This window comes from Coptis chinensis, chromosome 9 (genome assembly GCF_015680905.1).
Source record: "Coptis chinensis isolate HL-2020 chromosome 9, ASM1568090v1, whole genome shotgun sequence".
Taxonomy (NCBI): domain Eukaryota; kingdom Viridiplantae; phylum Streptophyta; class Magnoliopsida; order Ranunculales; family Ranunculaceae; genus Coptis; species Coptis chinensis.
In genome coordinates, this window is record NC_141464.1 from 29,641,129 (window position 1) to 29,713,217 (window position 72,089).

The window sequence follows — 72,089 nt, forward strand, 5'->3', positions numbered from 1 at the left end:
GTTTCGCTATTTTTATATGTAAAAAGTAGAGAGAAACCATAATGAGAGCCATAAAAGATGTTCTTAGACATGGAATGGTCAGCTGTTTTAGTTGAAGTGTTTGTCTCAACTGAAGTTTTTGGGTCTGTTTCAAACTTAACTGCTACTCTAAATGCTTCTCAAGTTGAGGCATAATTATCAGATACAAAATCTTTGAGGTACATTTATAACCTATTGCCCTTACAGAAAGAGAAATGCCATCCATAATTCTTTGTTTTAGGGGTTGGGATCTAGATTCCTACTTCCGTGACACTCTTCATTGTAGTTTGTACTATTTTGTTCTCAATGTTCCCCAGAAAATGTGTGGGCCTGTAGCAGGCTATGGCTGTCCAAGCCCACACGTTTCTGTCTTTTTCTCACTTTAAAGCCCAGAACAGAATTCACGGTTCTGTGCCTCATTTCTCATCACACAATACAACTTCCGTTCCAACCACACGGCCCAGCGTCCTCCGGACTGACACCCATTATGATTTTCAGGTCATATGTAGGGCTGTCAATGGATCGGTTTGGGTCGGGTTTTGGAAAATCCGAACCTGAACCGATAAGAAAATTGGGAACCCGAAACCGAACTGAATCAATAATCGTACGTCTAATCCAAAACCGAACCGAACCGATAAGATATATTGTAAACCAAATCTGAATCGACCCGAACCGAAAACTATAAAATCAATTAAATTTTAAATTAAATTTATTAATTTTAACCACACAATTGATAAACACATACAAAATTAATCATAAATATTACTAAAATGCTATATTATCGGTTCGGGTTCATATCGGTTCGGTGGAGGGTAAACCCAAAACCAAACCAATATTTTATCGGTTTGGTTCAGATTGGTTATCGGGTTATCGAAACCCATTGACAGCCCTAGTGTCTAACTATGAACCTTAAGCCTGCACTACCACATACAACTTCATTAACATGCATTTCACTGCAATTTAGACTGTGCAGTTCAAACTTACAGTGCAAAGTAAATTGTGATATACCAAAAAATAAACAGTTTTTTAGACTTACGTCCCCACCAACTTATCGAATTAGACTTCTATCCTCAGTTCTTTGCATATTAGATTTACGTCTCCAATTTCACAGCTGACTCAACTGTTTTCGTTTTGTGCATGTGTAAAGACACATTTACCCCTGAGCAGGCAAAATGACGAAAATGCCCATTGACTCTATCAAGACCAAAAGCTTACAAATTGACACGTGGCATCATTCCTCTCATTTAATCCAACGAACCCAAATATTTTCCCTAAATGATACCCAATACCCTTGCTAACTTGAATTGACCAAACTACCCTCAATCATTTTCTCTCATGTGCCATGTGTCAGCATCCTGTGAAGTGAAATCAACGGTTCATAAATTTTCATGCAGAACACGTCTCATCAGATCTGTAAGAACACATTTTCTTAGCCAAAAGATCACTCAAATTTGCTATCTTCTTCACTGTCAACTCAAACATGATGAAAATGGTTCCATCTTCACAAATCCAACTTATTTTGGTTTAGTAGACAAAAGAAAAATGCAAGTAGATAGCTTTAAGCTCAAGTAGATAGCTTGGTGGTAGTTATTTACACGTGATCCAAATTTGAGCTCAAGGTAAGTTATTTAAATTTTAAACCTTTAATGTTTGAACATGTTTTTAGGTGGTTTCAAGTATGTTAAGTAAGAAATGTAACTTTAATAACGTGTAACATTTCTAAATATTGCATCTTGTTTGTTTTGTTCTAACTTAACTGTAATTAATTTGTATCAAACACAAATGGAAAGGGATTGTTTGGCTAAGAGAAACTTAATGCTCCATTATCATGGGGCATTTCAAGAGGCACCTGATGATTCACTATATGCCCATGATAATTATAGAGGTGGTGTTATGGAGAAGATGAGGAATATGGATGGGGATAAGATAAATTATATGAACTTAGTAGATGATCTTAAGGAAAACTATTTGTTTGATATTAGTGCAGTGTTTGAAGTATTATACCTTTGTAATGGTGAGAAGGTATATGTTAAGAATGATAATGATTTGATGCAAATGTGGGCTAACATGGATGAAGATATAAGTGGGTGGAGTCATGTATTTGTGGAATTTGAAGAGGAACTTATTGAGTTGGTGGAAACTATGATTGTACCAACTCCACAAGTTTCAACTCCAAAGTCTAGGAAGAATGTGAAGAAGAAGAGTAAAATGAGAAGAAGTATGAAGAAGAAGAATTCAATCATCAAAGATATTGATGGTTTTTATACAAATAAGTGTCTTGGTACATTAGATGATTATGAGGAAGAAGAAGACTTGAATGATGATTTACCACCAATAGCACCTATCATTTCAGCAACATGTCCTGATCCCTAAGACTTTACCTCCAACACCACCTATAGCCAATGCATCTCCTCCACATATTTCAAAGTCCACATCGCCAAACAAGTCAACTCCACCAACACAGTTTTCACCTCCACCACAACCAGCAGCACCAATACCCATAGATGATATTGAGGATGATGAGGGGTATAGGAGTACACATTCTTCCGAGGATGAGGAGGACCATGTAATTACAGAAAAAGTGGACTTTGTTGACTTCATTGCAGTCACTGATAATATGGAAGATGGAGATGAGGGAAGTGGACAGTCTGTAAACAAACCAACAGTTTGGGAGGTAGGAATGAAGTGGCCAAACATTAATGTGTTAAGACAAGATATAATTGATTTTTGTGTAGCAAATAGATTTTCTGGTGACTTAGTGAAGAATGACATATTAAGAATTAGATTAAAATGTTTGGGGGAAGACAAAAAGATGTACAATGTCCATAGGTAGCTTATTTCAGGAGACAAGATGATGGATTCACAATGAAGCTGAATACACTGAAGGCAGTACATACTTGTAAGGCTGATTGTGATATGTTCAATAGAATGGCCAATGCAAATTGGGTTGTTAGAAAAATTGAAGATCAAATGAAGGTCAGTTCATTATAAGTGTTTGGAGTTCACTATAAGAGTTTAAATAGTACTAATATAGTAACTTTTATATTGTTTTGTCCAAGGTTCATTTCAAAACCATGACTCATGTTTTCATAAAGGGAGAAGTTATGAGGGTTTTTCATGTCAATATAAGTTATTGGACAGCTTGGAATGCAAGATTCAAGTGTCTGCAACAAATTTATGGGGATTATGGGGAAAGCTACAACATGATCCCAGTGATATATAATATGGTATACACTTTTGAATTATTTTCATAATTTACATATCTTTTTGTGTGATTTCAACTATCAAATTGATTGCACGTTTGATGGTTGTTTGTAGATTCATGAGAGTAATGGTCTTTCTACAATTGCAAAAGTCTCAAGAGATGCTAACACACTTCAGTTTGAAGGAGTCTGTATTGCATTTGATGCTTGTATTTAGGGTTTTACAGTTGGTTGTAGGCCATTAGTGGGGTTGGATGGTTGTTTTCTTAAAAAAAAATATGGATGCTTAGCATAGTTGCTTTAGATGGAAATAATAGTCTATTTCCTTTGGCTATAACATTTGTAGATCTGAGTGTAAGCAATCATGGTGTACGTGAATTTTTAAGTATCATGGCTGAAAAGCTAGAACTGCACCCTTGACTTGTTACCTTTATTTCTGACAGGCAAAAGGGTTTGATTCAACCTGTTAAGGCTCTATTCCCTAGAGCACAACATAGGTTTTGTTTCAGGCACATATATAAAAACTTCAAAAAGCTTTTCAAGGGTGACTATATGGAACAACTTGCCTGGGCTGCATAAAAGGCATATAAAATAGAAGACTTTGAAAGGTGGATGGAAATGATAAAGAAAGAAAACATTGATGCATGGAAGTGGCTACAAAAAGAGGGATATGAAATATGGGCTAGATCTCACTTTTCTGAGGAACTTAAAGCTGAACAGGTATGCAGTAATTTCTCAGAGTCTTTCAATAGTTGGATCTTAGAACTTAAAAACCTTTCAATTGTCAGTTTACTAGACCAATATCACCTTCTGTTAATGAGTTTGAGGTACAAGAGGAAACAAGCTCGTAAAGGATGGGATCAAAATGGATTGGTCCCTAGAGTGAATAAGAACATAGCCAAGATGATAGACATATGTCCATCCTACATCTTTGAAGGTTCAAATGATGATCTTTTTTGTTATGAAGAATTACCATGGTGATAGATGGAGGGTCAATATTGTGGACCACACTTGTGAATGTAGGGTATGACAGATGACTGGAATTGTATGTGTTCATGCTGTGAGAGTGTTTTTACCAAGAAGAGTTGAGTGGGTTAAGTACTGCAACTTTTATTTTTGGGTCTCAGAGTATACCCTAGCATACATGAGTAATGTGAAGCCCATGAAAGATGTCAAAGACTGGCCTAAACCTGTAAGTGTTTATATATTTGCCTGGTTTAATATGCGTATGTTATTTACACTAAATTATAGTAACTAATCTTCTATTAATCTTAAATCTTAGGATCCAACCAAACTTATCAAACCACCTCCTTTGGTGAGGGGTATTGGAAGGCCTAAAAAGCAGAGAATGCATGCTGAGGATGAAAATGAGATGGTCATGTGCAAAAAAAAGAGGAAAATGACTTGTAGCAAATGTAAAGGAGAAGGGCATAATGCAAGGTCATGTAAAGGTTTTTCTGCATCAGAAATAGCAAGCAATGCAAAGAATAAAGCACTAAGATTGAAACCTAAACCTTGGACAAGGTCTAGAACTGTCACAAGAGAGTCCACTTGCATGGATAGGGCAAAGTAAGTTACGTTTATTAATATTTGTTCAGCTACTTTGTTTATACTAAAATGTTTTTACTACTTAGTTTATACTTTGTAAACCTTGGCAGAAAGATTGTAAGAAAGACACAGGGTGGCATTAGGAAGGCAAAAAAAAAAAGTAGTTTGCAAAGTGGAAGTGATGCTCCTCTAAGTGAGTCCATAGCAGAATCAACAAACAATGCTCCTCTAAGTGAGTCCATATCAGAACCACCAAGCAATGCACCAGTAAGAGTGGTACCAATAAGACATGAACACCCTAAAAAAAGCCAAAACTATGGACCAATATTATTCAAAGCACCAGAGCACAGACATACTATGGATGACTTGATTAGAAAGCAAGGAGAGGGGAAAATGAATAGTGCAAGTGTAATAGTTGCTACAAGACAAGTTGTGAAGGGAGCAGGAGCAACTTTTGCAAGTGTTATAGCTCCTTTCAAAGCACCAGCAGTTGTGAAGGGAACAACAAGAAATAAAGCACAAGCAAGTGTTACAGCTCCTGTCTATCAAAACACCAGCACTTGTGAAACGAGTACAAGTTAGACTTGGATGAATATATGTTACAGTTCCTTTCAAAGCACCAGCCAATTTGCTTTTGATATTTATGTACAACTGGTTTTGGAAAGATTTCTTTTGGAATATATGTGTACAGAGTTGGACTATTTCTTTTGCAATGTGTATAGAACAGACTGTGTATAGAATGTTCTATTTCTTTTCAGTGATTTCTGTTGCAGTATTTAATAATTATATGGAGTATTTTCTATTTAAATTGCATTAAATATTATGTTAAATTTTATTAAGAAAATGTTTGCAGTTTTGGCAGTTTTGGTGATTCAAGTATGAGATATTTACTTGCAGTTTTTAGACTTTTTTAGACTATGTATAGGGTGGCAGAAAATCAGAAAATGTCTGCAGTTTTGGTGATTCAAGTGTGAGATATTTACTTGCAGTTTTTAGACTATGCATAAGGTGACAGATTCATTTTACTAGGCTGGCTTATATTGGCAGATTCATTTCAGTCAATGCCTCGTGAATCATCAAAACACCCTATTAACTTTCTATAAAATCATATTACACCCCCCAACACATCTCATATCAATCTTTTCTCATCTCTTAACTCTATTCTCATCTCAAGTTACAACAGCTCGTTGGAAGTCATGGCTGCAGGAAGAATAGCAAGAATTCAGCTTGATAAAAAGAAAATTGATGATTCTTTTGAGCAGATCAAAGCATTGTTAAAAGAAAAGAAAGATAAACGGGTGTTTTTAGAGTTAATGGAAAATGAGGGCTAAATGAGTTTCAAGGTCTGCAAGGAATGCAGCAATTTGTGTTATTTAGAGTTCACTGATACCATATGGCAATGTCAAGCAGAAGAAGCAGCATCACCATATCCTCCACCAGGTTTTGCTCATAAGCCAAGCTTTACTCCTCCACCACGAGCAAAGGGATTCGGTTTGAAATTTCCTCCAAAAGCTAAACCACAACCAACAGCAGTCCCTCCACCACCACCACCACAACCACAACAAGTCCCTCCACCACCATCACAACCAGCATCAGCCTCTCCTTCACCCAAGCGATCAGGAAGATTACACACTCCACTTCCAGGACCATTACAACTTGGTCAATCACAATCACCAACACGTGAAGCTAAAAAACTTGTATTGGCATTAGCAGCAGCTGGAGTGTGCATGAGCAACAAGAAAAACAAGAACAAGAGGACCTAATGTGTAATGTGTCATGGTCTAGTGTTTTGTGTTTTATGTGTCCAAGTTTGATGTTTGTGTTAGTTTGAAGTAGTTTGAACTAGTTTGAATGTTAGAGTCTCTGTTCTATGTTAGAGTATCTGTTTAGAGTTTGTGTTCTATGTTAGAGTCTCTATTCTATGTTGCTTCAATGATTCAAGTGTTCTTTGTTTAGAGTGTTTTGAACAACAACAACAACAACAACAACAACAACAGTACTGCAACTCTTTCAATTAGACTTCAAACATGAAAGTTACAACAGTTAGTTACAACTTCAACTTCAAACTTCAAACTACACTACTGATGATTAAACTAAACCAAATACAAACATTTCAAACCACCCCTTTCCTTTTCACAGTCACTTGTGCTTCAAATCCTTCACACAAATTATCCACTTCAATTTGAACACAAACTTTGGACTTCCCATTAGAACTCCCTACAGATGAGCTCCCCCCAACTTGAGAAGACAACTGACTAGGCTTTTGCTCGGGCATTGACTCCTTCAGAGCATCCTTCATCCATTGAAAACTCTGGCATTTTGGGCAACTTAAAAACTTTTGACCCCATGAATGAAGTCGTTGTGAAGTTTTCACAAAACGACCTGTATTGCATCTCTTGCAAGGAGAGCCAATCCAAGGGCATCTATCATACCAATGATCAAGCTTTCCACATGAGAAGCAAGCACGAGACTGAAATTAAAAGTATGCAACTTTAATTAGTTTTCCATTGCCACTTGAATTAAGGTACAAAGTCGAGAAAATACCTTCTCCATTTGTGCTTTGGACGAGACAAGTTCACCACAACCTCCCATTTGTGCTTTGGACAAGTCAATTGCATCCATTTCCAGTTACAAATGCGTCTCCTACTTACAGATGGAAGAGCCCAACGTTAAAATCTAACGGTTTGATTCTGCATGAACCAACTTATTCAACCAATTTATGAACCATTGATTTCACTTCATAGGATGCTGACACGTGGCACATGAGGGAAACTGATTGAGGGTAGTTTGGTCAATTCAAGTTAGCAAGAGTATTGGGTGTCATTTAGGGAAAATATTTGGGTTCGTTGGATTAAATGAGATGGATGATGCCATGTGTCAATTTGCAAGATTTTGGTCTTGATAGAGTCAATGGGCATTTTCGTCATTTTGCCTGCTCAGGAGTAAATGTGTCTTTACACATGCACAAAACGGAAACAGTTGAGTCAGCTGTGAAATTGGGGACGTAAGTCTAATATGCAAAGAACTAGGGACGGAAGTCTAATTCGATAAGTTGGTGGGGATGTAAGTCTAAAAAACTGAAAAATAAAAACATAAATGGTCTTAGCCAAATCAATATGCAAAATGTTGACAAATATCAAAGCTTTAGTTAAGTAATGTTAGGTTGTTGGCTTGCCAAGTTTGATAATCACAAAGTCTTATGTTATACAATAATGTTCTTTTGAATTTGGTGAAGCACAAGTGAGACATTGGAACTTTGGAAGACATCACACTTATAAATTGAGCCAAAGCCAAAAATTGAGTGAAAATATGAATTAGATACCAAATTTCTGACTTTTCCAATATTTTAAAAATTCGTTGGAAAATACCGAAGCAGTGACGTTTTGATCAAATTTTGATTAAGGGTTGCGGTATTGGCACCCCCATAAATGGGACTAGCACCCTTTTGACAAAAAGTAAAACAATAATGGTTATTTCTTATATGTCCTTTTACACCCCACATGCCCATAGTTCTACGGTGAGCGATTCTTTGCAAAGATCGCACAATCCCACGGCATCGGGTTGCGCGATATCCCATATCCCACGGCGGTTGATTCTTGCGGCATATTTTTTTGTGTGTTTTTTTTTTTCACTTCAAATTTTGCGTATTGAACACACACGACATATGGATACCTCATTTTCTTTTTTAAAGTTTCTTTATACATTCCAAGAACAATACCAAAACCATGACAAAAAAAAAATATAATCGAGCCATAATTTTGCTATCTCGCAGCAAATATTTTTATATGTTATAAGAAAATTTTGTGATCAAATTAATGAAGAAGAGTTTTGATAATTAACACAAGCAAAGACTCCATTTTTAATAAACAAAATCATCTCGCGGCAACTAATATTTTTTTACGGTGGTTATTTTAAAAAAAAAAATTAAAAAAGGACTCACAGCAACCACTTTCCGTAGGATATGGGATATCGCGGCAACCAAATGCCGTGGATTATGCGATCCGGCGACAACTGCTTGCCGTTAGTGTTTTTTGTATATTTAATGGAGGAATGCTAGTACCGTTGAATTGGTCAAAAGAGTGCTAGTCCTATTTACAGAGGTGCCAATACCGTGGCCCTTGATTAAATGTAGTTTGTTGTTACTTGGATAGTTGGATACCAAGAGTCCAAGACGATGTTTTGAAGTTTGTTGTGACCATAATACAAAATATCCCGATATATCGCGATATTTGGGGATATCTATTCAGATTCCAGATAAATATATATAAATATCATGATATGTTCATAGATATATACGACTGCAAATATCGGTGATATTTCAACGATATTTATGATATTTGTGATATTTGGCGATATTTTGTGTATATAACAATTTTATTTAATATTTACCATTATATTTTAAATAAATATAAATAATGTATTTTGATATATCAAAAAATATATACGATATTTGTCGATATTTTGGATATATCTACGATATTTGCATATAAAACAATATCAAATATCTCTAAAAAGAGAGTTATATCCACGATACATATCCAGAAATTGAATATCGATAAATACCTATATCCTGATATTTTGCCATAACGCAGACTTACAAACGATAAACCACTCAATTCTCATCTTTAGCAAAACCTGTGGTCACACAAAGTGCACGCAATTCTTCCACAAATCCAACCAAATCCTTGATCGAGCTACCACCTTTTTTAGCTGCACCCAACGCTTTCTCACGCAGTTCCATAGCTCGGACCTTTTCGGTCCCTATCCCACTCATTGACTCAGCTAAAAATCGAGCTAACTCATCCGAATTAGGTACAGTATCAACACCTTCACAAACTCTAACAGCCACTCCCATATCGTCAACCAGTAACTTTGCATTAACAAATTGATCAGCTTCCATTGGCCAAGCAAACAACATGACACCGGCTACGATTCCTTCAAGTACCGAGTTCCAACCACAGTGAGTCAGGAAACCACCTACGGCTCGGTGACTGAGTATGGGAACTTGTGGGGCCCAACCTTTTATTACTAAACCCCTATCAGCCACACGATCTTCAAATCCATGAGGAACGACCGCTGTAGATTTTACGACAAAGATAAACCGGGTCCCACTTTCTTCTAGTCCTTTAGTTAGGGCTTCTACTTGTCCACTACTCAATGTCACTTGACTACCAAAACAAACATAGACCACTGATCCATCAGAACATTTATCTAGCCAAGAAACAACATCAACGGCTGATATCGAATTAGTCCCACCACGCTCCGTTCCCTCTGCACCACCGGAATCTAACAATGCAACTGGCCCCACAGACCAAACACGCTCGTGGCCGTACTGCTTCTTCAAATGCTCTAAATAGACACTCTCTAATTCATCAAACGTATTAAAAACGCCACCCCAACTTGACATATTTGCAACCATGCCCTTCTTAGCAAATTCAAACGCGGGATCTGATTTACTATACCTTAGGATCACGGAAGGAAGATGTGCCTTAGGAAAATCAGGAGAATTAGGAATATCATAAAAAGTAACAACGTCCAAGGGATGAATTTCACTTATATTAATCCAAAGATAATCAAGTACAGAAACTAAAAATGCACCAGAACAATAAAACGCAATTCGAGGAATACCGAGTTGAGTCGCGAGTTCCTGAGTCCACCCAAGGAAGAAATCGGATAAGATAGCAACTGGAGGATCATGGTGGGTTTTAAACCAATGGGTAATTGGTTCAGAGAGTTGGGTCAGTGCATACATGATCATAGAATTACCATGGTTACCTATGTCTTTTACATTTTCTACACCTTGTGGTAATGAAGGGTGTGGTGGAAATGGAAAGACTAGTGTTTGAATCGTAGGGGATTTTGTAAGTAATGGTTGGAGTATTGGGACGTTTTTTGGTGTTACGAGGATTGTGATTTTTATGCCTTTGAGAGATAGTTGGTGTGTTAGATCAAGAAGTGGTAACATGTGGCCTTGTGCTGGAAATGGAAATACTAGTATGTGTGGGATGTTTTGGGACTCGACATGGTTGGGGACTTGGGGGTTGAGGGAATGAGAGAGATGTGGTAATTATTTTGAGTGTACTTATAATTGGTATGTTTTTTTGTTTTGATAAACCTTATAATTGGTATGTTGATTTGTTGATACGTTGATATTCACTACTGTACCAAGATTTCTAACTTCAAAGGTCGTCATTTAAGTCGTCATCCGAGCAATTACCGACACAAATGCCTAGCACTGTAGCAATTGGAAAAGAAAAAAAAAAGTGGTCAGGTGGTCCCCAACTCTCCACAATTTGACTGCCTCTATTATAAAAAGCACCAATTCAGCACCACCCTAGTATCACTACAGGCCTGTTTTGTGACATCTTATAGTTGGAATTAGGAGCACTACATCTCATTCTCGTTGTTGTTATCTATAGAAACTACTATTCTCTGTCTTCTAGTAGGAAAATAGTTGTGATAATGTTTTGCTTTGATTTGCATGATGTACAATTCAAGGTCGTATGGGTCCCAAGCACAATAGGAATACGTGCCTGTGATGGTTGCATTCGTCTTGTGTTTACACTTTACACACATCTAACTCGATCTTCTTGGGTCACTGGACACTGCCTCAGTGGGTCGCTTAAATACAAATACTTGAAGGAGTTACTTCATTTAAGTGCACCATTGAAAACTACACCCCTCGCCTTTTCGTACTCTCTTCTTCTCCGATCCATTCTCTTTGACAGTTTAATTAACACCAACTCTCCCAAAACCATGACACTCACCAACAGTACACATATCTTAGTATTCCCATATCCTGCACAGGGACACATGATAGCTCTTCTTGATCTCACTCACCAGCTAGTCATCCGTGGCTTAACCATAACAATTCTAGTCACACCCAAAAACCTTCCCATTCTTAATCCACTTCTCTCAACACATCCAACTATTCAAACTCTTGTTCTACCTTTTCCTATACACCCTTCTATACCCCCCGGTGTAGAAAACACTAAAGACCTCCCAAATGGTTCTTTTCGAACAATGATGCGCGTCTTGGCTGAACTTTCTTATCCTATTACCCAGTGGTTTAATTCTCACCCTTCACCTCCAGTTGCTATTTTGTCCGATATGTTCCTTGGGTGGACCACCAACTCGCAATTCAACTCGGTATTAAAAGAATCAATTTCTCTCCTTCTGGCGCCTTTGCTATTTCGCTGTTCGATTGTCTTTGGCGTGATTTGCCTAAGAGAAATGATCCTAATGACGAAAATGAGCTTATTCCATTTCCTAATTTTCCAAATTCCCCAAATTATCCTTGGTATCAATTGTCTAATTTGTTTCGTACCTACGTCAAAGGAGACCCAGATTCGGAATTTACGAGAGATGGCTTGTGTGCCAATATGGTGAGTTGGGGAGTTATTTTCAACTCGTTTAATGAGTTGGAATCGGTGTATCTGGATCATATAAAAAATGATTTAGGACGTAAGAGAGTTTTTGCCGTTGGCCCTTTAGTTCCACCCATTGATGCTCCCAAAGAAAGAGGTGGGTCTAGCTCGATTAAAGTAAACGATCTATTGGGATGGCTTGACACATGTTCTGATCGTTCAGTTGTTTATGTTTGCTTTGGTAGTCAAGTGGTTTTAAATAATCGACAAATGGAAGAATTAGCACTGGGATTGGAGAAAAGTGGGACACGATTTGTCTGGAGCGTCAAGGAAGCAACAACGGGACACGTGGCAGGAGAGTATGGAGTAGTCCCTAGTGGTTTCGAAGATCGGGTGGCTGGTAGAGGTTTTGTAATTAAAGGATGGGCTCCTCAGGTTGTGATACTAAACCACCGAGCTGTTGGATCGTTTTTGACTCATTGCGGTTGGAACTCACTGTTAGAAGCAATCATTGCTGGAGTACCCATGCTGACGTGGCCCATGGGAGCAGACCAGTACATTAATTCAGAACTTTTGGTTGAGCGTATAGGAGTTGCAGTCAAAGTTTGTCAAGGTGGATTGACTGTTCCTAATGCCGATGAATTAGCTCTGAAATTTTCCGAGTCAGTAGGCGAAAACCAGTTGCTGAGTGAGCGAGCTAAGGAGCTGAGTCAAGCAGCGTTAAATGCCGTAAAAGATGGTGGGAGTTCTTCAAGGGATTTAGATGGTTTGGTAAGAGAATTGCAGCTCTTAAGTGTAGAAATGAAATAAAATCTAACGTGACTGACGTACTTGGTGGAGCAATACGTATGTGATTATGAGAATTACACATCTGTAGTAATTTCTTGCCAAGATTTTGTTATACGAGTGAAGTAGAACCGTACCAGTACGGCAGTACACGAGTCTCTTATGGATAAATGGTTTTGCTTCAAATGTATACAAGTATTACTAATTTGCGAACCCATTCAAATGGATAAATGGGTTTGAAACCGTACCAAGCTATGCATTGGTTGTTAAGTTTTCAAACCCATCTTTGGAGATCCATGGTAACATGGTTTCATTGGATTCTAATTTGCCTATTTATGTAACTTCCGTGATATAATTAAGGGAGACTCTATTAGCGATGGTGAGGATGTTGTTCCGGAAAAGTATATAGTGTAGAGATGTACTAGTAAAGTAAGAGTTCTACCATACTTAGCAATTATCCCCCAAAGAAGTCGGTTAACCAATTCATCCACTTCTCAGGTGAGATTCAAGTTGCATTTGTATTGTACCTCGAGCCTAAGTTCGAGTCTCAAATCTAAATCACTAAATGTACACCTTTAAGAAAAGTCCGACGACATATGTGCAAAAGGAAAGTCTCAAGAATCTGTTGTCTCTATCAACCCCTGTATATTACAATTGGTTGGAAAAAAAAAACAAGGGGCAGCATAAGAGCAAGTCCAAGGGGGAGTTGTTAAAAGGTGCCACCTAAGTTAAGTTTGTTTGTTTGTTGTTTTTTTTTTTTTTTTTTTTTTTTTTTTTTTTTTTTTTCGGCAGTTTTAGCCAGCCAAATCAAATTTGTCATGTGAAAACTGAAAAAATGTTCGAATCGAGGTTTTAAAGTTGAAGTGTCAAATTGATACAGATGGCAGAAAGTGTGTCACCCGTTTAATATTTTTTAAACTTTAAGTTGAAAGTTAAAGCACAGACAACTGAAAGTGTGCCGTCCATCAAAATTTAACATGTAGACAACAGAAATTTTGTCGTCCATCTCTCGGAACATAATTATGGCACTTTCTAGACAATGTCATAACTATCACACCAGCCAAATTTAAGACCCTTCTAGCACCCCTATTTGAAATGACATTTTGGTGTTTGGGGTGTTATATAGACTTTAGGACCCCATTGAACTTGCTCTAATTACTTTACAATTGTGAAGTGTCTAACAATTTCGATTGACAACTAACTTGTTTGAAGAATTTGGCTATCTCTTCTTCCCACACCAACAACTGAGTACAAAGAAAGAAACGGAGAATAAAGTAAAAGTGTTCGAACTTGATCCTTAATTAGCTTGAATATAGATAAATATACATTTAAAGTATTAACATGTATTATCCTACCTAGAACAATCAAATGTCCTGTTTTGACCTAAACAGTAGATCATTACTATCAAGGATGAGAGAAACTTGAACATTGTACATTTCCATTGAGGAATCGAAATCTGGATTAGAAAAAAACATTTCCTTTCGTTGCTCTTCCCTTAGCAATCAGTTCTCTATGCATATTGAGCACATGAACATTTTGTTGGGAGAATTCATTAGGAAATATCACCTCAACCTAGTTACTTTTTATCTCAAATGACTTTTCTCGAAGATCACACAAAGAAAGTCACCCACCCAAAATTTTGATAATTATCATAACAAATTGAATAGTGCAATAAATACTTTCTACTTAATCCACTCGTTTAATGAGTTGGAATCAGTGTATTTGGATCATATAAAAAATGATTTAGGATGGGAGAGAGTTTTTGTCGTTGGCCCTTTAGTTCCACCCATTTATGCTCCCAAAGAAAGAGGTGGGTTTAGCTCGATTAAAGTAAACGATCTATTGGCCTAGCTTGACACATGTTCTGATCGTTCAGTTGTTTATGTTTGCTTTGGTAGTTGTAAGTACCCTCCGTTCAACACTACAGTACACGTGTCCACATAACAGGTCGTCCAACACCATCAAACCGTACCCAACGACCCAACACCCAGGTCGTCCGAAGCATCAGTTACAACCATTTATGGAAGGATATCAACTAGTGCAATCTCGGAGCTCAATCAACGCCACAATCAAGGAAACATTAACTTTGTAACATCACATTAATGGCGAATCATCAAGATAGCACACAAGGTGGATCTACACTTCATAACGGTCCAAAGCAAATATAGAAAGTCAACTCACACATCTATAAATAGAGAGAGATGAACTATGTAAGACTTGATTCAAGTTTAGCCCGAGAAACTTGATATATAGGCAACTCTTATCCCAAGAAGAGTGCAGCCATTCCCAATTCTCCAGATCATCAGGTCATTGTCCAGCAAACACAACATCTACATTGGCGCCGTCTGCCGGTTCGTTTCTTTAAGAAAAGCACACTTACTCTTTTTCGAAGCCCATGTTTTTCGGTAAAACCACCATGGATACTTCTCTTCGGATGTTGGCGGAACAAATGAAACGCTTTCATCACTTTACAACAAGAGAATCGGATGATCTTGTGACCGGGCCACCTCTAACGCCAACAACGGCACGCGGCCGAAGCGATGGAGCACAACGCCGCAGCCCTCACCAACACCACCAATCAATGCTTAGAAGACTTAGCCTAAAAAATTAGAAGTCAAACGAAAGAGCCAAAGGCGATCGATCCAGATCGCCTCGAAGATGCTAGAAGCGCACAAGGCATCACCATTCACCACGAAATCGAGACAAGCGGCCTCTTCCGGAGTTCATCCGGCCAAAGTTCGGTTTATGCGGCGGTACCTCCTGCCCAGGCGAGCACGTAGCTCGCTTCAGTCAAATCCTTGCACTCTACAACCATCCAGACTACGACTACCTGAAGTGCAAGCTTTTTCCAGCTAGTTTGAAAGACGGGGCAGTAGACTAGTTTTACACACTTCCTCCCGATCCGATCAGCAACTTTGACAAGCTGGTTGAGACGTTCGCGGCAGAATTCATCCACAACAGAAAGAAGCGAGCCGACCTAGACTCTTTGTTTCAGCTCAAGCAACCTCATGGCGAAACAATTCGCCTCTTCCTATGATGTTTCAAGAAGGACCTCCTCTCGTTGGAATCAGGACTCAGTGACGGCTTTGCAATTTCTGCGTTCACAAACGCCCTATTAGACGACTCCGACCTAGCAGGGTCCCTCATGCGCAACAAACCAGAAACTTCAGCCGACCTATATCATAGAGTCGACAAGTATATCAAGTACGAAGAATGGATCGCCCAGCGCAAAGGCAAAGAGGTCCTCGTAGTTAGCAACGAGCAAGACCCCAAGGGAAGCAAACAATATTCAGTCAACAACAACAACAACAACAATAACAAGAGATCCAGCTCCAGCAAGCCTTCTTACACAAAGAAGGAATTCTCCAACTTCTCCAGGACACTGAGTCAGATCCTGAAGAAGATATATACAGCAACATACTTCAAACCCAACATCAACAAGGTAATCGCCATACCAGAACGTCTATACTGCTATTTCCACAAACTCCACCACCACAACACCAATGATTGTTGGAGCCTGAAGCACTACCTCCAAGACTTAGTGGAGGAAGGCAAATTAAAAGAGTTCCTGCCAGAAAGCGACCTGAGGCACAAGCTGGATGCCAAACGCCACAGAAGCAGGAGCCGCAGTAATGAACAACCTGCGAGCAACAGAAATAGAAGCAGGAGCATATCAACCCGACGATCTAAATCTCCAAGTCGGTTGAGGCACAATAGGAGACATCACTCCTCCGACCACGATGAGGACAAAGTAATCAACATGATTATAGACACCTCAAACGACGAAACCTCAGGTCGAGAGAAGTGCAGAAGAGTAGGAGTGCTTCAAGAGATCTACCACCTCTCACACAAAGCTGAGATGATCAACCCCACCAATCCACAAACAACAACAACAATTTCATTTACTAAATAAGACCTAGACAAGGTATCCCTACCCCACAATGATGCATTGGTAGTGCACGTAAAAATCAATGGGTGGACAGTCAGAAGAGTCCTCATCGATCTAGGCAACTCGTGCGATATACTTTTCTATCAAACTTACAAGGACATGCACCTGCCAGACTCGGTGATGATAGAATCAAACGCACCGCTCTACGAGTTTAATGGAGATCGCACAGACGCCATTGAAGATGTCATCCTGCCAGTCTCTATTGGAGAGTAGGAAGACATGGTCAAAACTTCAACACACTTCAGTGTGATCGATGTCAGGTCATCCTACACCGCCATTCTAGGATGTCGTTGGATTCACAAGATTCAAGCTATTCCATCAACCCTGCATCAGGTCTTGCGATTTCTCTGTCCCAGAGGCATCATGGAGCTCAGAAGCAACCAACTGGAAGCTCACCGATGCAATCAGGTCAGCAGAACGACCTCACCCAAGCCTCAGGTCGTTGAAGCCAAATATGTCCCAAAGAGGCAAGATCCTCAAACATCCAGCCTTCCAGCAACTGCATCAGACAAGCTCAAAGGAAAACAAACTCAAATAGAACCAGGAGAAAAAGTCAATTTGGGCACAAATGACGACCCAAAATTTGTCTATGTAGGGGCTGATTTAGACCCCAAGCTAAAGGAGCAACTTGTCAAATTTCTATCTCTCAATAAATATATTTTTGTTTGGTTGTGTATCGATATGCTAGGAATCGACCCTTAGGTCGCTTGCCACAAGTTAAATGTAAATCCAACTGTCAAGCCTATCAAACAACGACCTAGGAAATTAGCACTCAAGTTCTAAAAGACCATCAATGAAGAGATAGAAAAGCTCAAAAATGTTGGATTCATCAGAAAAGTCGAGTACCCGACCTGGCTAGCCAACATAATAGCCGTTCCAAAGAAGAACGGTCAGGTATGACTTTGCATAGACTTCACCAACGTCAACAAGTACTGCCCAAAGGACAGCTTCCCCTACCAAGGATCGACATATACTGGTAGATCAAACTTGAGGCCATGAGCTTTTGTCATTTATAGACGCATACAGTGGGTACAACCAAATACCGCTTGCAGAAGAAGATCTGGAAAAAAAGTCCTTCACAACCGAGCAAGGTACGTTTTGCTACAACGTCCTACCATTCGGCTTGAAGAATGCAGGTGCGACCTACCAAATATTGGTCACCAAAATGTTCAAAGACTTGCTAGGAGACACTATGGAAGTCTACATAGACGACATGGTGGTCAAAAGTGAAAATGCGGGCGATCACATCTCCCACCTACAAGAAGCCTTTGAACGACTTTGCCAAAATAAGATGAAGCTCAACCGAGCCAAATGCGTATTCGGAGTAGCCTCAGGAAAATTCTTAGGTTACCTCGTTTTACAAAGACGCATTGAAGCAAACCCAAAACAGATACGAGTTCTCCTTGAAATGTCAGAACCAACTACAAAGCAACAAATCCACAAGTTATCTGGCATGACACTAGTAGAAAAAAGGCTTTTTGTGACTGTTATAAAATGTTATTTGTGACTATTCTATTCGAAACGGTCACAAATAGCATAAAAGGGTGTTTGTTTTAAAAAGTTTTTGGTGACGTGCATTTTCGAAACGGTCACAAATGGTTTTTTTTTCTAAAGAAGGTGTATATGTGTGGAGAAATATTTGTGACTAGTTTACTAAAATAGTTACATATTATCCGACCTTAAGTGACCGTTTGACCCAATATTTGACCAAACTAGTTTTTGGTCAAAACGCGCCCACAACTCCACTAAAAAAACAACTATTTCGAACCCACCCACCCCTCACTCTCACCTCCCTCTGGCTACCACTAACTTTGGATTCGTAAAATGTTGTGAATTTGTAATTTCACTCACAATTTTTGTTTCGAAAAGTTTTTCAACTCGCTCAAAATTTTTGGTTATCTCTCGCCCATTAAAAGAAAAGAAAAAACCCTAGGCTACTACTACTCACTATCGCACTCTCTCCCCCACTGACCCGCCCTTTCTTCTCGCCTCCACCACCAATTATTAAATCACCTCAAGTGGAGATTTTTTTTTATTAGATCTCAAGTCTCACTCACTTGGCATCTCGAGCTCGATTTCTAACGGTAAGAAATCTGATCCATTTCTATCTACTAAATAACTGATGAACAACAAGTACGTTCGGAAATGCAATATTGATGTTGAAATATGACTTTTTTTTTAATCGATTGGCATTGGCCGATGGTGTGGAGGTTTGTTTTGGATGGATTTGATGCACTGGTGAGATTGCGTTAATTGGGGGTTTAGGTCGGTTAATACCATGTTTAGCAAATGTATCTGTTGTATAATTTTTTATGTTTGTATGTTGTACTTTTAATCGAGTGAGCGGAGCGAACGATCTTGGCAGAAGGGGGGCTATGCGGACAAAACCAACTTGGTTGGTTTCTATCTGTCTGTCCTCCCCTTCTCTCTTATTTTTTCTTCTCCCCCAATACCCTTTCTCCTTCACCCCATCTCTCTCTCTCCCCCGCATCACCCAACTCTCTCTCCCCCCGCAGCTCCGCTCACTCCCCACTGCCATGCACTATACTAGTTATTATGTGATGGAATTTGTTGTAACGCCCGTATTTTTAAATACGTATTTTTCTATTTATTAATTAATTAAATTATTTTTTTTCAAAATTCGTCGGATTGGACTCGGGACATGTGGGTCTGGTTTTTGGGCCCGAGTTTGTGTTGGGCTTGGGTTTCGAACCCAAGTATATAAACACATTTTTCTAGAGAATAGGGTTTTAAAGATAATGAAATATTAAAAATGGAGGCAGAGCTTGAAGCTTGTTTGCTAGAGGGTGGAGCACGACGATTCGGACTAGGAGGATTCGTCGAGCTGTTACGTCAGGTGAGTAGTTAGTTTTTTCTACTTCACCGTATCACGACAACATTTCTTGTCCCATGTTTTATTTCAATTGCTATTCTTGCTCATTATCTTTGGCGTCTTGTTGAACTGTTAAAACTAGGTAACGTTAGTATACCATTTTTTGTGTAGTTATTAAACCGCCTAAAACTACTGAACGAATGGGTTGTTAAAGGGCCACGCCCAAACTAACTTTGTATTGAATTCGTTCTCTTCACAGGCGTGGGTGGTTTTGTTTTGGGTTGTATGATGTCGGGGGAGTTAAGGATGAAGGTTGGGCTGTCATGGTATAGTGGTGTAGTGGTGTTGGGACTGTTGAAGCTTTGCATTCGGCAGTAATGGCGTCGCAGGTGCTGTTTTTTTTGAACTCGTTGTTGTGGGGTTTTCTAAGTTGTTGGTTGATGGCGGAGGAGTTAGGGATGGAATACGGTGGGTTAAAGGTTTGGTAGCTAGTGAGGGTGCGTGAGGGGGATCGAGTGGTTGATTTACTGGGCTGTTGGGAGCTTGGGATAACCATTAATGGCGGCCAGAGAATCGCCAGTAAAAGTATGGGGACCGTGATGGTTGCGTTTTTGTATTGATTGATTGATGGGGTAGTGTCGTGTGGGTGTGGGGGATGCTAATGGTGCTGTTGAAAGCTCCAAGAAACCATTAATGGCGGCAGTAAAATTTCTAAATCTAGTTTTGGGTGAGGTTTGGATTTAACAATTTGGGGTTTTTGCTTTCATTAATGTTGTTGGGTTTGTTATGGGGATTAAAACCGCCTGATCAAAAGGGGTGGTCGATTAGTGCTTGGTGGTGGCCGGATTTGGTGGTGGTGGAGAACTACTGGAGGAAGGAGATGACCGGCTGGGCTTGGGCCTGGGTCGGTTTCTCTTGGGCTTGTTTGTTTGGTTGGGCCAAGTTCTAATTTTATGTGGGCCGAAATCTAATTTAAGTGGTTGGGCCCTTTTCTATTTGTTTTGTAATTTTTGGATCAGTTTAATTAAGTTTAGTTTGGGCCCAGTTTAAGTTAAGTTTTGGGACAGTTTTCTTTGTTTGTTTTCGGGCCGAACTCAGTTGTGCTTTGGGCCAGTTCAGTCTAAAGTTTTTGGGCCCGTTTCTAATATTGCTTGGGGCCAGTCCATAGGACTTAAAATAGATCTACATGGGTCTTTCAACTTTTAGACTTTCGGGTTCTAAGGTTTGGGTTTGGCCAGTTGGGTCCGAACCATTACCTTAGCCATGAGCCATGCACCTTTGACCTTAGCCATGAACCATGGCTATGACCCTGAACCTGTCGAACACGGAAACGACAGTTTGACTTTGACCAGGACATGTTGACCTTTGACCATTGACGGTTGACTTTGACTTTGACCATGACATGTTGACTTTGACCTTTGACCGTTGACTATGAAATGTTGACTTTTCCAGTTTTTCACCTATTTGATTTGTATGGACAAATATAGTAATAAAATATTGTCGATATTATATAACTTGGTTGGTCATTATCTAATTTAGATTTGACGTGAGTAGTGTGTAAAGCATATATATATTGGGCTTTGATTGTGGATGTGGATCGCCTAATTGTGTTACGTTTTATGTTGTATATTATATGGACACATATAGTAATAAAATCTTTGTGGAAGCTTGTATAAATTTGGTTGTCATTATCTAAGAAAGATTTGACATTGATGTTGTGTATTTTTGACCGTGGCGATATTGAGATGTTAGGAGACATTATATTCCTAATACATTATAATAAAATGTATCGATACGTTGAAGCATTATGACATGATATCATATGTTGGGATATATATATTAATGTAATATCTTGGAGAAATTTATATAAACACTCAATTATTATATATGTGAGATGCTACTATGATGTAGCATAGTATTGGTGAATATTTGCCCACGGGAGTGTGGTGTAGTGCAATAATATATTGGCACGTGAAAGTATGAAAATGGTTATGAGATATATTGAGATATTTCTATATATTGTGGCTTAGTGCAATAAGGCAATTGACCTGCACGTGATATAGTGGATTTATTATGAGTCATTAATGTATGACACTTGAATAAATTACGTAACGAAAATCCTAGAACCTAGCTACCACAACTCATGTGATTGGCCCTTCTGGCATTTCAGTTAATCTGAATGGTTTTGGTGCCCTTCCGGGCGTTCGCTTAACCTGAATGGCCTTCGGGTAAGTAATGTGATTGGCCCCCTCGGCGTTTCAATAAAAATTTGAATGGCCCTCCCGGGCGACCCGAATAGTGGCTTGATTATTCCGTTCGCAAAATAGAACGATGATGCGCAATATTTTATGCCGAATAGTGGCGATTTTACATAGATTGGGCTTCCGTGTGAGGATTTACCTGGTGTGCGGCATCCCGCTCAGGGTAGTTACGCACGGAGTGGCTCATTATGTAAGGGAGGCATGTGGATGTACATGTTCGGCGTTGGGTAGCGATTGTGGTAGCCAAGGAAACTAGGTAAGACATAGATACGACGTGATTTTAGGGACACGCAAAGAAAGTCTGAAATAATCTTATTATGGTAATATGCTTGGTTGATTATTTGTTTAGTTGAACCTAAGGCGCCTCGATGGAGGAACTACATGCCTTATTTATTATGTGTATAGTTTGTTGTGTGGTTAGTGGGAAGTTAAGGCGCCTCAGTGGAGGAACTACCTGCCTTTATTATTGTGCTTAAGGATGCTGTATTAGTTGTTGAAAGTTAAGGCGCCTCGGTGGAGGACTAACTGCCGTATGGATTATGTATATATTTGTATAAGTATATGTTGTTTTTAGAGCTACTCACACCAGCATTTTATTATCTCTTTGACCCGATTTGCATGTTTGCTTATCGGGTGTGTTCATTCAATGAACATAGTTGATAAGTTTTTTGACAGGTTTAGTGTTGAAGAAGAGTGGTTCTTTGCTTGTGGTTTTGCGTTAGCGTTGCATCTCGGGATTTGTTTTGTTTTCCCTTGAGGTGATATAGAATTTCAGTCTAGACAATGTTTTTGTATTTCATTTGTAAATTTTATTAAAGAGTTATTGAAAGGAGAGTTGTAACCTAATCTTATTTGTGAATCTTTGTCATGAAGAAGACTTTTGTTTAAGTTAAAAATTTTATTGGTTTTTATTATCCGCATATTTAAACTGTTTATAGGTTTTTGGGAGTTGAGAGTGCGTCACACTTTGGAGATCGAAGAGTTGGGAACAAATAATGTTTTTTCCGAATTCTGTCGAAATTCAGGGTGTGACATTTGTGGTGCAATTTTTTCAGCGTCTGAAAAAGTAGTTTTGGGAATACCCAATTTTGTGCCAAAGGATTTGTTTGGAAGTCGTGACTTTGTGCCAAATGTGCTAAGATGATACCAGTTATGGTAAGTGACTTATTTATTCTCATCTTTCCAAACTCGTTTTTCGTGATGTTGCTTCCAAAGGTTTTCTAGGGTTTAAGTTTCTTTAATCCTCACTGAACATTGCAAAAGAACTTTTAGCTCTTTTGGATTTGATAGATGTTTGACTGAATTCAAAATTTTAGTATCTTGGATTTGTATCCTGCATATATTCCCGCCACAACTTACCTATTTAAGTGTTACCTATAGTAAACAAAAACTTTAAGGGTTAGCTCCGTAGAATTATTTATGTACGTCTTGTATGTTTCCTTGTGGAATTCGCAAGGAGCTATATGTTGTTCCTTAACAATCAACTGTTTTACTTCAGTGATCTAGTATGTATGCAAGATAGAGTTAAGTATCATTTCCACAGAGAACAGAACTGAGTGACATGGTGGTCGATTGACTCCAAAAGCATGCTCCTACGGTTTTAGGAGCAGACTCTCCAAGGATCAGCTTTTTGCTCCAAAGAAACAACTCCTGCTACAATTTTTATTTTATTTTTGGATACGTAAAAGAAAATGTAATAATATTAATGAATGGGATTACATTAACAGTTGAATTATTAGCCAGTAGATAATTTTCAAGACCAAAACCTGCCCCATAACCCCTAAGACACCAACCCCTAATTACAAGAAAGGAAAGAAAAACAGAACGAAAAATAACAAGCAGGTGACCAGTTGGTAATCAAGAACAAAAGCACCCAAAAACACCACCATAACCTAGTTCCTACACTAGATGACCACTATCACTTGACTTGGATGGTGTCTTGTTCCTCGTCCTCTGTTCGTCTTCTCCTTCCACCTCCCTGCTGTAGTATTCCTCCAATAATTTGAGATCCAACATCTCATCCTCAGTGTCATATAGGTCGTCAAAATTATCTTCAACACACTCTTCTTCCTCCGACAGTATGCTATTCTTTGTCCTGCTACAAGATTTAGAAGTGATCTGACGCTATTAGTGGTCACAACCAAAAGTATTAGCCAGTACATTAAATGCATTGGATAGATAATGAATGAAGTATTGTGGTAGTTATTTTGTACAACAACAATTTAAAGAAATAGCCTCTAAAAAATTAGCTTCCTGACTTCATTTGCACGATTACTTGTTGTATGTATGTACATAATATACATAATATGTAGCTTAGAAGGTCCTATCAGGCCTATATAATGTAATTCCAACTTTGAGCAAAGCTTTAAGGCGTTATGGTGTTTAATAGTAAAGTGTCTACTTTTGTTTGAGGTAATGTTGTACAACCCCTTAGCTTAGAAAGAGCACCAAACTTCAAGTGGTCTTCTATAAATTTCAAGTAATACGCCAAAAACCATAGGAGTCTTTGGATCAGTCAAGGTAATTCAAGTGGTGTAGGGTTACATCTTGCATTTTGGATTTGAATTTGTTCCCATTAGATGATGACAGAGCAAGCTTAATTTGATCTCCCTTTACACACACACACACACCTTTTTCTCTGAAAGTTTGGTGTTTTCTGCATGCTAGTCCTACTTAAGGAAAAGGTACATGATTTTGTTCTTTTCATTTGAAATAATTTCCATACACGAGAAGAGTTTACAGAGTTGGCTTGAGATTATGAACCAAAGTATATATTAAACATATTGAAATTATATTAAACATAAAGTATATATTAAGCATATTCAAAAGAGTGTGTAGTGGATATAAATTAGTGGGGTTTGATTTGGATTTTTTTACTAGTGTCTTTGTTTTGGTTAGAATAGATATGATAATCAATTAAACTCTAGGATAGCAGGTAAAATAATGAGGGAAATAAGGAGAACGCCCGAGGGAGATGCTAACTAATCATGTTGGAGGAGATTTGGAACTTCAAGGACGATATGCTATTCCTTTGTTACGGTGGGTTCCATTACAAGAAGTTCATTTAGTTGAATCAAGTAAGCGGCTTGATTGATTAAATTTTTGGTTGCTCTATGAGAATCGGTCGCATAAAGGGACAGGTAAGTTTTCACTTCAATGTTTCATCACGGGTGATTCACTTGCGATAGACTTGATAATATTTACATAACACTTGTTTTTCCTATCGTCTGTGGTAGTTGTGACTTGGTGGTCGACTTTTTGCGCCATTGGTCAAGGTGACAAAGATACTAATGAAGATCCCAAAAGGTTCTTCTCTTCCCGGATATCTCTCACCATGTCTTCTTTTTTTTTTTTGTTTGGGAAAAGGAACTATAAGGCTCTAATGCTAACTATAAGGCTCTAATGCCTATGATTTCACTCAATTTCTTTGACTAGTACAAACACAACTCTGCTTGCACCCAAGAAGAATCAAAATAATATGGAAGCTATTTAGAGTGGAAACGATTGCAAAGAGTTTGTTAAATGGTAAAGTCATGCCACATTATCTATGATCAATATAGTACTACAAAAATATTTCTCATGTAAATATGTAATTGTTTTGCAACTACTTACTAAAGGATTATTTGGAATCTTGCCGTTGATATTCACGGAATTGAAAATGGGACTTTTTTTTTTTTTTTTTTTTTTACTTTTGAGAATGGGACTTATGCTCATTCATTTTTTCTTTTGTCAGCCAATCGAGTCTTTGCTTTCTTTGACTTCTTCGTCACTTCTCCAGTGCTGCTCACTCCTACTTTTTGCTGCCTACAAAGGTGAGATGACATTGATAGTAGACTCTACAGGACAGTGAAGAAGTAGAGCTCTAATCCACATCAAATTGGCAAATGTAGAGCTCACGTTGCTTCTTAACTGTGGCATGCTAATGAGTAATGAAATTAGTTATGGGAAAGGGGAAGGAGAAATGTGTAGTCAATTGCTTAGTCTGTTTCGTCTGATTAGTTTATTTTGGGAACAATTATCTTTCTAGTTTTTGAAGGAAGTGACTTGCTATGTGTGTATGAGGTAAAAGTGGCTATTAGGTACTTTCATGCTTTGTTGTGGTATGCTAAGGTATTTGTTTGCAAATAAATGGTTAGACTGAAATTCTTTTTCCGTTAAATGGTTAGACTAAAATTCTTCTATGCTAAGGTTTGGAAATCGTTAAAGTATTATGAAGACCTTTAAGTCGGGGTTCCTACATACACCTAGCCTTTTGCTCTCAGAGTGGCTCTTTTGCTCAAGCTATTCTTGATGAACAAGCACTTCAAGGTCATTGTTTCCATAGAGAGGCGGCTTTGTCTTTGAATGTTTTCACATTGGGTATTAAAGAAGAGCGAATGAAAAGGCAATTATATGATGTTGTTTCACTCAGCCTAAGATTTGCTCGATATCTATGTTCATTCAAAGTTTAATTCGTTTTGGGTAGTTAGGGTTTTTCACTTTTAGCTTTGATTGATCTAAAAAATCCTTAATTTTACTTAAAGTTTACAATTAATAGAATGCACTCAAATAGTCAAGGACTATATTAGTTTGTGGTATTTAGAGTTGCATATAGGTTGACAGTATTGTATTAGTGATGGTTTGACATTGTTACTCAGGCATCTTGAATATAGTGCATAGTCAAGTGCATGTCATATTGTCACGATTTGATATAGGGCTACTCTCAAGGAATAAGTTTCCGTCAGAACTCATGTTAGTTATATTTGGATGCTATCTAAGTCCTGGTGATATGAAGTAGGTGATGGTCGCCTGGATTCTAGCTTAAGCTCTTATGTTATTTTGTTTAGGGTCAGGGAAGTAAAGAAGGAATCTACTTCTATTGCTTGTAGTTTCATGGCTGTGCTCTTTGAACAAGGACTTGGCTTTGGCCCTTCATGAATATAAGGTGCTTCTTAATTACTAGGTACTTTTTTTTTCCAATAATTCTTTTGTTTATGCTACTATACTAGGCTATATGATGATTATTTTCTTTTGTTGCCATGTTTATATGATGATTCTACTGTAGAATGTTTCTTATATTTCAGTGGACATCATCACCAAGTTGATGCTATTAGTCTCTATTTAAAAGGCTGATATTTGGTAATGTTACTAGCAAAAGTGATAGTAGTTGTGTTTAGCAGTGTGCGTAGGGTAGAAAGTTTGAGTCGTGTTCAAATTTTGGGATTCTACCTACACTAAAAACATTACCCGTTGAGTCTACATTCAAGTGAACCAAGTTTCATTACTTGTTGATATGCGTGCTAAAATCTACAAAACTAACATGTTAGACTGTTCAAACTGAAATTTTTATCGTTCATATACTTACACTGATAATGAATTTTAAGTAGTTTACTTTTAGACTCTTAGGCACTTAAAATTGATTAAAGTGTATATATACATTTTTTTCATCTCCTTGGGGTAGACTAAATCATTGGTGTGTATGTTTATTTATATATATATATATATATATATATATATATATATATATATATATATATATATATATATATATAGAAGTTTTGTACCTGGTTGTAAGTGTTTGAGTTATTCACAAAGGGTTTGAGTTGTACATGTGTTCCCCAAGAACAATTAATGGGTGTTGGACCTAAGTCTATCTTGGTTTAACTTAACAATGGACAGATTGTTTGTTTGCGATATCAGGGTTTCTTCTAAGATGCATATAATGACTTGTAGCTTGTTTCAAATAGTTTCGGTCGACTTACCCCTTAAATATTGTAATGACCCAGAATTTCACTAAGGGTAATTTAGTCATTTTATATGTTAGTTCAGTGCTACTATAGAATAATTGATGTAGACTGATGTGAGTGGCGAGTGTTGGTATATGTTTTATTTAATTATTCTAGTAATTACAAATTTTGGTATGGGTATTTGATGCGGTAATTTCCAAAGTTAATGTAAATTTATTGTTTGTAACCATTAAAATGGAACCGGTCAATTACTAGATATATGGCGGGGTTTTAACGTTTATCATTGGTGGAGTTTTAACGTTTATTATTGGCGGACTTTGAGGATTATGGGCTTTTCATTGATGGTTATTTTTATATTGGGCCTGGCCTTGTTATTATGTTGGGCCGTTATATTATATTGGACATGCTTTATTTTTTTGGGCCTAACTATATCAGGTGAGTTGGGCATGGGTTACTAATAAGGCTTTAGCCTTTAATTATGGGATAGACACGAAGTGATGAGGGGGAGGGGTCTGTTTTACTAGTTAGCCACGTATGGCTGGCTTCTGAAGAGGGAGGATAAACCTTAAGGTGCTAGGTGGCGGACAGGAGAGGTGTCTTTGAGGTTCGATACTTTTTTTTACGAGCGAAAAAGGAAAACTCGACACGAAGCTAGAGGGGGAAAGCTTGGATAGATTGATAAGGCGACTTCGTGACTTTTGATGAGTTTTGGGTGGAAGTTTCCCTTGCTGGTCTCAAGGCTAAATATTTGAGGAACAGTTGGGTGGGGGCGCGTACATGAACAACACCTACCACTCCCAAATTCAAGGTCTACCTGGTCTTCGAAACACTTTTAAACGGTAAGGTGTCCATACACCAGGTATAAACAGTTAGACTGGGTTTCTCTTTGTGTTGGGTTTTAATAACTTGCTATTTGCGGCAAGAAGTATATACTTGAGTCTATATACTTTGGTGGATTATTCATATAGTAGATTAAGCCCAAGGGTGCGCTAGTAACTTATAGATCGAACCCAAGGAATTAAATGATATATATATATAGTTAAAATAACCAGGAGAAGGTGCCGACTAGCAAAGTTGGTAAAACCTTTGGGTGATGATACCAGAGGTCTGGGGCTCGAACCCCGCCAGCATCAATTCAAAGAGTTACTGATCTCATTTAAAACAGGCTTGCCAATAAAAAAAAATAATAATAACCAGGCCACTTTCCAGGCCAGCACCAAGCCGTACCAGGCCGCATCCAAGTCACTTTCGCCGGGCCAATTCTGGGCCTCTTCCAGACCGCATCCAAGTCACTCATGCCCTTTGCTAGTGACAACGCTAGGCCACACGTAATTTGTTGTTTGTTTTTCTCGCGTAATTATATTTTTGGCTAGTTCAAATGAAAATTAGTTAATATTCTTTTATTGGTATTGAGAGTTTGTATGATTAAGTATTTGGGGAAACCTTGAAGATTAGAAGTGAAGTGACGTACATGTAGAATACCGATTCAAGGTTGAGAATCGGTTAGTGGACGTTACATGATTAGAACATGAGTGAGGAGCCCATACCGCCTTCTTCATCGGAAATGGCTTAATCCATTCATATAGAAACACCTTATCAATAGGAGAACTACGACTAGCTTGATCCTAAAAGGGTACGTAGGCAGTCACATGGCTCAGCCGCTTCCATAGGAAAACCCCTACCCTTTGTACAAGGAAGTTGAGTGTTTAACCTATTTTAGTATTGATAAATTTTGGTTAAATTATATTCGTATGTGTTGGGCATGATTTAAATCTGTTGGTAATATTGATTAACATTGCCTGCTAACGTGTTTAATGAAATTCCAGTAATTGATACACTTACAAGTATTTCATAAGAATACGGTAAGTGGTATTAAGCAGCTAAAGGTATGTGTTAACCTTGTCTTTTGTTTTTAATTTCATTTCAAGTTGATTATTATATATTGACTACGTATCCAACGTTGAGCGTTGGTGTGTCTTCACAGGGATGAACAGGTGCTTCCATAAGACAAGAAAAGGCATACAGGCAAGTTAAGAACAATTTAACGTGAATGAAGTGCACTCTGAGTGATACAACAGTTCCTTCACTTATTTATTTTAATTTCAAATTTATTCCTTCTAAGTGTGTTGTAATAAATTATTATTTCTTTATTGTCTTTAAAAATGAATCCATATTAGAATGCATACATTAGGTATAAATTATGACGTTGATGAGCGTTCCAAGTGTGAAATACCGATCTAGAGTAAGAGATTGGTTTCGGGGCGCTGCAGCTACTTGATTTAACTGGCATTTGTCGAGATGGTTAAGTAGCCGGTGCCACGAATCAATATATCTTTTAGTACGTAGTTGGGTTACGGCTGAGGATTTTTATATATTAAATGAAAGTATATTATTTGAATTTCAGGTTATGACAGATTTTAAATTTATGAAATATTGGAAATACAAATGAATTTGCAGCCAGAAATTTCTTTGAACGCTATGTTCAAAGGGTGTTTTATATTTTAGTTCTAGTTGGACTCATATGAGTCGAACCAGCTCACGTCTTAGTTTATTAGACGGTTGAATATTTGGATCGAGCTCTTTTATCTAAATATTTAATTGTCTAAAAAATTTGGGACGCTACAAATATATTAACATTTGCAATTCTGTTTATTCACATAGGTATTTATGATCTTGAGTTAACTATTTTGCATTCAACTAACATACCGACTAATGATTTACTTTAAATCTTTAAGAAATATCTTATATATAATTTGTGCATGCCTAGATTACTTGGTTGCCCTGTATATCGGTGCATTTACTGGCTATTTTATATCAAGTTATATTTAGTGTCACCACCTCTTTTCAATTGCAGGATTCAAGTGGGCTAGTGTGTTAAAAGATGTGAGATAGGATTTTGGGGTTCCTTTGGAGGAGTGAATACTACCAGTTGGGAAAGCACGGAGGATTTGTCCAATTTGTTCATATGTGGGTGATCGACTTTGACGAGATTATGTTATTTTTTCATTTCGATTTGGATTAGGCTGATTATATTTATATGAATTAGATGGAAAATGTGTTATTTACTTTATTACGTTTTACGATTAAGTACAAATATATATTGGTTATCCAAAGGGATTGGAATGTTTCAATGAAATTAACAATATATATGAGTGTTACTTGAAATTTAATGGATCATATTTAGGTATGTAGTTTATTCAGGAGTGTAGTTTATTGGAGGTTTCCAATTTTGTATATATATATATATATATATATTCACGTTTTTTTTAATAAAAAATAATATACATATCACGGTTTTACCCAAACCGTCATGACTAATGGTACTTTTTATGACCGTTCAAAAAGATGAATGCATAACAGTTTATTTAAAATCGTCACAAATGATATGATTTGTTGTGACGGTGTTTGAGCAGTTGTTACCGTTTTTTTATGTTTTATGGTATTAAAAGGATGAATGCATACCGTTTATTTAAAACCGTCACAAATTATATGATTTGTTGTGGCCGGTTTTGAAAGCGCTTGTTACCGTTTTTTATGCTAGAGAGAGACTAGTCTGGAACAAATATTTATGACGGTTTTGGGAAAAAAATAAATGACTCACTCCATCACGGTTTTGGAGAAAAAAAAACAGTGACAAAAGACTTTTTATCACTGTTTTTAACAGTGATATAAAACCTTTTTTCTTGTAGTGTGGTTTCAGCCCTCAACAGGTTCATCTCAAGAGCATCTGACAAGTGCAGATCATTCCTGCAAATACTCAAAAATGGAGCAACTTTCACTTGGACAGACGAGTGCCATAAAGCCTTCAACGACCTGAAAGCTTATTTATTAACTCCACCCGTCCTATCCAAGCCAGAAGAAGGAGAAACACTGGGGCTGTACCTTGCAACTACCGACTTTGCAATCAGCTCAGTTCTCTTTCGCGAACATGATGGAGTCGAAAAGCCGGTTTACTTCACCAGCAAGACGTTGGCATATTCAGAAGTTCCGACCTTACTTCCAATCTCACAGCATCAAGGTCATCAAAAATATACCCATCAAACAGGTATTGAGTTCCAATAATAAAACAGCCTGCATGGCCAAATGGGCTGAAGAACTCGGAGAACATCACATCGAATTCGTTCCTAGAACGTCTCGAAAAGGTCAGGTCGTTGCTGATTTTTTGGTAGATTTCCCCATCGAAGATATCAACTGGGAACCCGAGTTAGTTACTTCACTCCATCAACAAGCCACCCCAGACACATGGCACCTCTACATAGATGGAGCATGCAACAACAATGACAGTGGACTGGGGGCTGTGTTAACTTCACCAGAAGGAAGCCAGCTACAAAAATCAATCAAGATCGATTTCGCAACGTCCAACAACGAAGCGGAATATGAAGCATTGATCACAGGACTCCGTATGGCATAGCAGCTACAAGTCCCAAAGCTTAAGGCTTACAGCGACTCCCAGCTAATCGTCAAGCAGATCACCAAAGAATATGTCACAAATGGAGCAAACCTGGCAAAGTACGCTCAGGTCGTGAATGACCTCATCAGATCAATCAAAATGTTCTCATTGGATCACATTCCCAGGGAAGATAACAGACATGCAGACAGTCTAGCTTTCTTAGCTTATAATTCAAAAACACAAGAGGTCTGCCCCACCACAGTCTACATTGACATCCTGGAAAGACCCGCTTACCAGAAAGAAAGTGTCAACAGCCTCACTGATTTCCAACCCTCATCCGCAGAAGAGGTCAGTCAATCTTGGATAGGCCCATTTCTCAAGTTCATCTTACATGGCGAACTCCCATCAGAAACAAAGAATGCTCGTGCAATACAATTTCGAACCCCAAGATACACAGTAATCAACTGACGATTATTCCGCAAATCTGTAGGAGGGTCCCACATAATGTGCATAACTCCACGCAAAGGCTAGCTCATTTTCGACGAAATCCACAAAGGTGAATGCGGTAACCATGCATGCGCAAGATATCTGGCACATAAAGCAATAGCCCAAGGATATTATTAGCCAGGCATACATATAGAGGCAAAAAGGTGCGTTCTTAAATGCGTCCAATGTCAAACACTTGGTCACAACCACCTAAGTCTAGCTAGGGAATTTATCAAAATAGGCAGCCCATGGCCTTTCCACATGTGGGGGCTAGACATCATGGGACAGTTCATCACTTCATCCCACAAAAGAAAACAGGTCTTAAATACGTCCTAGCAGCCACAGATTACTTCACCAAATGGGTTGAAGCAATCTCACTAGTCCAAGTCAAGGAAGTCAACGTCATCAACTTCATATGGACCAATATCATCACAAGATTTGGTCTACCCCACACCCTTGTCATGGACAATAGAACCCAATTGCGGGCACACAAGTCAAGGCTTTTCTACAAAAATGGTGCATCACTCAAGCATTTTCTACACCTAGATATACACAAAGCAATGGCCAAGCAGAGGCCACAAACAAGGCAATCAAAGAAAACCTCCAAAAGAAGTTGGAAAGCAAGAAAAGCCAATGGCTAGAGCAGCTCGAGAATATACTATGGGCATATAGAACAACAGCCAGAGCCAGCACCAATGAGTCTCCATTCACACTTTGCTTTGGAACAGAAGCAGTAATACCATCAGAACTCACACTCACAACCACACATTCTGACATAGTCGAGTCAAGAGACAATGACAACATCTTGGCAAAAGAAGTTGATCTTCTAGAGAAACGAAAAGAAACAGCCGCAATATCCCTAGCTCAGTACCACCAAACAATCCAATGAACTTACAACAAGAAGGTTGTCCCAAGATCTTTTCAAGCTGGGGACCTAGTCTTCAAAAAGACACTAGCTCCAGCCAAACTCGACCCAACATGGGAAGGCCCCTACATTGTTGACAAAGTCGTTGGAAATGGCGCATACTGGATCAAAACTCAACTCAGTGATATGCTTCCCCGACCTTGGAATACAGCTCTCCTAAAGCGATTTATCAATAAGTTTTTCTTTTTCGCTCTCCAAATACATTAGTTGATATAAATAAAGTTTCATCAACATATCAAGTACTGATGTCATTTTTGCATTACATAAGTACAATGCATCTCACTGCACAACCCGACCTACGTCATCACAATGTCAGGTCGTACATCAAAGGCGGAGTCTACAACGACTCAACTACAACCACGTAGTGGTTAAATTTCAATCAATTCAAACAAGGTCCTCCAAAAGGACCCTAAATCAACTTAACACCAACACTAGGGTTAAATATAATTCAACTGTAATTGCCACTCAAAGGGTAATTATCAGACAAATACAATCCAGGGGACCCCCAAAAGGACCCAAGTTTAAGTTAGACTCAAATATAATGTCCACTAATCACATCAATCAGAAGTTCCCCCAAAAGGAACGAATCAGGGCATACACCTAAGAACAAGACGAAGCCCAAACACCAACTACACAAATATACCAGGTTATACGCAAACACTTTACGACCTATAACAAATCAGATGACCTAGCAAAGTCAAGCAGTTCATCAGTACGACTACGGTGCAACACAGGTCGTACAAGCAACAAATCAAAAACAACAGAGCAATCACATGCATGCTTCAAGCAAAATTCCAACAAGTAAGTAATTTAAGTATTACTAATTACATACAATTTCGGTTAGATACATGAGGCCCCCTGGTTATCCCAGGAAAACGACCTTAGTATCCCCATCATAAAAATATAAAGTGTATCAGTATTAGTATCAACTCGAGCAAAAAGAGAATATTGTTCAAACACTTCAGCCACATCACAAACATCAATCAAACAAGAAGAGGCTCAAACAACATGTGCTACTTGATCAACATTAAAAGGCTCCAATGGCCCACCCTCTTCACGGGCGGACCCACTAGCTAGATCGGCAACAACCGGGAACAACCGGAGACGAAAACAACGGAAGGAGCAATTGAAATTTGGAACAACGAACATTTGGAACAACGACTTGGTCGGGTGACAGATCAGATCGTCTACTAGCATCTACACTAGTACCTCCAGCAGACACTGTTGTAGCCCCACTTTCAACTAGGGCTGGCAATGGGTTGGATCGGTCCGGATATATGCAAATCCAAAACCGATCCGCTTTTCAACAATACAGACCTAGAACCGGACACGACCCAAATGGATATTTGAGTTAGAGAACCAGAACCGAACCGAAAACTTTTTTTTGATTCCAAATCCGATCCGTTCCGAACCAATAAGCTCAATTTCAACTCGGTGAACCGAGTTTTTTATAATTGGATCATAATTTTCGTTATATAAATATTAAATAATTTTTTTTTTGCTAAATACAAAAACAAAGTACACAAATCTAAAAGACATAATGAATTATTTGAAATCCAAATTTGTAAGGAAGGATTTTTCTTTAGATAGAAACCATCTTTTTATTATGTAAAAAAATATTGTAATATTACATATGCATTTTGCATATCTTATTTTGAAACTTTAAATATTGCAATATTGCATAAGGTAATAGAAATATATGGTGGAGGAAAATTAGGAAGAATAAGAGTAAAAAATTTAATCGGATCAGGCCTATAACGGTTCGGTACATACTTAATCCAGAACCAATCCAATAAGAGTCCGGTTATGATTTTCAAGACCCAGAACCGGTCCAATATACTAACTACCTGATCCAGACCCATTTTTATTGGTTCGGACCGGATCGGGTATCGGTTCTTACCCGACCCATTGCCAGCCCTACTTTCAACTGACATCTTAAGACGCTCATACTTATCCAGTACCTCCACGTAATCATCTAACATAACGTAAACGTCGCCACTCTCCACCAAGTCCACCAAGTCGTTATACTCAGTCTCAGCTCGTTCAACAACGGATTGCAACTTCTTGCACTCGGCAACCCATTGCTGAACTTCCAGCTTTGTAGAGTCAAGAGAGGGTTGCAAGAGAGCTACTTTCCCACCCAACTCTTGCACCTGAGCCATCAGCCGTGCAACCTCAGCCCTCTCCACTCGCTGCTCGGCCACCAGCTCACTGCAAGTTTTCTGTTGGCATCCAGCTCCTTCTTGTAATGATAAAAAATAGAAGCCATCTCCTTCAGCTTCCTGTACATTGCCAGAACCTAACAAACAAGAGAACAAATATAGATATTAAATTGGATCAAAATCGACAAAGCCCAAAAGAAGCAAGCTGATAAAACATAAAATTGATAGTTTACCTACGAAATGAACGGTGAACTCAAAACGTAAGTAAACTAAAACTATTTATGATGCTAGATTGCTTATCAAAGTTTCTACTCTCAATTCTATCGAAATAGAGTGGAGTAACAAATTCGTTCCACTCCTAGTTCTCTAGTATGGAGTATTTTCTAATCTAATTAATCAGTCTTAAGTCTAATGAGAGCTTTACGAAGGGTGTTATACTACGATACAATATGAAATTGATTATGTTGAATTTAAACTACGAATGTTATGGAAATATGATTGTTTTTGAATCTAGATAAAGGATTAGAGGGGAATTTAATCCACCTCGAATCCAACTTAATAACCTAGCATAGATTCTTGTATCTCGATTCTTACGTTCTTACGGCAAGAATTTCGAGTTCTAATCCCTAGTGTTCATGACATTTCTACCAAATACTAACTAGCATGTGAGGTCGTCCACCCATTCTCATGGCGAATCACGACCTTCTAGAGTGGAATAGATTTTACAACGCTACTACACTATACCACTAAGTTTTCATCAAGGCTTCATCAACCCCTCTAATGGAGGTTTTAGCCTTTAGTCATCAACCCATCATTTCCCATTGAATTATAACTACTCATCATATTAAAATTCTAACTTAACTAATTTAACTAACAATGTTTCAATCTACTTAAACTACGAAATGATAATCAACAAGAATTAGAACTAGATCTATAAATTGAAATGACAAAAATCGAAATTGACAAAATAACTATTTTATTTATGTAATCAATTAAGAACAATGATTCAAAGACTTAATCTAAAACAAGAATTGAAAATGGAACTTAAACTTAATTACTCTACTGAAAACTAGATCTAGAATTCTATATAGTTTTAGGTCTAACTAGCTACCATTAACAAATAGCTAAGCTTTTGTTTTTATATGTCCAGATCCAAAAATCGTGCATGGGCTTGGAGCCATGTTTTGGGCCAGATAATCAGGCCCAAAACCCAATTCTTTAGTCCAAAAAGGCCTCTTCAGCTGCAGTTGACTTCAACAGACTTTTCATCTACTTCTGCTCCTCTGATTGGGTCACGGCTTAGACCATTGGAAAGCTCTTTCCGATTTGGTCGTTTTGATATAAGGTAGGCCTAATTCCGAGGTCTGAGTCCAAAGATGACGCCCGGAAGTTCTAGCGACTTTGAGTCTTTGTTTACGCCTCGTCGACTTTTCACTTTTGACCGGGCTTTAGAAAGGTTTTGTCTTCTTGAATCTTAGCCTTTAATCACATAACTCCTTAGCAACCGACCTTTGCTCCTTTATCTAAGCTAAAGTGGCACATTTATTTGCACATAATGGACTTTGGCCTTTGAAATGCATAAAAACACGTAATCGGTATTAACTCTTAATTATTACTCACATAATTGGTCTAAAAGTATGATCATTCTACGGGGTTAAAACTACAGATTTTGGGCTCTTATCAAACCACCCCAAACAGCATTTTTCTTGTCCTCAAGCAAAGATGAGAAATTAGAATAAGTGACCAAAAATGGAGTTCTATCTACTCTCGTTTATTTGAGTCGCGATTGCATTGACCATATGCAACAAGGCGCTTAAACCACTAGGAATTCCCTAGTGGGCCGAGTTATAGCCTCGTGAGAGTTTTTCGGTGAAGGTACTCACAAACTTCATCTATCTTCAACGACTAAGAAATAAAACTATTGTTTCCTCATTCATGTCTCGACTATCTATACATCTCACTAGCAATTGAATAAGAATAACCAAGTCAAAAACCTAAACTAATATATGCATAATAATCAATCATCTATGATACAAATATATATACTATGAGTAATACTATGAAATGCCTAACGAGGTTAGTTTTCTGAAAACTAGGAATAAGCGTCCTTAAGTAGGTCCTCACATAAATGTCAAGACAAAAACCACTCGATTTTTCCGCTCAAGTTTAAGCTACTCGATTAATGCGGTGGGCACACTTTACCTTACAATCTCAATGACAAACAAAGGGAAGCGAGTCGATCAAACACATCGCCACTTACTATCACACTAACCTATTCCTAATTGGGCTAGAGGTCTTTATTAGGTGTTCGGGGATTAGGAGATAGTTTAAGAAGGAAGGAAATGGATATTCAAAGGACAAGTCCGAGATAATAGAGTATTTATATTATGTAACTTAGAGAAAACCTTGTTATTTTCTTTTGCTTCTATACTTTGTTTCCATCCTTAGCCATATTTTCTTTTTCTTTTCTTTGGCTTTTGACTCCATTTTATTCTATTTTTTGGAGTTTTATTTATTTCTATTTTTCTTTTTCTTTTCCTTGGATGGAAACTTCTTTTTCTTTTTGAAGCAACTAACTAATTTTTGTTTACCACGAGGTTTTTCTCTTCTTCTTTCTTCACTCATTCTATTCTCAGACTTATTCTAGATTGGGTAAGTTAATTTTTTTTTTTATTTTGTTTTGTTTTTGTAATAGGGTAAAGGAATTGTGGTTTATAGAAGGCTAAATAAAAGGCTCGAGGGGCTGACTAAGCGGAAAATAATTCATAGGTTTGAATTTACGGCTATATCGATTCAAAGAGGGGCCTAAATTCTCGCTTAGGATATGGCATAGTGATCAAGCAAGTGGGCGTGTGATTTCTCTATCCGGATTTTACTTCTCCCTTGTGTCATTTCTCAAATGTTTCACTTTCATATAAGGCTTTAGGCTATATTCTCACCCGAGATTTGTAGAATAAGTACTCTAGCCTAGATTTGAAGAAACTTCTTTGCTAACAATCATAGATACTCATGTAATATATTTATAGATAGATGCAAAGATTATTACCTACATATTAACCTAAGTTTCTAACAATTATTCGATGCAAAAGCTACATGAGACTTCTAGATTGTTAAGAGCATAGAAAGAAACAATACCAATATTCCTAAGTGTATAGCATAAACTTATTTATTTATATTTTTGAAAATTTTTAACTTGAAAACAAATGCATATTATACATATCTATATCCTAACGGATGCCTTAATTATCGTGTTTCTATGCCCCTGAAACAAAGAAGCATGCTTTGTCCTCAAAGCATTTAAATAAAGAGGGTAGAAAAATACCATGGAAACCGCGTGAAATTCTAGAACATCGCAAAACAAAGGTTAGAACATACTAATATAGGAAATAAAAAAATCCGACGCAACTCTATAAGAGTTCCACCCATTATGGGGTTAAGCGGAATTAATTTGCTTGGGACATAAGCGACAATAACAAAACTAAAACTTACCTTATCTCTCACTTAAGCATCCTCCTCCTCGTCAAAGAGGCGAGGTTCCTTCGCGCATCCCTGCCGATCCATTATAATTTGCCAAGCTTGCGCCATGTATCATCTACTAATGCTAACTTTGTTAAGTGTTATTATGTCCGATGGGATGTGCGGAGGCGATCAAATGAGGTCGCACCGCCATCCGGCCAAGTCATTATTCGCAACGCGGCGAACCACCCGATTGGTGGGGTCTCATGACTTCAACCCTTTCCAATCGTGAATTGTGCGCAGAATCTGAAGTAAACAACTACGCATGATCGCGGCTTACGAAACGGGCATAAGAAGATACTTATGCCTCATGCTTGGGCTCTCTTAAGACTAGCGACTAAAACTTCGGGGATGTCATATCGGCGACGTCCCCTCAACTAAAAAGCGAGGAAAATGTCACCGGCGATCTTGTTTTGCGAAATGAAGCGCCATTCCCCAAAATATTCATCATGATGAATAACATGGTGGTGCCTACGTTTAGGGAAAGGCTACCAAGGGCAATGCTATATAAGCCTGGTCCATTACTTTCGAAATACCCTCCCCATAATACTCATGGAAATATGTATAATCATAAAGGTATTGTCACACCGAATTTCGATTGAGAATTTGGAAAAACATTATTTGTTCCCGACTCTTCGATCTCAGGGTGTGACGACTCTCAACTCCCAAAACCTATAAGCGGTTTAAATATGCGGATAATTAAAACCAATAAAAATTTCAATTAAACAAATGTCCTCTTCATTACAAAAAATTCATCAAATAAGATTAGGTTACAAATCTCTTTTCAATAACTCTTTAATTAAAATTACAAATGAAAATACAAATAATATTCCCTCAACTGAAAATCTATATCACCTTAAGGAAAACAAAACCTATCTTGAAATCAACGCTTGCTTAAAAACCACAATCGACAACCAATCTTCTTCAACACTAAAACTGTCAAGACTTATCAACTGTGTTCATTTAATGAACACACCCGATAAGCAAACATGTAAATCGGGTTAGCATTATAAAAATTAATGCTGGTGTGAGTAGCTCTAAAATACAACATATTCTTATACAAATATATACACAAACCATACGGCAGTTAGTTCCTCTACCGAGGCGCCGTAACTTTCAACAACTAATACAACATCCTTAAGTACAATAATCTAGGCAGGTAGTTCCTCCACTGAGGCGCCTTAACTTCCCACTAACCACACAACAAACTATATGCATCATAAATAAGGCATGTAGTTCCTCCATCGAGGCGCCTTAGGTTCTAACTAAACAAATAACCAACCAAACATATTACCATAATTAGATTATTTTAGGCTTTCTTTGCGTGTCCCTAAAATCACGTCGTATCTATATCTTACCTAGTTTCCCTGGCTACCACAATCGCTACCCAACGCCGAACATGTACATCCACATGCCTCCCTTACATAATGAACCACTCCGTGCGTAACCACCCTGAGCGGGATGCCGCACACCAGGTAAATCCTCACACGGAAGCAATTATGTAAGTAATGCCCCTATTCGGCATAAAATATCGGCGTCTCGTTCTATTTTGCTTAACGGAATAATCAAGCCACTATTAATTTCGATTGCCCAACACATGGGTCAATCAACATCTCATATATATACAACATCTTATATATCAACATCTTATATATCAAGCCACTATTCGCTCACGACGATTGCCCAACACATGGGTCAATCAACATCTTATATATCAAGCCACTATTAAATTTCACGATTGCCCAACACATGGGTCAATCAACATCTCATATATATACAACATCTTATATATCAAATACACCCACACACGGGGCGGATCACATGAGTTGTGGTAGTCGGGGTTCTAGGATTTTTAGTTTCGTAATTTATTGGTGTCATACATTTATGACTCATAAACATTCCACTATATCGCGTGCAGGTCAATTACCTTATTGTACTAAGCTACAATATTTAGAAATATCTCGATTCTTTCTAATAACCAATTTCATTCTTTCACGTGCCAATATATTATTGCACTACGCCACAAACCCGTGGGAAAATATCTACACATATTATACTACCTCATAGTAGCATCTCACATATAAAATAATAAAGCTTTTATACATCTATGTCTCCAAAACTATTGCATTCAATATATATATCCCAACATATTACATAGTGTCACAATATCAACGTCAAATCTTAATTAGATAATGACAACCAAATTTATATCAGCTTCCACAGCATTTCAACATTTGATTTGTCCATACAATTAACAACATAAAATGTAGCACAATTAAACAGTCTACAGTCCACAATCAAAGCCCAATATATATATGTTTTACACACTACTCACGTCAAATCATAATTAGATAATGACAAACAACGTTATATAATGTTCGACAACATTTTATTATTATAATAGTCCATAAAATCAAATATGAGAAAAACTGGAAAAAGTCAACATTCCACAGTCAACGGTCAAAGTCAATGGTCAAAGTCAAAGTCAACGGTCAATGGTCAATAGTCAAAGTCGACACGTCATGGTCGAAGTCAAACTGTCATTGTCAAAGTCAAACTATCGTTTCCATGTTCAACAGGTTCATGGTCATAGCCATGGTTCATGGCTAAGGTCAATGTGTATGGCTCATGGGCTCATGACCAAGGTAATGGTTCGGACCCAACTGGCCAAGCCCAAACCTTAGAACCCGAAAGTTTAAACATTTAACAGACCCAATTAGATCTATTTTAAGTTATATGGACTGGCCCCAAGCAATATTAGAAACGGGCCCAAAAACTTATACTGACCTGGCCCAAAACATAATTGGATTGACGAAAATTTGACTAAAACCGCCTAATCAAAACCAAAACGGTCCACAACTTAATTTGAACTGGCCCAACACTTTAATTGGGTTGGCCTAAAAACCAAATAGAAAGGGCCCAAACAAAACAACCAAAATCGGGCCCAACAACTTAAAATAGAATCCGGGCCCAAACAAAACAAGCTAAGGCCCAAGAACTGAAACCGACCCAGGCCCAAGCCCAAATCGTCATCTTCTCCAACAGTTCTCCTCCACCAGCAGCCCAAATTTCTGGCCACCACCATCTCCCATTTCATCAAGTAGGTTTTGATCCTCATACAAAAACAAACAACATTAATGAAAGCGAAAACCCCAAATTGTTAAATCCAAACCTCACCCAAAACTAGATCTAGAAATCATTCCCCGCCATTAACGCCCTATACAACCTCGAGCCGGCCCCATTCGAACATCAATACCCACACTACACTAACCACTTCAACCCATTATCCATCAACCAACAACATCAACCAAAAATGGTTAGAATTAAATTTTGGAGGGGATCGCCCGTGCACGCCGCCATGACGCCCTCTAACGAGCCGACAAAGACTCCCACGACAACCTCCGGCCACCACCAATTGAAATCCCACTACCTAACCCACACCACCACCAGCAGTTATATAAACTTGTATCGGCGATTTCTTGGTGCGCCATTAATGGTTCTTGAGCTTGAGTACTCATCCAAACCCACAATAACCAACCTCAAAACCTATAACCCCCGACATAATTCAACACATTCCAAGCCCGCGATAAAGAAAACAAATGAGTTCAAACAGAGAAACAGATAAACAAAGAAAAATGACGAGCTATAGACTTGGCTTTAACTGCCCTTAACCGGCCATAAAGCTTGGACAGTTCAAATTCGATTTCCTATCCTCAACAGAGTGTCGACAGTTTAACTAATATGACGGAAAAATCGTGATACATTTAACCCAAAATTATCGCGAGCACGAAGCCAAAACTCTGACAATACCATAGGTTCGGTGAAAATTTAAAAATATAACCACTCACCGATATTAACAGCTCCTACGAATCCTCCTAGTCCAAATCGTTGCGCTCCACCCTCTAGCAATCCAAATTTTATCTCTGCCTTCATTTTTATTATTTTATTTTTTCTTAGAACCCTATTCTCTAGAACAATGTGTTTATATACTTGGATCTGAAACCCAAGCCCAACACAGACTCGGGCCCAAAAACCAGGCCCACGTATCCCGAACCCAATCCAACGAATTTTGAAAATAAATAATTAAATTAATTAATTAAATAGATAAAAACGTATTTTAAAATACGGGCGTTACAGGTATGCATTATCGGTCATATATGCCCATGTGTGAACAGGATCATGTATTGGTAATCCTGAAACTAAAGCGACCACATTTTTATTAAATTTATGTGTCGTGTCATCGACTACGACGGAGAATAATTGTTCTCCATCGATTACAATAGAAATTAACGTGGTCGTGAAGAAATAAGCGATAAGTTGTGGTGAATATGAATCGTCATCACTTACGGTAGATGGCGCCATCCTAAGCTGCGGGATCATTAGCCGGAACCAATGTCCATAGGTCTCGGTGCCCAACACATCTTCGAAAGACTGTTCAGGTATGACTATAGGAGATGTCATCTCAACTACTCTTTGAACAGTTCCAAAAAAAAATCCTGGAATGACCCTCCGAAGATTGGAATTTGCCGCGTTCACAGAAGGCAGGGCGCGGGTGTAGTTAGGTTTTCTTCTCTCTCTCTATTTTTTTATTTTTTTTATTTTGGTGTTTAAGGTTTGTTTTAAACCTTGGTAACCGGCGGGATTGGAAAAGGAAACACTGCGTTTTTTGGGAAGGAGAGGACGACTGAGGCGATGCGTCTTGGCTTGGGCCCAAGCCCGATTTGAATTCGAAATTTCCCGATTTTTCGCGCAATTTCAAATTCAATTTGCCGCTTCGTTACTGGTCCGATTTTGGCGAATGAGTTATGGAAATGATCAGTAGAGAATTTCCAATTCAATGATCCATAAAACACTCAATTCCAACCATGGGTGACGTATAAAAAGGTGGAAAACGCCTCGAAGTGCGTGTGTGACGTAAGTTATGCGAACGAAGGAAATCTAAGTTTAAGATATCAACCCTATTGAACTACAAGTAATGGGCCTAAGCAACACAAATGGAAAGTTCGAGCAATCCAAATGGAAAGACCGATTGCCCACCCCCAAACAAATTTTTAAACACAAAATTTGTTCTAACGTGGGTCGTTTAAAGTCAGATTCCCAAGACTTGTTGGATTGCTATTTCTATGATTAAGAATTTTTTATTATTTATTTATTTTTTATTTTTATTTTTTTAGTTTATAATAAGAAAAACGAAAAACAATAAATACATAATTCACCCCATAGAGGAACATGACTCAAAAACTGAGAAAAGATGCAAAAGTGGAAAACGTGAATTATGTTAACCGTGGACTTAAAATCCGGTACTTACAGCCACACACTCCATAGGGAGGGCCCGGTTACTGAATGGTGCACTTACCACTATATGGAAGTGAAAGGAAGTGCACCAATGACAAGGATCAATCCTCATAGGCGAGGGTCCCGTAAAAGGACTTCCTCTACATCAGGGGGGGCGAAGTTCGTGAAAATGTTTTAACCGTTGACCATTAACTTGAAAGGTACTTGTTGTCATTGGGATTTACCAAGGTGATTGCCCCGTAAGGGGGTGACTTTAGTAACGAGAAAAGGACCGGACCAACGGGTTTTAATTTCCACGGGAAAATATGTAGGCGGGGAGTTGTAAAAGCAAGACCTTTTGACCGACCATAAACTTTTGCGCAAGATTTGCTTATCATGAACACGTTTCATGTTAGCTTTATAATCCTTCAGCGAGATCGTAAAAATCGCCACGGATTTCTTCAAGCTTATTCAATTGCAACTGCGTTTGACACCGCCTCATCAATATTGAAATTAAGGCTTTTTATAGCCCATAGAGCCGCGGTGCTCTAATTCAATGGGCAAATGACATGGTTTCCCAAATACAAGTCTAAAGGGAGACATACCTATAGGAGTTTTGAAAGCAGTTCTATCGCCCATAAGGCATCCGATAGGCAACGACGACCGATCTTTCCTATCGGGTTTCTGAGTTGTTTCTAAAATCTTTTTGATTTCCCTATTAGAAACTTCTACTTGTCCGCTAGTTTGTGGATGATAAGGAGTTGCTACTTTGTGTGTAACTCCATACTTTTTCACTAGGGATGCAACAACTCTGTTGCAAAAATGTGTTCCACCATCACTAATGATGGCTTTAGGAATGCCAAACCGGCCGAGAAAATATATTCTTTAATAAAAATACAGCGGTCTTATGGTCATTGCTACGGCAAGCTAGGGACTCTATCCATTTAGACCGTAGTCCACGGCAACTAGAATATAAATGAAACCGTGGGAAACAGGGAAGGGACCCATGAAATCAATTCCCCAAGCGTCAAAAATTTCTACTATCAAGATTGGATTTAATGGCATCATATTACGGCCGTGATTAAGCCCAAGTTGTTGGCAGCGAATACACGTCTTGCAATGCACTTGGGCATCCTTAAAAAGGGTAGGCCAATAAAATCCACATTGAAGAACTTTAGCGGTTGTTTTCATCCCACTAAAATGGCCACCACACTCTTTGTCATGGCGAGCGATAGAACTTCATTATATTCCCCTTTGGGGAATACAACGACGAATAATCGATCCGCGACAATACTTAAAAGGTAGGGCTCATCCCGGTAGTATAACTTAACTCGCCAAGAACTTCTTACGTTCATTTCTTGACCAATTATAAGGCATAACATCAGCCGCTAAATAATTTACAATGTCAAAGATACCATGGTCTTTGAAAAAATAGCATACAGATGCTCATCGGGGAAAAGAGTCGGTATGGACTCGAATCGCTCCCGATCGTCATTTGTGAGTCTAGATAAGTGGTGGTCGGCAACTTCGTTTTCGACCCCTCTTTTTGTCCTTTATTTCTAATATGAACTCTTGCGGGATAAGGATCCATCGGATTAATCTCTGCTTAGCATCCTTCTTTGCAAGAAGGTACTTAAGTGGTCTGCATGGTCGTGTAAACTAAAGTTTTAGAACCAACCAAATAAGGAAGAAACTTATCTAAAGCATAAATGACGGCTAAGAATTCTTTTTGGTAGTTGAATAATTCCGTTGAGCATCGTTTAAGGTTTTACTAGCATAATAAATACAGTGGACTTATTATCTAGTTTTTGTCCCAAAGACGCACTAATTTGCATAGTCACTAGCATCACACATGAGTTGAAAGGTTTAGACCAATCGAGAGGTTGTATAATTGGTGTGGTGTAGAGGTTAGAATGACTTTTAAAGTTTCAAAAGCTTGCTTACGAGTTAAAATTAAAATCGAAAATTGCATCTTTCAAAAGCATATTAGTTAAAGGCCTAGCTATTTCGAGAAGTCTTTAATAAACCGCCTATAAAACACCTGCATGGCCTAGAAAGGCTCTATTATCACGGACGGTCCGTAGTTTAGGTAGAGTTGCTATCTTATCTAGTTTGGCCTTATCTACTTTGATGCCATCACTAGATACAATGTGACCTAGTACTATGCCCTTTTCACCATGAAATGACACTTTTCCGGTTTTAAAGCGAGGCTCTTTTTCTTCACACCGTGTCAAAACCTTAGGCGAGGTTAGACAAGCGATCTGTGAAGGAGTCTCCATAGATAGAAAAATCATCCATGAAAACTTTCATAAAGCATTTCTACCATGTCACTAAATATATGAAGCATACACCATTTGGAAGGTACGGGGAGCATTACAAAGGCCAAAAGGCATTCGTTTATAGGCATCGTTCAAAGGGACATGTGAAGGTAGTCTTTTCTTGGTCATCAATATCAATAATAATCTGAAAATAGCACGAGTAGCCATCCGGAAAACAATAAAAAGCATGACCAACTAGGCGTTCGAGCATTTGATCTATAAAAGGTAAAGGAAAGTGATCTTTTTCGTGTCATAGCATTTAAGCGTCGTAATCAATACGGATCCTCCATTTCATAGGACCTTGTGTGACAACATAGTCACCCTTCCGTTACGTACCATGATAACTCCGATTTCTTAGGAACTACATGAATGGGGCTTACCCATTCGCTATCGAGATTGGGTATATGATACCCGCATCAGTGTCGTAAGACTTCTTCCCTAACCACCTCTTTCATGGCGGGGTTCAAAGCGATGACCGAGGTTCGAGAAGTCTTTGGCGTTATCCTCAAATGGATACGATGAGTACAAACATTAGGGTCAATACCCTTAATGTCGGCTAGGGACCAACCAATGGCGGACCGATGTTCCCCTAATCACCCGGATTAAGCGTGTCTCTTCATTCTCGGATAACGAGAGAAGATATAATTACGGATGACTACCATCGGATCAAGTTGAATATATTTTAACTCGGGGGAAGATTTTAAGCTGGGGTGGAAGGAAAATCAATAGATGTTTCATGCGGGTCCTCATTTTGCATAATGAATACTTGCTTAGGTAGCAAGTCTTCATACTCGATATATGGAGCAACAAAGAAGGGTCTACAATTGGTGTGGACTCAAAGATGGTGTTGACTTCCTCTAAGTAGGAGTCATTTACAAAATCTGAAGTTCCAAAAAGAAAGGAATTTGTACATATTGTTTTTCGAAAGCGTGTTGTTAAAATAATCTTGAGCTAAGCTCTCGATCATACTAACCTCCCCATCTATAGAGGCGAATCGGTAATTGTTTCATCATTTTAAAAACATTTACCTCAACTGTAAGATGGCTAAAAGATAAGGACATCTTACCATCGCGGACAATTTATAAATCGTTGGCGGTTGCTAAGAAGAGCCCTAAGATGATCCTCATCTGAGTCGTTCGTTAGCGACTTACGTATCGAGGATAACAAAATCGGCCAGGATAGTAGAAATCCACGAACCTTAACAAGCACGTTTTTCACTACACCCTTAGGATGCTTAATTGACCTGTCCGCTAATTGCAAGCGTTATTTTTGTAGGTTGCATTTCACGTAGACCTATTTATTTTTACAAATAATATGGGAGTAAGTTAACACTCGCCCCGTGTCTAATAACGCGGTCGTTGTGTGGGAATCTCCTAAGGTGCATTTCTGATGGGGCGACCGGGGTCCTTGTACTTAACAATTCCATTATTTTTAGGATAAAGTTGGGAATTGTTAGGTTAAAAAGCGTCTTTAGGTATGTTGGTCTTATGCCTAGTAGTGCACAACTCTTTAAGAAACTTAGCGTGATTAGGTAGCTTTTTAATAGCTTTGAGAAAAGGAAGGTTTATCGTTAGATTTTTGAAAGCGTTCCTAATCTCCTCAAAGTTGGTATCCCTGGTTAGCATGGCTAATTTTTTTGAGGAGCGGTGGTTTAAGCTCTATATTTAGCGTATGGCTCGACTTGATGTGTAACCTTGGCTTTCTGTTTCTTAGGTTGTGGTTTAAGCGGGTACCTCTACTGGTGGTAGGCTCTTGAGTTTCTATTTCGGTATTTAGTTCGATATCCGGTGTAGGAGAATCTTGATGGGGTAACTATAGGCATAGTTACTTTGTTATCAACCACTCTTCGAGCGGAGGGTGGTGATGGCATGTAGATCACCTACGATTATAGTTTCCGTGCTAGTATTACCGTTTACCTCAAAAGTTTGTGTTCTTTGTTTTAGGGTTTGGTATAGCTTGTCACGGAAACCGCCTTTTGGTTGGGCTTTCTCTTGGGCTAACTGTTGTATGCCCCGATTTATGGATTGTAAGATCTGTTGGTTTGATTGAGTCATTGATTGGAAAAGTTGTTGGGTAACTTTGTATAAATCGTCGATACAATCCGGTTGTGTAGGTGTAGTAGTCGCGGTGAATGCGGTTGGAACTATCTCCGTTGATTATTAATGGGTGGGTTGTGATAGTTAATATTGTTAACCGGAACGATACCTCTATTGGTATTATAACTATTATAATTACTCGACCTTGTGCTTTACACCTTGTCGTGGTTGCCCTTGGTTGTTATAATTATTATAATTTCCCCGACCTTGTCCCATCCTTGCCTAGGTGGAGCTTGATTATAATTGTTTGCTTGCCTAATAGTTTGGTTATTAAACCACGGAGGTGTAACTTGTTGATTGTTTATTGCCAACTAAAGTTGGGATGTTGTCTCCATGGGGCATTAGGAATAGGATATTTATTAATGGAGCAAACATTATCTTGCTCTAATTGTTGTTGTTCATAATAGAGGAGAGGACAATAGAAGTCGGGGTGCTCGGGACTCAAACAGAAATTACATGGGTTGGAGTTTACATTCATGACGGGGGATAGGCTTTTGTTGCACGTGAAATAGCCTCAACCTTTTTAGTTAGAGATTGATTAAATTTTAAGTTCTAGATCGGGTTTCATCTCAAACATATCTTGGTGGCCTTAAGCTGTTGAAGAAGAACTAGCGAGGCGGGGATATCATCACTACCCCAATTGTTATTGCGTTTAGTTTGTTCTTCTAAAAATTTGTAAGCCTCCGGGCTCCTTTACTTAGGAAACTACCCCATTCATTATGTCAAGGACTTCTTTATGGTGATGTTGAAGTCCTTTGAAAAAGGCCCGAACTAACGTGTCTTTTGCTAGGTTATGGTGTGGACACTCTATAAGCGGATCGGTGAAACGATTCCAAGCCTCGAGAAAATGATTCATGAGGATTCGCCGGAAAAATGAATCTTGGAAAGCATCTCATTTGTCTTTAGGGGTGGGTAAAATGTTCCATAAACAGGTGAACAAGTTTAGCCCACGAGTCCTGAGTTAGGCGCCAAGGCGGTTAACCAAAGACGATGCCTTATCGGCTAAGGTGAAGGAAATACCCTCGGTTTAATTTGTTCCCCACCAACCGTAGGATGATGGAATGTTGTAAGGACTTGTTCAATCCTACGCATGTGTTGGTAAGGTTTTTCATGGTCTAAACCATGGAAGGCGGGTAACAAATTAAATATGTTTTGAGGGGATTCAAAAATCCCCCTGGAGTACGCGCTAGAACGATGCAAGATTTAGGGCTATCGCTCAAGGCTTTGTAGAAGTCGGAGAGAGGAGTCTCTCTTTCTTGACCATTATGTCGTGTGGTTGGTGGGATAGTAGTTAGAGGTGTAGTGATTGGTATACTCGATAGATTTGTTTGTTGACGTTGACGGTTAATTACGTTCGGTGTTTTTCTCCCCGGACCTTAATCTCATGCAAGTCTAAGTCTAAACCGACAACACTCCAAACAATCTTGATATTTTAGTATAAACCTCTAGCGGAGATCACGAGGTATGGAAGAAAGGAATACCGATAAGCGTCCTTGCTTCGCTTATGAATAGCGTCTTGTTTACGCGCGTGTTGATGTACACATAGCAAGTTAGAACAACGAAAAACTTAAAAAATCGGTTTGAAACAAACTGTAGAAATCTGGAAAATTTAGCTTAGAGGCGGGTCGCTAAGCTTAGAAGCGTGATCGCTCCGTATATTTCAAGTTACAGTGTTTTAGGGTGGGTCGCTCAAGATGGGGCGAGATCGGCTCAAGGTTCGAGCTTATGGGCGCAGTGCGCGCTCTAAATGCGAAGCGATCGCTTCGGTGTAATTTTGTCGAACTTTTCAACGCTGAAACGGACAACCACGGTATGAATCAAACAAGGGTGGGTGGGTTTAATGGGACTTAAAATGACTAATTATACTATGAAAACAATGCTAAAGTGCAACTAAGATGGTAGCCATTTGATAAAACATAAAATTGATAGTTTACCTACAAAATGAACGATGAACTCAAAACGTAAGTAAACTAAAACTATTTATGATGCTAGATTGCTTATCAAAGTTTCTACTCTCAATTCTATCGAAATAGAGTGGAGTAACAAATTCGTTCCACTCCTAGTTCTCTAGCATGGAGTGTTTTCTAATCTAATTAATCAGTCTTAAGTCTAATGAGAGCTTTACGAAGGGTGTTATACTACGATACAATATGAAATTGATTATGTTGAATTTAAACTACGAATGCTATGGAAATATGATTGTTTTTGAATCTAGATAAAGGATTAGAGGGGAATTTAATCCACCTCGAATCCAACTTAATAACCTAGCATAGATTCTTGTATCTCGATTCTTACGTTCTTCACGGCAAGAATTTCGAGTTCTAATCCACTAGTGTTCATGGCATTTCTACCAAATACTAACTAGCATGTGAGGTCGTCCACCCATTCTCATGGCGAATCACGACCTTCTAGAGTGGAATAGATTTTACAACGCTACTACACTATACCACTAAGTTTTCATCAAGGCTTCATCAACCCCTCTAATGGAGGTTTTAGCCTTTAGTCATCAACCCATCATTTCCCATTGAATTATAACTACTCATCATATTAAAATTCTAACTTAACTAATTTAACTAACAATGTTTCAATCTACTTAAACTACGAAATGATAATCAACAAGAATTAGAACTAGATCTATAAATTGAAATGACAAAAATCGAAATTGACAAAATAACTATTTTATTTATGTAATCAATTAAGAACAATGATTCAAAGACTTAATCTAAAACAAGAATTGAAAATGGAACTTAAACTTAATTACTCTCTTGAAAACTAGATCTAGAATTCTATATAGTTTTAGGTCTAACTAGCTACCATTAACAAAGAGCTAAGCTTTTGTTTTATATGTCAGATCCAAAAATCGTGCATGGGCTTGGAGCCATGTTTTGGGCGAGAATCAGCCCAAAACCCAATTCTTCGATCGAAAGGCCTCTTCAGCTGCAGTTGACTTCAACAGACTTTTCGTCCACTTCTGCTCCTCTGATTGGGTCACAGCTTAGACCATTGGAAAGCTCTTTCCGAGCGGTAGTTTTGACATAAGGTAGGCCCAATTCGAAGTCCGAGTCCAAAGATACGACGCCGGAGTTCTGGCGACTTTGAGTCTTTGTTTTACGCCGCGTCGACTTTTTTCAGCTTTTTGACCCGGGCTTTAGAAAGGCTTTGTCTTCTTGAATCTTAGCCTTTAATCACAGAACTCCTTAGCAACCGACCTTTGCTCTTTTATCTCACTAAAGTGGCACATTTCTGCACATAATGGACTTTGACGCCTGAAATGCATAAAAACACGTAATCATTATTAACTCTTAATTATTACTAACATAATTGGTCTAAAAGTATGACTGTTACAGGGTTAAAACTACAGTTTTGGGCTCTTATCACAAGCTCAAAACGAAAGAACACTCACATAGCACAAAGACCGGTCCATCTCCAGCAAGTTCACTTCCAGACCCTTATTATCTAGCTTGCGCCTATCCCCATCAAGCACAATACTCTCCAGCAACGCCCCACCAACGAACTTGGACTTAAAGCTACAGTCACCATTCTCCATAAACTTTCTCAGCCCACTAACAGGGTCTTCATACATAACCAGCCTGTCCAGAACAACACTTTCACTCTTCTTACTTGGGTCCGTACTTCCTGACCCCTTGCACTGTTCAGCAACATGCTCAACCTCATCAACTTTCTTTTTTCCACGGGCCTCATCCACCCCATCATCAGCAGCCAAATCAATCAAGTTCATTTTCTTCAGATGAACCCGACTTGAAGATGTACGACCCTCACCAGTACTAGGTCATTTCTCAGACTCAGTTCGGGGCCTCTTAGCCCCCTCTGACTCAACCACTTTGGAACACCTTTTCAGATTAGGCTTCCAGAACGAAGTGGGAGCATCACCCTCCCCACTAGCACCCGCGTCTCCAGAAGATAAGCAAGTGGACGCAGAATGATCTGCATCACCAGAGGAGAAGCGGTTGGATGCAGAGCGTGCCACATCCCCCAGCTCAGAATGTTGGGACGCCAAATGATTTGCGTCACCAAACTCAGAACGTTGTGATGACAAACGATTTGAGTCTCCCAACTCAGAGCGTCTGGATTGCGTCACCCCTCCAGCCGTCCTCACCGCCCCAAAACGGTGTTCACTAGATCCTCCAGCCGACCTAGCCGCCCCAGACGGCTATCACCAGCACCTCCAGCCCTTTTCCCTCTAGAAATAGGTGCTTTCTTTTGGCTCTCCCTCTCCATGGCAGATTCCGAGCTAGAATCAGAGATAACAACCGCGGCTTTGCGAGCCCTCACCTTTTGCTCCAGCCTCTTACGGTTGATCTTCTCTCCTCCGCGCCTCTTAAAATAATACGCAATCTCCCCCAACAACGCTTGTTTCTCCTCCAAGCTCAAACAAGCAAACCTTTCAATAACACCGGCCTTAGTACGAAAACGAATATTGATCTCTGCAAAAACAAACCAAATAAATCAGAACGTCCAAATTATGATATACCAGACACACATTATGACCTAAAACCAACGACCTACCAGGAAACTTTATAACCCGATTTTCAATCTCCAAACCAGGAGGACAATATCTACCCACAGCCAACAATGGCCTCACGACTCGATCCTCCTTTTCCCCCAGCGATAACGGAGACTTCCCCCTTAAAGACATGAAAACCGAAATTCATAACACGACCTTCTCACAACAAAGTGCTCCATCACATCCGATAAGCGGATGTTCTGGCCTGTCATTCAACAAGTCCAACACATGGAGAATCCTCCAAATTGTTCCCCCACGAACTGACAAGGGGCTTTCCCCAAAAAGTTCAACACCTCCATAGTAAGACGGGAAAAAGGCAACCTCATCCCAGCCTTTAATTGTCCATAGCAAACAACTACTCCTCCACCCCAAGGAACGTAGTCATTATGAAACAAATTCCTCTCTCCCCTCAGGTCGTACATGGCTAGGTCGGACTCCACCCAGCCAAACTCCTCTCTCAATGCTGCATAGCAATCCTCCAACTTAGGCTTCCTCACATCCATCGTCTCCAACGATGAAGACGATGAAGCCTTATCACCACTACACACTTTCTCCTCAACTTCTTCACCACTTACCGTTCTCTCTCTCCATTTATCAACTTCCACCTCACCACTCAAGCTATCACTGTTAGCAGACATTAAAAGATCTAAAATTAATGAAAGAGAAAGATTTGCAAGATCAAAAGACGCACATGATACCGAAGAAGGAATTTTTTTTTTTTGTTGTTTCTCTCTTTTCTTTTTTCTTTCGCTCTGGGTTTTTTCTCTTTGTCTAGAATAAGAACTGAGCAAGCGAAATCCCAAAGGAAAAAACCCCTCAACTGCCCCAAACCTTGAGAAGACAAAAATGTTTCGTGTTCCCAAAATTTAAATCATTACTCGCCCACAAATCACCGTAATTTCGGGTCCACGAATCCAGCCCAAACAGTTCCCGCACATTCCCCAAAACCTAATTTCAAAACAAAACAGTTGTCAGATACGTGTTTTCAAATCTTTACTTTTTAACCGTTCTTTCTCCACGCAACAGCTGTCCAAAGAACGAATAAAAAATAAAGGGGGTTGTATAAGTACCCTCCATTCCACACTACAATACATGTGTCCACATAACAGGTCGTCTAACACCATCAGACCGTACCCAACACCTAGGTAGTCCGAAGCATTAGTTACAGCCATTTATGGAAGGATATCAACTAGCGCAATCTCAGAGCTCAATCAATGCCACAATCAAGGAAACATTAACTTTGTAACAACACATTAATGGCGAATCATCAAGATAGCACACAAGGTGGATTTACACTTCATAACAGTCCAAAGCAAATATGGAAAGTCAACTCACACACTTATAAATAGAGAGAGATGAACTTTGTAAGGCTTGATTCAAGTTTAGCCCGAGAATCTTGATACGTAGGCAACTCTTATCCCAAGAAGAGTGCAACTATTTCCAATTCTCTATATCATCAAGTCTTTGTCCAGCAACCACAACATCTATAGTACTCAAGTTGTTTTAAATAATCGACAAATGGAATAACTAGCACTGGGTTTGGAGAAAAGTGGGACACGATTTGTGTGGAGCGTCAAGGAACACGTGGCAGAAGAGTACGGAGTAGTCCCTAGTGGTTTCGAAGATCGGGTGCAGCTGGTAGAGGTTTTGTAATTAAAGGATGGGCTCCTCAGGTTGTGATACTAAACCACCGAGCCGTTGGATCGTTTTTGACTCATTGTGGTTGGAACTGAATGTTAGAAGCAATCATTGCTGGAGTACCCATGCTGACGTGGCCCATAGGAGCAGACCAGTACATTAATTCAGAACTTTTGGCTGAGCGCATGGCCCAAAATATCGCCGAGATATCCGATATCTCGCCGATATATCTCGGTAAATTGGTACATCGATATCGATATTTCCGATATATATCCACCGAATATTAACCCCTTTTTTTTCCGAGATATATCGGAATTTCCGATATGAAAATTTATATCGCCGATATAATCGATATTTCCGAGATAATCGATATATATCCGTTGACTTTTTGACCAATTGTTAATAACTTAATATTGAAATTTCTGAAATATCGGTGAGATATCCGAGATATATCGGTGAGATATCCGATATTTTAGAAACTTTGGACTGGTCACCAAAAAAACCGAGATATCCGATATATCCGATATATCTCGGTTTTTGGGTACACCGATATATTAACCGATATCGAAATTTTGGGCCTTGGCTGAGCGTATAGGAGTTGCAGTCAAAGTTTGTCAAGGTGGATTGACTGTTCCTAATGCCGATGAGTTAGCTCAGAAATTTTTCGAGTCAGTAGGCGAAAACCAATTGCTGAGTGAGCGAGCTAAGGAGCTAAGTCAGACATCATTAAATGCTGTAAAAGATGGTGGGAGTTATTTCAGGGATTTGGACGGTTTGGTAACAGAATTGCAGCTCTTAAGTGTACAAATGAAATAAAATCTGACGTGACTGACACGCTTGGTGGAGCAATATGTATGTGATCACGAGCACATCTATAGTTTCTTGCCAAGTTTTTGTTATTTTTTGTTGTTGAGTGAAGTAGAACTTCACCAAAAAAATGAGAGTGAAGTAGAATGGTACCAGTCCGGCAGTCTCTCGTAAATAAATAAATGGTTTTGCTTCAAATGTAAATGAGTTGGTAAAAGGTCTACTTCCAGCTATTATTCCCCAAGAAATCTGTTAAACAATTCATAAACTTCTAAGGTGAGAATTCAAGTTGCATTTGTGAACCCCAATAAACACATACTGTATGTTTGTACTATCTCGAGCCTAAATTTTGTGACTAAGAATGAGATATCTCGAGAAGCTTTTAGAAGTAGTCAAAGTCAGAGCAATTAGTCTCTTAAAGTTAGTTAGAAGATGTCAGAGTTTGTTATATTTTCTGTTAGTCTGTTTTGACAGTTGTCACCGTTGTTTGTCTTTGCTTTTTATTCCTGCATAAATACATTATAAATATCAGTTTTAGATTAATGAACAAATCACAAGTTTATTATGGTATCAGAGCTTTTTTTTGTCTCACGATAGACCAAAATCGATCATAATCCTCAAAAACCAATTTTTTTTCTTCAAACCGCCTTTTTCAAGCACCATTAATGGTGAATTCAAGTTCATGATATGAAGCAGTTATGTGTTCTTCATTGAGTTCAGTAACGAGTTAACTGAGTTCATCACCGAGTTCATCATCGAGTTCACAGGTTCAATTCTCAATTCAAGAAATCAAGCTTTTGATTTCTATTCAAAATTATTTCAAGCTCATGAAGGGATCTTTCTTTGCAATCAATCTTTTTCTCAATTTGAGCTAAGTAATTTTTGTCTTCTTCATTCATTTGATTCTATCACTGATTCCATCAAAGAAATCAAGTTTTTTATTTCATTATTCAATCTATTTCAACTATTCACTACAAGAAAATGGACTTTTGCCCATGGATGCCTGATATTTTTTGCCACGGTCATAAACTCTCGCATATTTTCCCACAAATTTTGACCGTGGATACAGCCATTGTTTACTTGGGCCGTGGATACAGCCACGACAGAAACTGTGGGTACGTTATTTTTAACTTTGATAGCTGTTCCACACGTTTTGACCGTGGGGGTAGGGCTCTAATATTAGGCAGGTAGACCAGTTCTCTTTTCACCTTCGCTAACTATTTTCTCCTCCTTCACCCAGTTCGCCCTAGGGTTTCCAGTCCCATCAAATTTCTTCAATTCCCCCCAAATTTTCTTCAATCAATTGTTGGGTTTTCAATTAAGCTCAAGAAATGGCAAACGAAACTGAAAAAAATGGAAGTGGAAAAATCAATTCTCGATTTAACGAGCTATCGGCTACATGATTGGAATTGAGTTGAATTTAACAACATTAGATACTCAGATTGGTCTTCTTACACAACTTAAAAAGTTGTCTTTGCATCAAAATATGTTTGATGCTTGATTTGCTTTTCATCAAACATTAGATGAAGAGGTTAGGATAATTTTCATTTTTCTTAACAGTTGTTATTTTAATTTGTTCTAGGAACCAGTTTGGTTTTCAATTTTTTACTATGGCGCTCTTTCAATCGTCTAAACTGCGTGTCCCTTTTATGTAGGCTTCGAAGTGGCGATTCTTTGAGACAAATCTTTCATTCTAAGATCAGGTATGTTCATATCGATCTTTTACATAACCTCGACAAATTTTATTGTTCTTGATTTTAATAAAAGTGGTTGGTGGTTTAATTTTTTTTTTTAAAAAAATTTGTTTTTGTGGATGTGAGTATGCAATTGTCTTGTCTACTGCTTAGTAACTAAAATTATTTAGGTGAATATTTTCATCAAGTAGTGACTTTTATCTAGTGTTGTGACCCATTTTTGTTTATGTTAACTTCAACTTAAAATAATCTTGCAATTCTGTTGTTGAATTGAATCCCCTGATTTGAGTTTTTGAAATGAAATAATGTAGCCTTGACTACTTAGATTAATAAGTTGTTGGGGGCTGATGATGTGGGATTGGCCGTTTGGATGCATGCATTTTTTAGTACAAAATGGAGCTAATTTAAATATCTAGGTAGCCCATGGATAATTTTTCCTCTAGATGGTTTGTCTTTCTTCTTTATCAGTCAATTTGTACAAAAGTTTTGTTGATGATAGGACCTAATGAAGAGAGTATATTGCTTAGAATTAGGCAATTTAAGAGTGTTTGATTTGTTGAAATATTTCTAATGGAAAAACTTTAATTTTGTAGAAAATTTTGGATCAACCTCTTGATTTTGTGGAAACATTTCACAACTCAACAGTTTTAATTGTGTGGAAATTAAAAGTTTTGTCAATTAGGGGGGAGTGGAAGAGTTTGGGGTGAGATTAGAGCCATTGAGTGGAAACGTTTCCACCAAGATGCACTAACCAATATCATTTTAGCCAATAAATGAGCGTGGGAATTATCAAGTTTGATGTTATTCCTTTTGTCCATTATTAAATGTCATTTGTTAAATTACTTTATTTCTTACACATTTTTCTCTAAAACGGAAAGGAAGTGCGTTCCTCCATTATTTTCTTGCTATTTAAAATTTCAATTCTATTTTTTTGTTACAACAACCACCAAGTAGGCTTATTGTTCTTGACGGTATAATAAATCAAGCGAGTATCTGTCCTAGAGAAATATGTTCTCCTTAAGACTAGCACCGGTAAAAAAAAAATGGTAAGACTAGTGCTATTATCAAATAGTTTATTTCGAAAGGGTACTCTTGAATTTGTGGTTGAGTGACCAATGAGGTCGGACTCTAGATTACAGCCATTGAGGGGTAGTTTGAAGTGGTATTATCTCTCTTTCATGCATGGAATATTGGAAATGCTTATTTTGTTTTGTTATAGTGGGCAGTAATATTCTAGGCATTTTGGTATTGTAGGTACGAGCAAGATTGGATAAGTCTAGTATATATGCATTGAATTGATATATTATTATATGTCTAACATTTCTGAATGTTGTGTATCTTTCATTTATTCCTAGATACACCATGGAGGCTTCTATTCTAATTGATATGAAGAGCTCAGCTTGAGAGACTGTGGGCTCGGTAAAGGTGGATTACTCAACCCCAGAAGAGAAGCACCTAAGCCCTACGACTTGATCATCAATAATAAAAGTTTTTTTTTGTTTGGGATGGTGGTGTTCAGGTGAGCACATACATTTTGAGCAATCAATTCTTCCAGATTTTTTTCTGTTTGCATTGGGCAGGCTTGGTACTTTTTCTTATCCTCGTTTTTTCTTAACCTTGCTTTTTAACCTTGTCATTTCAACTTGTATATGTATCTCATTTCAAAATTTCAATAATGAACTCTGTTGCCAAAGGCGGCACCTTGATGTTCGAACCAATGTTTAATAAAAGTAGTTGGTCGCAATCAAAGGCGTTCCATGGAGGCCCACTGTGTGTGTTGAGAATTTTAACACCTTGCACCTCTTCTCGCCCCGACAACTTAGATCATGGAGCACGTATCTTTCCTCCTTACGTCCTTATACTATATGGTCATATTAAATTTAAATTACGACATTTGGTTCTCTGATTTCAAGTAACCGCTTGAATGTGACTTTGATGGATAAGTTTTATACATTTAGAAGTATCAAGTGATGAACTATATGTCTATATTTTTGTTCCATATCTAAATTTTTGAGTCTCATGCCACTCACCTGACATGTCTTGTTGGATTGACTTTAACACATATTTTAGTAGACATGTTTCACTATAGCAAGTATACTATATTGAGCTATGAACTTGTGGGATTGACATGTAGAACCCGAAGTTCCTTTTTTGTTTTTGTTTTTATATTTGTTTTTCCGTGGCTGTTACTGTCAGTGAAGTTGAGGCTTTGTATGAACTTTTTAAGAAACTGAGCAGCTCAATAATCGATGATGGGCTTATTCACAAGGTTTGTCTTTTTAGCTTTTCTTGATCAGGAGGAATTTCAGGTGAACTCTTGGAGAGACATGAGCAGCATATCCATCAAGCAGTAAGGAGATCATGGTTTCAAAGAGGTAAGAGGAATATACATCTAATTTACATTGTTTCCTTTTTATTAGTTGACACCCACCCAACTGTGAATGCTTCTTAGCTTACTCCTTTTTTCACTTCAACTTCAGTGTCAATAATTCTAAATTCTATAGTTTACTACATATATCAATTGACCATCCTGTTTCAGCACCTTATTATCTTACCTTGTAGCTTAATAAGACCCTGTTTAGACAGTGCCCCGGTATATTATTTGTTTGATAGGTGAAAGTTAGTTTCAAATATTAGGCTTCATCCAGTTGCCCACATACACTAGTCTTGCTTCTTGAACACAGTAGTGATTTATAAATTTATTTTTCAAAGTTAGGACACTCATTTTTTTATATCCTATTTTGGTTTGTAGGAAATTGTTAAGGATTTATTACTATGTAAGACTCCTACATTTACCATGCATTCCGTTATATGTTGAAGTCATTTTTCGTTTCTAAGACTTATTGTAGTCTTTATTCTTGACTTGTTGCAGCCTATTGAACCAGTTACAGGTTTGAAAGGCTAACACTAATGCAAATTCTTGACTTGTTGCAGCCTATTGAACCAGTTACAGGTTTGAAAGGCTCACACTAATGCAACTTGAGATTACGATCTAGTGTATTATCGGAGAATATGTATTCTACTTGAGAATATGTAGAGTACTTAGAAATAGTAGTTGTTAACTGCTCTAATTATCTGAGTTTACCGTGCATTTATTAGTGATTTGTGTATAGAACATCTCATATTACTCGTCTATCTTTTTGTTTAGGAAAGTGTTTATATAGTACATGAGATACAGAGACTCCCTTTTTGTACTAGTTAATTCAATCATTTGCTTTGTACTAGTTTATATAGTACATGGGATGACTGGAAATGGTGATTTTGAGGTGTAGGATGGTTATTATAGAAGCTTTGTTAGGTGATTGGTAGGTCTCTATTGATTGCAAGTGAAAATACCCGAGAATTAAAATATCAATATTTTAAAAATAAATAAATAAATAACTCTGCCACAGTCTATAGTCGTAGGAAAAACAGTAGATCCCACGAACTAAAATAGTAGGCAAAATTGACCTTTTGCCACGGCCCAAAACCATAGGGAAAAATGACCTTTTGCCACGGATTATGCAACCAGTTTTTGCCGTGGCCATACCGACAGCAATAACTGATGCAAAGACTGCCACTATTGGTAGGCTTTACTGACGGTTATGATTGTGGGCAGACCATTTCCGACGCACAAAAAACCCATGACCCTGCGACAATCCAAAAGCCATTTTCCCATGGTTTTGGACCGTGGTGTAAAACCTGTTTTCTTGTAATGATTATTCAATATCAATTCAAAGATTCAAGATGTTTACTCAATCCTTTTCAAATATTTCAAATCTGATGACAATCAAGTTAACCAAAGGCAATTATCTTTTGTGGAAATCAATGTTTATACCAATCTTCAAAACTTTCAAACTTTTAGGATATGTTGATGGATATTTACCATATCCGAATGAATACACTACTGTGAATGAAAATGGTGTTATAACACATGTTGATAATCCAGACTATAATGAATGGAATAATAAAGATCAAGGTTTACTGATATGGCTCAATGCCACGATCTCAGAAAGTTTACTTCCCTATGTTGTTGGTGCTCCAACATCATTTGATTTGCGGTCAATACTGGAAAAGAGGTTCTCTCTTGTTTCAAGGTCTCATATTCATGCATCAGCTCAAACTTAGGCTTCAATCTCTTAAAAAGGGAAGTTTGAGCATGGCAGAATACTTGGAGAAAGTCAAAGAGGTTGCTGATAATTTAGTTCATGCTGGCTGTAATATGGATGATGGTGATATACTTATTCAGATTTTGAGTGGATTACCAGTTGAGTATAAACCATTTTGTACTGCCATAAGAACTAGAAAAGAGGATGTTGATTTAGATGAATTGCATGGTTTATTGTTGAGCGAAGAACTCAATGTGGATGACCATAATCAAAATTTAACTCAGATTGATAATATACCACAAGCATATGCTGCTGGAAGGGGAAATGGTTCTTATAATAACCATCACAATCAAACAAGAGGTGGCTATAATGGAAGAGGTAGAGGAAATGGCTGAGGATATGTAAATGGTAGCAGAGGATATGGTAGTGGTTATAATAACTATAATTCTGGATATGGTGGAAATGGATATAACTCTGGATATAGAAATGGTTCTAATGGTGGACATTCTAATAGAGATACTAAGTGATTTGTCCATGGTCCTACTAGTGGAGGATACAATGGACCTCAAGTTGGTCATGGCTTTAATCCTGGTAATAGACTAGTCTGTCGGATTTGTGGAAAAGTAGGCCATTATGCAATAGATTGTTTCGATAGGATGAACTATGGTTATCAAGGCAAGATACCACCGAAGCACACAATTAAAGGCATTGGTTGCTCATAGGAATGAGGCACCAAGTTCAAGAAATTCTGATTGGTATGCTGATAGTGGTGCTTCAAAAGTTCAAATCACAGGACAGCAAAGTACAACAACCTGGAGTTTCCTCATTCATACAAATGGACCAGTTCAAGTCATTGTTGGAGATGGTCAATCTTTGAATATTGCAAATACTGGTAACATTACTTTATATAGTCTTGTTTCGAATTCAAAGTTCCTACTTAAAGATGTGTTACATGTGCCTCTAATTTCTTAAAACCTTTTATATGTTCATAAATTTACCTCTGATAATGACTGCTCCTTAACATTCAATTCATCTCAATTCATTATGAAGGACAACATGTCACAGAGGATTCTTTTCCAAGGACCTCATAAGAATGGTTTATATCCAATCAATCTAGCTTCATCATCTTTTCCTACATTCAATGGCAAAATGTCTCAAGCATACATTGGTGAAAGAACCATTCCTTCCATCTAGCATCAGCGGCTAGGACATCCTGCATCATCTATCTTCAATAAAGTCATTCAGAAATTTGGCATTCCCCTGCATCAAGACTCAAAAAAAATTTTTTGTAAAAATTATTAGTTTGGAAAGAGTTATCAGTTACCTTTTAAAAGGTCTAATTCTAGAACTAGCTTTCCTTTGCATATTATTCATGTAGACCTATGGGGTCCTTCACCATTTGTATCTACTTCATCTGGGTTCAAGTTTTATGCAAGTCTTATTGATGATTGTACAAACTATAGTTGGGTATATACTTTATATGCAAAATCTGATTTTTATGTTGTCTTTAAGCATTTTAAAGCTCAAACATAGAATCTTCTTGACAACAAAATCAAAATTCTTAGGTCAGATGCTGGTGGTGAATTTACTAGTACTATATTTGAAAATTTTCTTCTTGAATCAGGATTAAAACATCAGTTTTCATGTCCTCACACACCTCAACAAAATGGTGTTGTTGAGAGGAAGAATAGACATATCACATAGTTGAGTAGAACTTTTTCAGTCAAAGTGGAATTCCATTCTCTTATTGGCCTAAAGTTTTTCAAACCTCTATTTTTCTCATCAATATATAGATTACCTATCAAGCATTTTAATTATATATCTCCCTATGAAAAACTTTTTCACAAATCTCCATACTACACATACCTTAAACCTTTGGTTGTGTTTGTTATTCCTGGTTAAAGCCCTATGTTTCAAACAAGTTTCAAGCAAAAAGTAAAAACGGTTTTTCTTGGATACATCAATTAAAAACCCAAACTATGTTTCTCATCCTCATGGACTCATGAAATCAATTTATTTTTAACAGAAAAATTGATGACACCAACTAATTTCATGATTAATACTTCACATACTAAATCAAATGAAAGAGCATGAATTTGCGATCTGCGCAAGAGAGGGGAAAAAAATGAAATTGATTCATGGAATCAATTGACACTGTGTGTGTGTGTGTGAGAGAGAGAGAGAGAGGCATACCTGGTGAGCTCAAGGGAGTGGGGAGAGAGATGCGTCTTCTGAAATGAGAGAGAGGAGAAAAGAACTCGAGAGATAGATGGGTGGCAAATTTCCACTGGCAAAAGAGTTTAGGGGGGGTGGTAGATTCTATTTTCCCACTTCTAGTGGGAAATTTTCATTTGTTGGCAAAATGTAAATAGTGTTTGCCACTACCTTAAATGCAGCAAAACACTGGCAAATGGTGTATCTAGTAGGAAAATATGGTTTGCCACCCCCATTTGCCAGTAAACAAACACAGCCTAAGAGTCCCAAGAAATTAAAACACTTCCATTGCCAAAGAAAACCACAAAACCTCTTTCTCCCACCACCAAAACCCTTTCTTCTTTGCTCACTCATTCACTTATGGAAATCAACAATATTTCTTTAACTTTCAAATTAGAAAATAAACCCAAACATAGACTTACACAAAATACATATTCAACAACAATAGTTCTTGAAACTTCAAGCAATCAAACAACTTTAGGCAACCGTGGTTGATATTTCAAAGCTAACACCAACATATATACGGATTTATTATTGTAAGTTCTTGCATCCTCTTACAAACTTGATGAGTTCTTCCTTGCTCTTACAATATTTTTTTTTCTTTGCTCATTAGTTTTGGGATCTCTTTTGACGCCAACTGGCTTTATATAAATAATTGGGGTTTATCCCATCCAGTGGATAGTTGATTTCTCTAATTTGTGGATACGGTTAGATGATGGCTAAGAATTATGATGATGACAATTAGGTTACATTATGTTCAACAAGATTATTGAATAACAACATGTTAGCAAGTTGTTACAATATACAGTTTTATTTTTTCCCAAACTCATTTAGTTATTTTTTGCTCATTCAATTAGTTTTTTCATGAAAAATGACTATACCCAGGTAGTTTCTCTATATCCAGTAAATTGGTTGAGTAGTTCATATTTTTTTTTAATCATTTTTCAGCTTATGGGTTCTTTTTTTACCCAAATGCCTATCTGTGAGACTTTCTCATTGTAAGTTGTAATTACATACAAAGAAGATTTTGTACAAGTGAGGATAACATAATACAATATTGAGGGTCTCCTGTGTCTTAACAATTGCATTGATGTTTTTGCCACTATCACCATGATAAACTTGAAGATTATTTGAAAAGCTTAGAAATGGTGGCTCAAATCGTGGGGATAAAACGACAATTGAAATATATAGTTAAGCTTAGGAAAAAGGGCTAGGTGCAGAACTTGCATTGCCACATGCCTCTTTGAATAAACAAGACGAGTGTATAACACATTTATTTTTTCATTTATAGTTAATACAAATATGGCGAGGTATATGCTTGTATGTAAAGTTATACCAGTTTTGGTGCTTTCCCGTGGGTTAATGTGTAAGTTGCAACTGTAGTTGCTCTAGCGGATGGTAAATAAGTACTCCTTAGGCTAAGTTCAATGGTTTGGGGCGCCATCATACCAAACTACAGTAGAATATTTCATAAGGTTAATGTGATAGCGTTTGAAGACCCAATGGTTTTTACAATAAAAAAACACTAAAACACCTCCCTAAAGATACAAACGTAATTCACCAAAACTAAAGATTTCGAAAATAAATTTGGTCAAACAAATTTTCTAGCCGCTGTTTCTTTGGTGAAATGAGACAAAAGGTACAAAGTGTACTTAGGTGCAAATCCTTTTACAAACATTTCAATCAAGTTGGTCTTTTCTGTATTGCTATAAATAATTGGCATACTATTGAGAAAGTTTCCTTCTTAGTAGTGGTTATTATCTTTTACATATTGATAGCAATGTTAACTGACTTTTCTCTTATTGGAAACTGACTGTACTTTAACTTCAGTTGGAGATGCTAATTTTATATCTTTTCAAACTTAGACATTTTGTGCTATTTTTGGTTTATGTAGGTCCAGGAGGCAAGGGCAACAGCTGAAAAATCTCAGCAATTGTTGCTTAATGTGGCCAATAGGAAGAGAAATAAGCAACTAGAAATAGATGGACTGGTAATTATGAAGGCTATATATGGTAATGTCAAAGCTTATAAGAAAAGGAGTGAATCAGGACAAGAGGAAGATGAATTAGCATCACAAGTTCTGGATATGTCACTATACCTCTGAACTTCTTGGTGAGCGATTCTGGGAGTCTCAAGGTATTCTTTCTATGCTTGCACACATCTTTTGCTGTTATGTGGTCAATTGAGTATGGAGTCACCACAGTGATTTTGTGCATAAGATAATATAAGAAACATTTCACTAAATCCCATTGATAGATGAAATATTGAAATGGAACTTGATTCTACTTTAGATATGGGTTAGATATGGGAAGTAAGAAATTTTGGTTATTCCAAATTAAGATTTACTATTTTCTTTAGCATTCTCTCACATACTGAATCGTGTCTGTAGGTCAAGATGAAGTTGGTCAACCTCGGCCATGCTCAAACGTGAGTTCATACTTTATCATTTCAATTTTTTTTTTATCGGCAAGCGAGGTTGTTAACGGGGTCCCCTACCCTTTAATCATTTAAGGCCTCATGCATAAACACATAGTATCTAAAATTTTCTACATAAATGGTCAGTAAGAATGGGAATCACCACATATATGCACTTCTTCATGGACTGTTCTATTAGATATTAGTGGTTTATTAGCCTTTTTTTGTTTTAGCTGTTTTCTGCCTAATGTTTTCTATTTCAAACCCACAGGTAGATACTATCGCACAATGTTTATAGTAAAAAGAAACTACTTTTTTTCTCTCTCTCGCTCTCCTACTTTTGTTGTTAGAAGATTTTAAGTCTAAAAAGTTGTGTGCTCTTTGTTTGATGTGGAGCCTTTATTAGTAGTAATTGGGGGTCGGGGGGAAAGCTCTCCCAAGTCCATACAATTTTGAGCAATTCCTACAGACATCCTTCTGAGTCATACTTTTGAGCAACTCCTTTGTACTCATATATTATGGTGTAGACACACTAACACGATCCCTTCTCTCTTCCAAGTTTTGCATTGGCACTGGAATGCCTGTAGGAATAACCAAACCACAATAGAATAGTTCATAAGGTTAGTGGGATAGTGTTTGAAGACCCAATGGTTTTCACAAAAAAAAAACAAAAACACCTCCCTAGCTGCCTTTGACAATGGTTTGTAAACAAACAAAAAAAAAAAAAAAAAAAAAAACACTAACTAGCCGCCACTCCTAAAGGCGTATGGAAATTTTTTTTCCTTCCCATTTTGCCCTTTTTTCTTTAGTATACAAATAAAATAATAAGGATACAAATGTAATTCAACAAAACTAAAGATTTTGAAAATAAATTTGGTCAAACAAATTTTCTAGCCGCAGTTTCTACTGGTGTGCAGTGTATATATTGTTAAAACTGGCGGTATAGATGGGTAAACTTATATCGATAGTGTTGGCGGGTTAGCGTTTTAACGCATCATTGGATTACAATTTCCGTTATTTGGTGTTTTGTCGCACCGGACTTAGCCTTAAGGGTTCATATTTCCTAATCTATACGCTTCAATATAATTAGAATGAAGCTTTAAACTCTACAAACTATGAACGTTTCAAGCGAGGGACTCCCTTCTCTGAGCGTTTTATAATTAAGATTACATAAAATAAATCAGACTAGAAATAGGAGAGAAAAATGGAAGTTTATGTATTAACCAAAAATTGGAAACCCACGGTCTCTCAAATATATTCCCTTTGTGAGATAAAACCCCAAAACTTCTCCAAACAATTAACTATACATCACCCATCACGTCCATAACAACAACCGCAACAACGACAGAGAAAACATTTTTTGGTCCCAAAAACTAGTTTTATGATAATTAGGTGAAACTTGTTTTTCAAGAAATTTGCTTTGATAAAATAGCTTTTAAGAAAAATCACAACCAAACATGTTTATTCAAAAACTGTTTTTAGAATAAATATTTTTTCATAAAAATGCTTTTTAAGAAAAAATAATTTTTTGAAAAAATGAGAACCAAACACCCACTAAAAATAGATTAAGTTTTTATTTTGAAAAAGAGTGTGGAGAAAAACATTTTAGTTTGGAACAAATAAATGTTAATGGCAAGCAATTCAAATAGTGTGATAATATGCAATTATGTTGGTTGAGTTTCTAGCTACCCAAAAAGACATCCATTTAGAATATTTTATTCAGTAAAGGTTTAAGTTTGTCTTAAATTTCTTTCTGTTTCGATTGTTAGAAGTGTTTGACTGCTAGAGGAATTTTTATCTGATAATAGATATATGATGCTCATGTTCTTCTCACTGCCCATATCACTTGCAATGATGGTCGAAGTATACCAATGTATAGTATGAGATGAATTGCAAGTGAGTTACTCTTAATATATTGTTTTACTTTCATTTTAAGTCTTTCTTTTTCAATTTGATTAGAGTGTTATACTTTTGATAGATCGAGGTTCCTTGATACTTGCTATGGAGTGAAGATGTGTTAATAACAAAAGCTATATACAATTTCCTAATGGCAGACTTGCTAATGCATTTTACTTCTTAATGTAATTGTTCAAAAAGAAGCTTTATAGAGAGTTATGTATATAGGCAGTGGAGTAAACAATGCATTAGCTTGCCATAGGATGAAGAAAAGCCAGTAGTACATTCACTAGCTATGGTGAAAACTCGACTCTTGGGATCTCTTTTGGGTTCAAATTGTTCTACAAGGCAACTCTTAGGCATTTTTAGAATTAGGACAACTACAAGGGAAGTGTTCATTTAGGATCAGTGAATCACCAGATGTGAATGATACGGTAGTTATTTTTGAAAAGTAATAAGAAGAACTTTTTCTGATTTAACCTTTTTCCTTATCCTAAGCTTGATTATGCAAGTTTGGGTTGTAGGAATGGTTGAAGGCCATTGGTCATGGACTAGCCATGTCAAGGGAAACACCTTAAAACACCCTAAACCCCTCATGGCCTCATTTTTTACCAACTACTTTAGAATTGAAGCCAAGACTATTCAAAGCTAGCCCAACATACAAGTAGTCAACCTGAATAGTTGAGCTGAGATCTCTATATAGTCATAGATATAAATGTATAACACCCCCCTAATTCTTATTGAACAAATTGAAGATATAAATTATGTTGTTCATTTTTCACACAAAGAAAGTATATGCTTCCTTCATTGAAGAATCTATCCTAAAATAACCTCTCAAACAACTTGGTTTACATATAAGCTATCATAGGCAACAAATACATTTTTTAGTTAGGGATCTACTTCAGTGTGTGGTATACCACCTGATTGTTTACAATTCTATAGATGCTTAGGACTCTTAGAAGCTTCTTTATCAAAAGATAACATTTATATAATTTGTTATCAAATTTTCGTAATGAAAAAATAAGTGTTTTTCTTTGCTTACTCTTTTGTTCTTGATATGACACTAGTATATATATTTGGTTTGTCTAACTATATATTGTCATTGTTGCATTGTGTATAATAGGACTGGCTCTTGCTCATTTATGGATTTGGATTTTAGCATTAATGCACTAGCAACTTTGCAGGCCGGTTAGTGCTTGGCCTCTCTACCTATAACACAAAGGGAATGAATCCATAACAACTCTCCACTCAAAGGTTTTTCTTGACGAAAGATTTGGAATAAATTTGCACATTTTCCTAAGTTATACATTTACTCTAGGATCACCCAAGAAAAACAAATCGGGGCCCGCTAAAAATTATGGTTCCTATCTAAGATTCACAATTTCAGAGAACTATCATTAGATACCTATGTATAACTTAGAACATTGTTATATTATGGAACTGGGATAACTTGCTGTAGAGGTTGCACCTTATATATAATTTATGTACTATATTACCAAAAAATTTATTAGATGTGATAAAGTTGTTATAGTGTAGTGGTCATCATGCTTGCTTTACATACACGAACGATGTCCCCAGTTCGAACCATGTATTTAACTCTTTTTGATATAGGTGTACAAAAGGAAAGAATGTTTCCTTATTATGATATGTATTTAGTAGTGAATCATAGTGTCATGGAGATTGCATGTTTGAGACTTTTGAATCTAATGTGATCCAGGAGAACCAAAGCTCATTCAATTTTGTTTTGAAAATCACGCATTTATCACTAGCTAATAGTTCATTCAATATGCCTATATTAAATGTATAACCAACATTTTTTTTTCGGGTCTAACATGATATGCTTGATTGGGTCTGATTTTGATCATCCTAATAATTATAATCAATGTGCATAATCAATCTTATTTTGTTCCTTGCAGTTTACACGGTATGAGAAGCTGTGATGTACACAATGTTCCAATATTTACAAGCCAAAGGTAACTAAATTTATGTTCATCTGTTGCATTCAAAGTACTAATTTTATATGGTTTTAAGTCAGACGTCCACCTAAAAATTTAATTCCGAGAAAAAAAAGAAATATTACTAACTTACTTCTCTAAAACATATTCCTTTTGAGCTAAAAAAAAAAAACCCCTTTCGGTTAAACCCTACACCGGAACTTTCTCAATCTTTGCCAGTTACTTTGAACTTCAAATTTCTCTCTTCAACATCATTAGACTCTAGGGGATTGGTGAGGAATTTTTCAGGTGAGATCTTTTGCTCTTTTACAGTTTTTATTGATTGCTTGAGAAACCTACACTACAAAAGTCTCCATCCATCGTGCCTCAATAATAATTCTTGAAACTTAAAGCCATCAAACATTTTCAAGCAACTATAATTGTGCCTTTCGAAGCTAACACCAACATATATACATATTTATTATTGTGAGTTCTTACATGATTCCTTGCATTCTCTTAAAAATATGATTTCTTCCTTCCTCTTAGAAGTTTTTCTTTGTTCATTAGTTAATTCCTTTGTTCTTTTGGCTTAAATTAAAGTTGGCAATTTGGCATTGTATGGAGTGGACATTACTGGATTCTGCTTTAAGTTTCATTTGCCTATGATGCAAGTTTTATAAGAAAGTTTGAATTGTATCCAGACAACCAACTCGATTGACAAATGAATTGAAGCCCAAAGAAATTAATTTTCAGAGTTAGAAGTGATGACTTAATTTAGCAAGCACACTGGACTTCGCCTTTCTATCATGACAGAGAATTGGAAGTGACCATAAGACGTTTGAGGTTTCCTAATGCTTATGTAAGTGCTCCATTACTATGATTAATAAAATAATGACATGTTTTCGACATTAATTGCTTGAGTTTAACATGTTATAGCAACTGTGAATTTATCATCGAAAGCTTTGCATGTGTTAAATACCATATAAAGCATTGTTGGTGCAATGTGACTATTATTTAATAGACCCCAAGGGCAATTTTAAGCTTGAATATATAAACTTTATAGTATGTTCTCAACTTAGAGTGTTCTCATCTTTTTTTCCAATTTTAATCAATTGAAAATACACCAGTGATACATTTTGTAATTTGACTATGATCTTTGATGGAATTTTATTGATTTTGGTTTATGAACATTTTATATTCTTTTATTCTTTTTTTGCAGAGAAAGAGTTGTGATGAAACTTTGCAAGTCATCTTCTTTAAGATCGGTTTCTATAAAGCCATGCGTAAACTTAATTTGAAATTATTTTGTAGAAAAATGCCATAAAAGCCATGTCATATATCTTGGCGGTCATACAAATTAGTTCAAGGTATTAGTTTATGAAATTTAGAAAAATCAAGTTATTATCAAGTAACAATTAGATGCTTAAAGTAGTCCATGTCTTTTAGATGCTGCCATAGCATCTTACATTGATGTGGTTTCGATATCTTTACGCAGATATCACCGACATGAAAGTAAAGGAGTGATTTGTGGGTAAATCTTTGTAGTGTTTCATGTTGTTTTACATGCATGTATGATGAATATATTAATTGTTGAATCAGTGCATATCACTGAAATGAACACTAGCAAAATTAAAGGTGACCGGTTGATTTCCTCATGGAAATGTTTCTTGGCAAATTTTGTTTCTTTACTCAATTTTCAACAGTAATAAGTGGCTTCAAGAATATAATTGACTAAGCTTTCTACATAACAGATCAAGGGCAATATGGCTAGCACCATCAACATTCGCAACATAGGTAACATTTCATCCTTAATAAACATTGGTATTTTTCTTTTCAAGCCATAAGTAGTTGCCTTCTTTACAACGTTCTTATTGTACTATTGCTTAACTAGTATATATATATATATATAGTAGTCCCTTTTTGAGCTCTCAGCCCATCCACATCGATAGGGGTATTATGAAAACTCAGGAGACTAAGTAGGAAGTTTACCCGTTTTGAGCTCTAGAAATCAAAGTTTACC

General features: G+C 37.6%; 2 protein-coding genes, 2 long non-coding RNA genes and 1 pseudogene across 6 annotated transcripts; 4 read left to right on the top strand and 1 right to left on the bottom strand.

Moving 5' to 3' along the window:
* Positions 1-9,248: 9,248 nt before the first annotated feature.
* Positions 9,249-10,873, bottom strand: LOC147475490 (flavonol 3-O-glucosyltransferase UGT89B1-like). Its single transcript, XM_086582228.1, has 2 exons — positions 10,398-10,873; positions 9,249-10,257 (listed from the first exon to the last, which is right to left on the bottom strand). Exons 1-2 carry the CDS (start codon positions 10,464-10,466, stop codon positions 9,382-9,384), a joined length of 945 nt encoding a protein of 314 aa, XP_086438354.1. The 5' UTR covers positions 10,467-10,873; the 3' UTR covers positions 9,249-9,381.
* A 252-nt stretch (positions 10,874-11,125) lies between these two features.
* LOC147475491 (UDP-glycosyltransferase 89B2-like) lies at positions 11,126-13,305 on the top strand. Its single transcript, XM_086582227.1, is given in 2 exon segments — positions 11,126-11,901; positions 11,904-13,305. Coding segments are annotated over 2 exon segments (1,713 nt in total). The 5' UTR covers positions 11,126-11,231; the 3' UTR covers positions 12,947-13,305.
* A 182-nt stretch (positions 13,306-13,487) lies between these two features.
* LOC147475492 (UDP-glycosyltransferase 89B2-like) lies at positions 13,488-55,979 on the top strand (annotated as a pseudogene).
* A 1,055-nt stretch (positions 55,980-57,034) lies between these two features.
* Positions 57,035-60,749, top strand: LOC147475493 (uncharacterized). Of its 3 annotated transcripts, XR_015208166.1 has the most exons (6): positions 57,175-57,359; positions 57,484-57,531; positions 58,878-59,041; positions 59,806-59,897; positions 60,275-60,299; positions 60,395-60,749. It is a non-coding gene; the product is annotated as an uncharacterized LOC147475493 (long non-coding RNA). The 3 variants fall into 3 exon arrangements; XR_015208164.1 differs by lacking the exon at positions 60,275-60,299 and having other exon boundaries at positions 57,035-57,359; XR_015208165.1 differs by lacking the exon at positions 60,275-60,299 and having other exon boundaries at positions 57,035-57,359; positions 60,457-60,749.
* Positions 60,750-65,629: 4,880 nt separating this feature from the next.
* On the top strand, positions 65,630-71,191 carry LOC147475494 (uncharacterized). Its single transcript, XR_015209040.1, has 3 exons — positions 65,630-65,960; positions 66,214-66,251; positions 70,052-71,191. It is a non-coding gene; the product is annotated as an uncharacterized LOC147475494 (long non-coding RNA).
* The last annotated feature ends 898 nt before the right edge of the window (positions 71,192-72,089 follow it).

Excerpts from the sequence above, each read along its gene's own strand:
- LOC147475490 (XM_086582228.1), bottom strand. The coding sequence starts at position 10,466 with ATGATCCTCCAGTTGCTATCTTATCCGATTTCTTCCTTGGGTGGACTC. Across the intron at positions 10,258-10,397 it reads GGAACTCGCGACTCAACTCG|GCACATCTTCCTTCCGTGAT; the intron begins GTATTCCTCGAA and ends GATTTTCCTAAG.